The sequence below is a fragment of the Molothrus ater genome, chromosome 5 (genome assembly GCF_012460135.2).
Source record: "Molothrus ater isolate BHLD 08-10-18 breed brown headed cowbird chromosome 5, BPBGC_Mater_1.1, whole genome shotgun sequence".
Taxonomy (NCBI): Eukaryota; Metazoa; Chordata; class Aves; order Passeriformes; family Icteridae; genus Molothrus; species Molothrus ater.
The window spans coordinates 26,101,491-26,173,579 of NC_050482.2; the positions used below are offsets into that span (position 1 = coordinate 26,101,491).

General features: G+C 38.0%; 1 protein-coding gene across 1 annotated transcript; it reads left to right on the forward strand.

The window, feature by feature from the left end:
* The first annotated feature begins 19,408 nt into the window (after positions 1–19,408).
* Positions 19,409–47,498, forward strand: PPP1R3A (protein phosphatase 1 regulatory subunit 3A). The gene is made up of 4 exons (XM_036401560.2): positions 19,409–20,220; positions 40,706–40,764; positions 40,872–41,008; positions 43,221–47,498. Exons 1-4 carry the CDS (start codon positions 19,427–19,429, stop codon positions 45,690–45,692), a joined length of 3,462 nt encoding a protein of 1,153 aa, XP_036257453.1. The 5' UTR covers positions 19,409–19,426; the 3' UTR covers positions 45,693–47,498.
* The last annotated feature ends 24,591 nt before the right edge of the window (positions 47,499–72,089 follow it).

Here is a 72,089-nt window from a genome sequence, read left to right on the forward strand (position 1 = left end):
TCTGTATTATTTCAACTAATGAATCAGCTTTGGGACTGCAGAAAATGGCTTTATATGCTTGATCCTAAGGTTAAAGTCAGTGTATAGAGTATAAAGGCCATATACTATCTAATCCATATATACATCTAGTTTATGAACAGAGCCACTTTTTCATAGAAATGGAAAAATGCATAAATTTCATATTGGAAAAAAATTCAAACATTGCAAGCCAAGAGAGAAAGAACCAATACCATGTATTGCCTCCAAGTGGAAGACTAAGACCTGTCACATTCTGGAAATTAGTGATGACCCATCTTGCATATCTGAACATCTGCACACTACTTAGATCTGGCATTAGCTGGGTCACTTGCTACTTTCAGTTATAACTCCCTCACAGAGAAGGTATATTAGAAAAATCAATAGAGAAATCAATACATTTTACCCAAGTTATCAGATCTTCTCCGGATGCTTAAGTTGCTAAATAGTATTTGATTCAAATAAAACGGATCTCACATCCTTTCTATTAAACTGAAAGCTGGCATATATTTCTCTTCCCTCCCTTCGCCATTCCCAGTTGAGAAGCATTTGCACTCTAGCACCAATTTATGTGGAATTTCAATGTGGTTTTGAAATAAAATTGATTAACATTTTCTCTTCTGAATAACTGTCTTAACATAATCCCAAAAATTATGGGAAATTAGATTGTATAAAAAATACTTTTAGTTTATTTCCCAAATTAAGTAATAATGCAGCATAATGAGGGGTTGCGCAAGGGATCTCTAGGAGTAGTTGGAAAAAGCAACAGTCAGTGAAGTGGAAAAATGAGGGAACAAAGTCTGGATTTCACAGCAAACTGTTTCCATTGGATTTCATCTCTAGATATTACACTGATAGTTTATGTGCATAAAAATTATGTTCCATGGGAACACTGTGGGGTAAATTAACAGTGCATCACACACGGATTTAAGCATGCAAATGACAAAAATAGGAGAAAAGTATGAAGAAATCGTGTCCCTAAACCACCATGTACCTAACTCACTGACAAACAGGAACATTAGGAAAGAATTTTAGGACATTCTACATTTTGCAGGAAGACACATGGCTTTTGCTAAAGCTGCTGGTGATGCTCTTATTTTTGGTAATGTCCTTATTCTTCAGTTCTCTTACAACAGCATTAACCTTTAGTGTAAGGCTGATTCTTTTTTTTGGCAAACAAATTCCTTTGGTAGATACATGAAAAAAGCTAAATCCAGTGACTGCATGGTTTCAGGGGTGGTAATGGGACAAAGTGCCTCTCATGGAGGTTACAATCACACCCTGGCACCCTATCAGTGAACTTCCAGTGAAATGGGAATTGCAGTCATTTCCAAAGCTTCATAACCATGTCACCAAAGACACCCACTACTACAATTTGCAGTGACGACAACCCTTACAGACAGTTCTAAGCAAGTGATCAATGTTTGAAGGAATGGAAGCACTGATGCTATGAAAAATCTGGGGAAAGGACGAGGTTATTTATACTGCATGTGCAGTTCCCCCATGCAGTATGAATTGCTTTACACAGACTTGCAAGAGAGCTGGAGAAGAACTATTTACAAGGGCATGTAGTGACAGGCCAAGGTGTTTCTTAAGCTGAAATAGGGTAGATTTAGATTTGATATTGGGAAGAAATTCTTTACTATGAGGATGGTGAAACACTGGAACAGGCTGCTGAGAGAAGTTGTGAATTCCCCATTCCTAGAAGCATTCGAGACGAGGTTGCATAAGGCTTTGAGCAAGCTGGTCTAGTGTATGGTATACCCTCCCCTGACATGAGTGTTGGAACTAAATGATCTTGAAGATTCCTTCCAAATCAAATAGTTCAGTGATTCTGTAAGGTACTCACAGAGTAACCTCTGAGTTAGACTGTTGTTGACACAGACTGCCAGCATAGCCCAGTATCTTGTTTCAGACACAGTCAATGCACAAAAGGGTTTCATCTTCTATCTCAGTCTCTTGTGTCAGTCTTGTGTCACTTGCCTCTATGAAGTCTGATATAAGGCACAACTTGGGATAGCAGGATGCTACTAATTCACTAGACCCATCCAGAACCTTAGAAAGATTGACCCAGCATCCCCCCTTCTGACCCATTGCCAGCCAACCTTCTGCCTCTGAAAATATCTCATTTTGAGCTGACTATTGCTGCTGAGAGGACTGAAAAGCATGATTGTACATGCTTTATTAAAGGTCACAAGTCTGACAGGCTGTGACGTTATCTAATATATAGCTTTTCCTTTAGAGTAGCAGATCACCATTTTGTGAGGCTGTACATTTCTGAGTTCTGAGCACTGCTCACAGTTCACTCATTCACACCATTGACATGATGGATCCAAAGCAGTGATGAAACTTTGTGAGAATGCGGTATCAGCTCCTGCTTGTGCCAGGTCACTGCCACTCTTCCTTTTTTACATTTTCTCCTGACTGAACCAGGTTTTTGAGAGGCAGGTGGAGTCTGTGATAAGCCAGAGTGAGCAATGTCTCTGATTCAGGAACGAATAGACTTTATGCCAGAGCCTATCCCTCTCCACCCCATTGTCTGTCTTCTCCTCATTGAACAAGTGGCCCTGTCCCTTCCACATACTCAGTGTGGTGGCTTCATCTGTATAAAATCTTGGTTTTCAGAAGTCCTGTTGGTTCCCACAATTCCCCTTACACTGGTGTGCAAACTGCAAAATATTAAAAAGCAACAAACAGTAGAAGCTTGTGGAAGCTTCCAAATCCAAGTCCAAAGAGAATTCTCAAAGATAGCAATTCAGAGGACACAGAAGAAATGGGAAGCACTCTTCCCCTTCTCAGGGCCTCTTTCTGGGCAAGTAGCTGCCAGAGAAAGGATGCAGGACTGGAGTCCTGCCATGACACAGGAAAATGCCACAAAAGGACAGATTCTAAGTCAGATGATGAGATAAAATAGAGCAAAACTTTAGTGAGGACCGTGTACTTACATGCTGCTCTTGTCTTCTCCACCTCTTCACTTCAGCATCCCAGAAAGTCACATTAACCTTGGCCCTCACTGGCTCCCATTCTACAAATTTGGGAGCATTTCTTTTGTTATCAGCCTTCAATAGTCATGCTGTTCTTGCTTCTCTTTCCCTCCTAACATGTGTCCTTTTGACTCCTCCAGTCAATCAGTGTTATTTGATGCTATTAAAAGATTCTGACCTGATCTGAAATACCTCTAAGAGGCTGGGATAATAAACAACTCTTAAATGATCCACACTGAACCAGGGCTAACACATTTTGAATTCTTCTTTTATTCAAAAATATGGTATTGGCACTTTAAGGAAAATGGAGATGGTTTGTTTAACTTATCAAATGAAATATTTGTCAAAAAAGCCAGGTATATTAGATATGTTGGATAAATTTCTGCCACTTAGTTAAGAAAATAGGCAGTTTGACATAGCAGGTACAGAAACCCCTGCATTTAGTCTGTCTCTCTTGTAAGCCACAGAACATAAAAATTCATAAAAGTATATTTGAGGCTGTTGTCTTCACTCATATAGGCACAGAAGGCCCTATTTTTTTGTCTATACTGGCTTGCACTCTTCAGCAAATTCTGGAAGAAGCCATTATTTCACAATAAGTCTACATAGGTACTTTGCCTGGATGAGCCAATCACTAATGTGGAAAAGTCTTAATTATTTTGTTAAGATACTACAGAGAAGTTCACTATTCTGCAGACAAAAGGGTAGTTTTGTTTTACAGCAGTTGCTGTAATAGTTTTCTGGAAAAAAAAAGGTACTTGAAAAAAAAACTCTGCTTTTCAGTAGAATTAAAATTTTGTTTCTTTTTCAATATTTGTCTCTTGTAGTACTTGTGTTTCTTCTTGTACTGTTTAAATCACAGCATAAATTCACAGTAACATCCACTGGCCATGTTAGGACACGTTTCTTCCTTGGTCTTTCAAGTGACAGTGTTCTGTTGAAGTGCAGTTAGAAAAATTAGCTGTTCTAGCTGCTTTTCACGTGCATACATCAAACTGCCATTCTAGGAAACAATTCACTGGCATGCTGGATGCTGGAAACTTGCCTCTGCTTTTGTTTGCTAATAGATTACTTTATTAATTCCAAAGGTTTAGCAAGCACCTTGTTTTTTTTCCCAGCAGAGTTTAATTCATCTGTTCTTGTTCTATATGAATAGGTGTCTTCTGGTCACTGAAACATAGGACTATGCTTTCACATTCATTCCCCACACTAATTATTTGAAATGTTTGATAGCCCAAATGTACAAACTGTCATTGGTCTCTGTGGAGTTTGTCAGATTGCAGACTGATGGTAGATTTTAAAAAAGCTTTTGGGCATATTCTGAGTCTGTAAAACAATGTATTTATTCACTGTTACACATTGTGCCTATTTTCTGCTGCCTTTCACAGTCATTTATATTGGCACAAAAGGTATAGCTGACTTCCATAAATTAAGAATCACTCTATTAAGGAAAAATATAAACCAAATTATGAATTTGACAAATGAAATTTCAGGTTGTATTCTCAGAGTTATGATGGTTTTTTTCTTGCCTTTTTTTTTAATTTTTTTGTTGTTTATATTCTTAACAAGCTACAGTGCTACTAACATTCAAACATTCAGAAGTCAGGTGCCTAGAGGACAAAAGATTGTCTTGAACTTAATTATATTCTGAAAAAAGAAGAAAGAAAGTTGGAGGAAGAAGGAGTGAGAGTCTGTATTTGTGAGTGTCTTTATGAAATCCATTTGAGAGGTAGAGGAAGATCTCTTATCTGGCCCCTGACACACTATGCATTTAGAACGAATAGAGAAGGATGTGCTGCAGAAGGGACTGCATTTTCAGACATCCCTCCTTGCAGGAAGCTGTCCTGTGCTACTGGACTGTGGGAAGATAAAACACCCAGTTTAGTTTTCACTGACTGTGAGTTCCAAACCTTTTCAGAGGGAACAGCTTCTGCAGGAAGATCAGCATGACCTGTTGGGTGGTGCATCTTCCTTAAACTGAGGCTTAAATCTTTTGGATATAATAGGAATACAGTTAAAAGCTTTGAAATTGCTGGAAAACAAATTTTGACTTTTTGTTTAAATATATACACACCAAAGAATAGCACTATTTTTTCATCTTACCTTAAGATACAACAGATTTACCAAAGTCCTAATATCTCTGTGCTTGTGATGCACAGTAGTCATCAAGCCAGCTGCTGAATTATTTCCTTATAAGATCATTTAACTTCAAAACTTCATATTATACAGGTCACGTGCTCTGGTGATATTCAGAAGGGAATTGTCACTTTCAGACAACTAATATCAGTCATTCTTCTATCTATATTTGGATTGCAGGCTCAGGAAAGTGTGATGGCAGTTATTAACTGCTCTCAAGAAATCCACTTGCAAGATGGATTTATTTCTTGATTAATGATGGAGATTATTCAAGTATTAATTCCAGTTTTTTATATCACAAACTTGATATCATCCTTGTTCTCTCCACCCTTAAAATTACTATGATTACTCTAATTGTTAGAAAGCTATTATTTGATTCAGATTTGCAAAGTAATTATCAGCTAGTAGCACATCTGCCATTTCTCACTAAATTTTGGTATGTATTGTTGTATCTCAATTAACAAAAGATCTACTAACTGAAGCATTGCTGTATGAATTCTAGTAAGGCTTTCAAGCATGACATAAATTTTGTCCTGATTGATTCTGACTCTTACTGTGTGCTCTTTAATTTGTTGCTTTGCATTTAGAATTGTCTGTGAACCTGGTGCTTGATGTTTTAAACAATGATTTCTTCATCTGCGGCAATCAGATGTACATCTAGAGGTTTTAACTGATGGAATATTCTTTATGACATTATTTCTACTTCTGCTTCATTAGTTTTTTGGTTAATTGTGTCACAGGCTACATGGATTAAACAGAATTACAGTTTTTAATCTCATCTTTGAGTTAGTACTACTAAGATGATGGTATAATCATTTGTACATATCTAGCTTTTCTGTCATGAATATGAGGAGCAGTGAAGGCAGCCAACACACCAGCTATTAATATTGGAGCGTCATTGATGTGATTTTTACACCCACTGTACTTGCTATATAGATTTTTCAAGTTGTTGCAAAGTCATACCATTTAAAAATGAGATTTTGAGCACTCATAAATAAGCACAAGTGCTTGTGTGCACACCAAACACACATACTTCAAATGTCTGGAAACATTTCTGTATTAGATAAACAATCTCAACAGCCTACTATTGAGCTACTTAAAATGTTTCTTGTACTGAAATATACTTAGTTCAGTTCATGTGTAGCGTTTCCTAGTTAATACTGTAAACTCTTCTGGATTACCAAATTCAGCTGACATATGTTTTCTGTAGAAATAGTCTCATGACCTTTTTTAGAAACTATTACTGAGTTAAATTTACTATAGGTTGAGCTAAGAAATCTATCAGGCACACAGGAAAATTAGTGCCGTATGGTCTTATGAGAGAAATAAACTCTTCAAGCCTCAGTTTTACTTACTTCATGTTCTGTTGCTTCCAATGAAATTAGTTCTTTTTTCACGGATTTTGATAGAATCAGTATCAGCAGCTATATCTTCTTTCTATATTGTTCTTTCAGGAGTTAAAGCCTTATTACAGTATATTGACATAAACATCATTTTGTCTGTCATGAACTGGGAATACTGGCGTCCAGGGTTCTTCTCTGACTGTTAGCTGAGCCATACATAAGAAGGTAGCACAGTAGAGCCACAGGAAAACTTGCAGTGGGAAATTCAGATTGGAATGAAAGACAACAAAGGAACACAGAAAGAGTAAATGCTAAATGACCATGAGGAGAATGAAAGGCTGACATAATTAGTGCTGATGACCAGATCTCAGTTGTAGTGGGAACAGATAAGACACAGAGGAGTCATTCAGGGACATCATATCTAATGTCCTATTAAACATTTAGGACATTTTAGTCTGTGTAAATACAGACTAAAAGAGTTTTAAAGGCCTCAGGAGAGTCTGACCTCCAACTTTTTTTAGTCACATCATCTATGCCAAAATATCACAGGGGCAAGGTGGTCCATGGCTTCTGAGGTGGCTTTCAACCATTTCAGTAGCCTCTCTGAGGACATTTCTCACATGATGGGATGCACCTGGTCAGGAGTCAGTATTGGCAAAAAGGTTCAAAAGTTGGTCTATGGTACAAAAATTGTGTAGTTTGACTCATGTCTGCATGGTCCATTTGTCATGACACTACCCCTTACACAGAAATAATTAAATTTGTAAGTGATTATTGCTATTTCATGTGTAATATAAATAACAAACACTTTTTTACTTTTTTTTTACTTTTTTTTTTACTTTCCATATTTTTTTTTACTTTTTTTTCCATATTTTTAACACACATCAGATTATACCAACCTTGGAAGATCCTAATTAAAATTACACTTACAAGAAATTAAAAGAATTAGCTACAGGAGGGCACACTTAAATCAATCAGCCATATCTATGTCCTTTATTGATCCCAAATCATTTTGGTGTGACTTTCATTTTCATAACCTCATTTCCGATTAGACCATCTCTCAAAGAAGCTTTGAATGTTTCCCTTTTTTCTTTTTTTCCCTCATGGTGTCACTACAGGCCAAACCTGACAAATTCTTTATGTATCCATGTACATGAGCCTCAGCACACTGGATGAAGCATTTCTGTTCTACTGCCTCCAAAGGTCAGCTTCTATAGCCTATTGAGGGGGCACAAGACATGGATAACTGTTGGGTGAGCATAAGTCAGTGTGCATAAGTGAGTGGTTAAAGGGCTTGTAGGCCTCCCTTTCTACAAAGGTTTCATTTGTGCCCCTGGACAGTGGCTATTTTCAATATGAAAGAGGACAAGTCTCAGAGTCAGAAGTCTTGCTGGGCAGCAAATGCATCAGAAATTTGACTGTGTACTAACATTCTGTGCTTATCAATCAGAGCTATCTTAAAACTTAAGTTTTAGAATAAATATTTGTATAATCTGGTGAAGGTCAACTGCAAAGTTAGTGTTGTTATCTGGCTTAAAACTGTTACCTGTGTATTGTTACCCAAATTAAAGGTTCTCATGTTCAGGTCCAATTCTCTTAGTGCTCCTCATTAAGACATAGTTTATTTAAAGTGTTAGCAAATGTTCAAAATTTTATTTAGTGCAAAAAGAAGATGAAAGCAATTGCCAGTTTTTATTTCTGAGAGCATATTTGACCTCCATCCCAGCTATTTATGTCATACACTGGCATTGCATCTGTGGACTCCTAAAGTAGATCTGCTGTAAAAAGATGACCTCTATCTTATGTATGGGTATAACAGAGGATTATATTCAAAATGCTAAAATTCTGTCTCCCTGACATTGTTATCAACACCAGTAATACATTTTAACTGGAAAATACTGAACTTGTCAACATGCAGTCTTTAGATATTGTGTTCTTGTTGGATTTTCTGTAATTCAGCAGCTGTAACTGTTGGTTTTGCTTCTTAGGGAGTCTCTTACACCATAAGTACTGCCTCATAAATTCCTGTACAAGCATGTAATTAATCTGCTTAATTTTCAAGAACATTTCTGTCTTCTCATTAAATGTTAATTTCCTGTATCAGAAATCCAATGTCCTTTCTAATTGGAGGATTATTTTTCAAGATCAGAAAATTATTTCTTTTTCTATGCTAAGTGTATTTGGGGGTTTAGATTCAGGTAAAATACACAACTTGATTTTCTTTTCTTATTTCTTTGAAATTTTTACTTCAAGTTGTTTTCAAATTATTACTTTGACATTTTCATCACAAAATTACATAGTAATCCTACTCCTTCAGCAGAAATTAAAAAAAAAAAGTATTAAGATTGCAATGTAAAGCTTTCAGACACTAGGGCAGGGAAAAAATGGCATGTTGTCTAAATAATGTATTCATAACTTGGCCCTTACCTCAGTTGAAGGCATTAAAATATTGCCTGTAGTTGTATGAAAAAATCTGGTGTTTTGCCATATTTCATATTTCAAAGGTCCAAGGTGGACCTTTTTTCTACATCAATTAAAATAATGCAATGAGGAAAAATTATCGGTATTTTTTGTAAAATAAGTTGAAATTCTATTGGAGTTTACAGGAAAAAAGAGTGTTCTCTATTTTATGGCAGTTGCAGCTTGCCTTGGAGATACAGATTTGCCTCTTTCATCTGCTGTCAAAATCGAACTTATCAAGATGGTCACTTGTTTCTATGTTGCTTTGTGTCGTGGGAGGATTCTGACCACTCAGAGTGGAAAGCCAGGGCAATGGGAGCTCAGCTGCTGGGCTTTGAGAACAAAAAGTGCTACACAGTGGTGTCACAAACCTGTGTCCAAAGTGAATGTGTACAGTTGACCTCTGACTTGTAGTTCTGTGCTTCAATATGTTCCTCATCTCTCAGGTTATTTTGGAAATAAATTATATTATGGCTTCAAAGGATAATAATATAATAGTGATTGGGTAATTTCGTCTTCAGAGCAGGGTTTGAACTATGCACAGTTAGAAAGCAATGGATACCCACTGACTGATGAGGATAAAATAAATAGTTGCTTATTACTTGAAAAGAATCCTCCTCCTATGTGGCATGCAGTTGCTGTACAAACAAACAGAAAGCTAAAACACAAGAAAGCATATGGACAGCTACATAATCATAGTGGAAATATCTAAGATGGGAGTTTTCATGCTGTGGTATGTGTATCACTAGTGGTATGAAGACTATTTCAAAGTGGTCTTCAAATAAAATCTGAGCATCTCAGCAGAAGAATGTCTCCTTCATATGATTTACTGTTATTGCATTCCCACAGGAAACTGGGACAAAGATCTGGAAGCATAAGTAAGGACTGGTGCATGCCACATTTCCACCAACACCACTAATCTGGTAAAATACAATTCCTTTTCCTGAGCAAACTAAAATGGCTACTTCAGGCATAAAGGAAAACCTAATAAGTGATAGGTCACAATAGCTAAAGCAGTGTGTCATGTTGTACACTATAACACCCTTCTCCAGCTCTTACTTAGCAGGCAAGATGTTGTTGAATGACAGTGTGTCATTCTGGGAATATCCTCAGGTGTGCTTCACAAGCTTTTGCCAAGTAAGCCCAGTGAGAAAAAACAGGAGCATCTTGTTCTTGCATGAAATTTTAAAGTAATTTGGTGACGGCTAAAGAACTATGAATATTAGATTTTATCCAATACATAAACTATAGCAGGCAGAGACTTTTCCCACCTACTACTCATCAAACCTTCCCTGAATCTTATCCCTAGCTTTCATTGTCATCTGGTTATAATTGCCTGGCATTCACAATTTGTGTTCCTTGGGCTTCTCACAGCTCCTTGATCAAAATGTCTATGCTCTTTGTCCCAGCTCCAGTTATCTCTGTTTCCTCTAGTCAGTCTCCCCATCCCACCTCCATCCCACCTTCCCCTCCTTTGTCCAGTTCTCAGGTTTTGTCCACATGCAAGGGTATTTCATGACTGAGGCCCTCCAGTGCCTTCATCTTCATTTTCTGTGAGCAAGTGTGTCAAAGGAAGTTCTTCTGGTATTATAATTTAGCATAGCTGGGTTTTCTTCACAATAATGCTTGTTACACTTCCCTATGTGAAACTTGATAAGTTTCTGCTGCCATGAGGTTGCTGGATAGATGCATACATTTTAAAAATGTATTTAAGTGAGCACTTTATAACATCATACACTCTGTACCTATGTACATAAGTGTTACTAGGTAAACTAAAAATATAGATATAAGCCTAAGAAATAGGTGAAAATATCTGAAAAATGAAAATTTCTTAAATGGACTATACCCAGCTAATGGATAAACTCATGATTAGCCATGTTGCCATTAAGTAATCATTTAAGTATGTTAATTAATATGTGGCCGTGCATTTAAAAAGCAGATTTGAACTTAAAAACATATTTTAGAAAATATTACAGTCCTATTTCACTTGGAATATTTATTAATATGCACAATTATTCAAACAAGAACAAGTATACAATTTAACAGTTAAAGATACATAAATGTACAGAGATTTTTTTGATCAATACAATGCATCAGAATTAATAGTGTTGATTGAGTACTAACCAATGTATCATATTAAATGAGTAGAAGAATAATTCATTATTGCCAGCAGTATGGGAGGTGACAAGTATAATTTCAAAGACATTCTTAAATGAAAAAGTAAAAAATTATTAATCCTTCCTATTCAATATAATGTAACAGTAAATATATGGTTGTACATATTTGAATATATAGTTATAAATACATATACATGTGTATTAATTTGAATCCAATAGAGCAGTAGTATACAGTAATATGATTAATACAGAACAATTTAAAAATAATTTCATTAGGCAATCATTGTGAATGGATTTACTTTTGTACTGAAGTAATCTATGCCTGGCCATTGATCAGCAGAATTAATAAAAATTCATTGTTGTGGTTTCAAAGCCAATACACTTAGGTAATAATCATGGATAATCAGTGGCCTATATAAGTAATCAAGCTTTTCTGCTGTCTTTAAACATATACAAAATTTAAAAATTGCACAACATATATATTATATCTTGATAGAGTCCCAAGCTACCTGTGAAGTTATTCAAGCACTTCAAATACTTTCTAGTACTTACAGATGTGTCTGAATGCTTCATTTTGGTGTTGTTTTTGAGAAAAGAATAAAAGGGAGTTAGGTAAACCTGGCTGAATATTTAGGAAAATATTCTGCTGCATAACTGAAGTGGCAGGAGATCCATAAAACCAGTCCCCAGAAATGCTGTGGGGTTTATCAGTCTGTAATTGAGGTAGAAACTTCCCCATGATTAAGTGACTGTTTACATTCCACTTTTGGTATTCATGCACAAACTGCAGTCTGTCAGCATACAGAAGTTTCCACAGCGGATCCAGAAAATAATGTGTTTGGTAAAGCATATTTGGTGCTGGGCAGGAAGGATAGTGTCCCCATGGTGTGAAATAATTCCCAGCAAGGCAGTGCTCTACCTCCATTTGGTGCCCTCGCTTTCGTGACCTTCGATGTTGCCTGAAGTCCCCGTGGACAAAGTCTTTTAAGTTTGATGGGTGAATACTCCAGTAGTTTCCTTTGCCATCCTCACATCTTCCCACCTTGATGAAACAGTCATTTAGTGAAAGGTTGTGCCTTACACTGTTCCTCCAACCTCGACCTTTGTTCCTGTAAAAAGGAAAATTATCTTCAATATATTTGTAGATAGCAGCCAAATTCAGTTTATTTGTGGGGGAAGAAAGTATCGCCTTTGCAATCAAAGCTATGTATGACAGAGGTGGTTTATCCAGAAATCTTCCTTCATCCACAGTCACAGGAAGACCCTTTTTGGCATGTATGTGAGAGCTGGGAATTTGGGGTTGAATCCCTTGAGCCAGTTTTCGTTCTTCTTCTCCTACTGTACAGATGTCTAGACTTCCTTCATTGCTTTCAGAAGAGTCTTCATTCATTATAGCGGCCTGAAACCCGGCATTTATTTTAAGTGTTCTGATATTTTACTGCAAGTGGCCAGTTGAATAATTGGTCCTCTGAATATAACCAGCAGGAGAAAAGAAAGTTGGACTTCAAATGTGCTGCTCTAATGTACCCAGATTTCTATTTTATACTCTGTTAAGTCAACATCCTTAACAACGAAAACTGAACTGCCTATGTTTACAAAAGTCAAGGTGCAAGTCCTAGCTGAATGAAAAAAAATCCCAAAATAATTATACTATGTTAAGTACAAAGATAAACAGACCATGACGTTAGCCTCTCACTTCATTATAATCTGAGAAAACACCCTTCAGTGTTCCCCATTGAAACATAATGATTAATGAGAAATTTATGGTGCCTCGATAGAGTTGCGAAAGGATCAGACTTTCCAGTGATATCCAAAACAAACTGAAACCAACATGTTGGTTCCTGTGTTCTCTACACTTAGTCAAACATGTTGTATTTAGTAAAATAAACATTTGTTTTACCTGCTAATAGAAAGTACTGTGTGAAAGGAAACTACCTGTCAAATTTTATAGCTGCAGTGTAGCTATTCTTGATGAAATTGAATTAAAGCAAAAAGAAAAAAAACCAAAACAAACCCAAACACAAGTTGTTCCCCTTTTTTTTCTTATTAACTCTCTGATAGCAGCTGACTTTCATGCTGAGTATGCAAGTGACCAGTTCTGCCGACCCAAGAAACCGCTTGAGGGAGCAATTACCACTCAGAGTCAGAGAGTTCTGTGCTTTGTCACCCCCAAAGCACAAGCTGTCACTTGAACTTTGACATAGCCCTCAGCCTCCTGAGGCCTGCACTATTATGGAAAAGAAAATCATCTCATCTTGGAAAAGGTTGCCCTGAGAAGTTGTGGATACTCCCTCGTCTTAAGTTTTCAAGGCCGGGTTGGACTGGTTCTGGGCACTCTGGTCTAGTGGAAGGTGTCCCTGCCCATGGCAGTGGGGTTGGAACCCCAAACCTTTCCATGATTCAATGATTCTATGATGTCATGAGATTAGTCTAGGAATGTTATTAAATATGTTGAAATATGTTCTAAAGTAAACTGAAACAATGTGGTGAAAGCTTTGAAAGAGGATGTATTTACTTTTGGGTCACTTTCGATGTCCAAAATATGTATTATCAAATAAGGTCTGTGTTTTGAGGTATCAAGAATGGCGTCAAAGATTTAACCTTACAAGGTTGAAGTTGATGCTGCTGTTCAGGTTCTTTTGGGTTCTGAAAATGACCCTTGGTTGCTCCTTTCAGAAGCTAGTTCTGTCAAAGAGAGAGGGACAGGGTAGGGTATTAGGGTATCTATTAAAGTGATCCCTTTGCTCCTGATCTTGAAGTTCATACTCTGACTGATCATCTTGATTGGGCTCTAGTGAGCCTTGTCTCAGGGCTTCAAATTGACCAACCAATGTTTCAGTTGGCAGCCTGATGTTTTTAGATTAGAAAACAAGACTCATAATCCAACACTACAGATACTATGACTTATTTGATATTTCTGTGCCAGAGTAGAATTGCCACCTGCTTGCTTGCAAGATTTAATAGAACACTTTTCGAGTAATCATTGTGAATGGGATGTACCTGGTATTTTAACAGCCTTGGCTGTTCAAACATCCTAGTGATGAAATGATGAGCTATTTAACAGGTTTTTTTCTTGGTCTTCAGTCTCAGCAATCATTTCTTTTGAAGGCATTCATTTGACCTGCTCTATCCCTACTAGAAATTGTCTCCCTGGAACATCCTAAAGTTGCCATCATCTTTCTGTTACTGGTAGTTTTTCATAACTTTCTGATGACTAATTTACCCAGTTTTTTCTCCCCCTCTCTTATTTGCAGCTGAATGGTTGTCAAGTCATAGCAGAAATTATTGAGATTATCTCTCAAATGTGTGATCTGGCATGTTAGACTATTTATTACAATCATGCCATTTCTGCTATTTCTACTTTAAGCAGGTTATACCTAAAGGGGTTCCTAAAATAATAATATAAAAAACTTGATTTTAATTCAGAACACCAGATTCTCTATATTAGGTTATTTCTACTGAAATTTATGTTTTTATGGAACACTGCAGTTGTAGATTGGAGAAAGAATGCTGCTCACTATGATTGCGTGTTCCTTTACCCATAGTTCCAAGAAAGAAACACAGAACCAACCACATGTTCTGCTCTTTTAGTAGTGACTTTGTAAATTGAAGGATTGTAAAGAATGACAAGGCATAGAACCCAGATTTGGAGTGCCTACAAATATACAAATTAAATTAAGAATAAAGAAAACAATATTTATTAGAGATTTCAATTTTAAGGAGAGGCTTTCAGAAACTGAGGAAACAGAAGTTATTAAAAGGAGCCAGTCTGAAGAATTAGAAATTTAAATGCAGTAAATGATCAAAAGTCAAATGCATGATACTTGAACTCAAATCCTATAAAAAGAGAAAAATTGTGTTGAATGGGCTCCATATCTGAACAGAGGACCAGTTCTTTCAGTAAGTGAAGGAAGATCCTACAGGGAATGAAAAACAAAAGGGTGAGCAAAAACCCCTACATTTAGAAGGGCTGCATCTCCAAGATCACAGTTTTTGGTTTTCAGATATGCCACTGAGGAAGATATTAATCCCAAACTCCTGAGTGTCTTGCTTGTTTCTTCTTTCTGCACATTATTTCTGAAGTTATCTTTTATTTTCCTCTGAGTCTTATTGTTAAAGATGAAAATTCCTCCCTTTGCCCAAAACAAGATCTCAGCTAAAAAATAAGACAAGTTCCCTGTTTTATCCTTATTCTTTGTGGGAACCTTCTTGCCACTGCTTGAAATGTTTACAAAGCTCTTACATTAGAGAAACAGCCTTTACTCACTCAATGTCCAGTTTTATCTGAAAAGAGCAATGAGAGACAGAGACAGCATACTGTGTGTTCTTACTATGCAAACTTTTTCCAATCTGAGGAAGCACATCCTTCTTCAAATGTCTGCACACACCTTACTAAAGCATCATTTTTGTTGCCACGTTCTCTTCAAAGCTGCTAAAACGCTGCATGGTTAGAAATATGCGATTTCCCACAAAGCACCATAAAAATAAGGGACTGGCTTTATCAGCCAGACTTGTTCAATGGTTTATCCTGTAAAATTTTCAATAAATGATGTGTTCTTGAAAAGATGAATTAGGATAAAAGAGCATTTGGAAATTCTGTTCCAGTAATGTAATCAGTTCTGAATTTTCACTGTACAAGGATTGTTTTTTCCTCTCCCCTTAATTTAGGTTAAAGAGAGCTTTTTCAATGTCTTAGTATTGATTGTATGAATCCAGGTCTCCCCTTACAATAATTCTAATCTTTGTTTTTCTATATATATATTTACAAAGCTTGCATTTTTTTCTGCTTGGTACTATGAAAACAAGCACATGTTATTGGAAGTGGTCTAGTTTCTATTTTGGGTCACAGAGTAGACCAGTTGCAGTCATAGGACAAAGTTTTGTTAAGAAGTCTGACAGTGCATACAATCTGTAACAAAGAGCAGAAAACAATTGAGGGCAGCCTTTGTCCTCATTCAGCCTTTATTACTAAAATTTAACTACAGTCATATGGGATTTAGAAATAAAATATTGCTCAAGTGTAATACTATCTCTTCTTTCTTAGTTTGACATGCTTTAATGTAGAATTAAAGAATTAATTGTTGTTTCAAAATAGCTCTCAAAATATGCCATCAATGTTTCTTTCTAAAGTATATAACCTTTAAAATATTTAGTCTACCTCTGGTTCAGCAGTTTTGACCATTCAACAGTCATCTAGAACAGCGTTCTCTGCAAGGAGAAAATGTATTTATGCCTTATCCTAATAGATTTATTTAATAGCAGTGCAGAAGGTAATACATCTCATACCATTTGCTAAAACAGTGCAGTTTTCTAGGGCACTGGGGAATGCACTGTTAGGAAGCCAAGTGGAACCAGATTTTATACTTCTCATCTTTAGTCCATGCTTAAGACATAATTGTTTTCCACTTGTTGCAAAGGTATAGCCTCTTTTCTTCCAGTTAAAGCAAAGAAAGAACAACTGGTCAGTGCTAATAATATATATGACAAAAACATTTGACTATAGTTTTTGTTGTTCTGTTGTGTGTTTAATTAGGTCCAAAGCCTGCTAATTCTGTAATGTTTTTCCCTCTAATGTTTACTATGCTGCTCAATACAGCAGCTAACCCATGTAGAGCTGTCTTATTTTCTACACATTTTTAATTCTATCTGTTGTTTCCACTGTTATTTTAACAGTGTTTAAGGACACCTGGAAACTATTTGTCTTGATTCAACATTTGGTTTTGATGTGTTCAGAGGAATGAGGCTTCATTAAAGTTGTCACATTAAAATGTTCTATAATGACCTGCTGCTGTTATACTTTGAAAGGAAATAGCTACTCTGTTGCCTGATTTAGGTATTTTAGAACACCATTTTAAAAGATGCAGAGAATAAATGATATTCTTTTTCATTATATTATTTTTACAGTGTTAATGCAATCTTTATAGGTATATGTGTGCTTGATTTGGTGAAAGTCTCTCTGTATATTTTTAATAAAAATATGTGGACTTCTAGGAAAAGTTTAACTCAGTGCAAACTGTTCAGACAAGAACCAAATTAAATGGAGAAGAGACATAAACCTCTTCCCCTCTGCACTGAAGAAGATGAAGCTAGTAGATAGGACATTATTTTCAACTAGAGTGTGGTCTCCCTCTGTTCCCAGTTGTGCTTGTTGTTCTCCCTCATAGCCATTGGTATTTCTTTCTTGTACAGAGGCAGAATCTTTTCCCTCTTTCATATTATTTCATGCACACCATTTTTCTGTTTCCTATTTTAACTGCCCTTACTAAGTACATGTTCTTTCTCTAACTAGATAATGGCACAAGACTGGAGACTTTGTCTATCAGTGTTCACTTGGATGTCAATCACCTAGACTAAACTAATAACTACACCTTTTCTCACCTTTTCTTCCCATCTCCCATACTTATTTACACCCAGGACAGAAGTAAAGGATTTGAACTGAGTGAATGGCAAGATGGATAGAGATGTACAGAATAAGATCCATTAATTAATGTCACTGGCAGTAATTGATTTAAACAAAAATATGTCTTTTATATGTCTTTGTCTTCAGAACATTCTTCATCCTATCCTTCCTTCCTAAGGAGTCCTTGTCACAGCATGATGGAATGCAGTGATTTTTTTGTTAGCTTGGGCATAATATCTAGTCTAACAGCTGCTGAAGCCTCTGGAAAGGTTCTCCTTAACTGAATTAGTGCTGGACTGGGCCAAGACAAATCACTATTTGGTTTCAGCAAGCATTACGAATAGAAAAAATTGCAACAACATTAATCAATAAATTAAAACTCTCTTTAACCAGTTTTTAACTTATTTTCATGCAGCCTAGAGGCAAAACTAGTTTCCACATGTTTTCTTTTTGTTAAAAAATACAGCATTGTAAAGTACTAGCTCAAAGTCAGTAACATTACTGGAGTGTAGGAGTTGTGTAGTTTATGGTGAAAAGCTATTTTTAAAATCTCTTCTGATATTCCTTTGTCTCAATGTATGATTAGGGAATTAGTAATGTTTTTGCAATAGCAGGTGGGATGGCTATTGAAGGGTTTTGATGGAGCATTGGTGAGACCTGGAGATGGAGGCAATGCTTCATCAGAAAAGATGATTTGTGGTGAGATGCCATTTACCTTATTGTCTGGAAACAGACATACCTAGATGAGCTTTAAAGTTACCAGTGAAACTATAACAACAGGAGGAAAGATTCAAAGTGTCCTAAATGAAGAATTAGGTTTCTAAACTGTGCTGAAATCTGTGATGATGCTACTAATGCTGTCAGTCTCTGTCATGGTTAATTTGAAGACAGTCTTGCTATATATCCTAACCTATACTGTACTATGAGATTGAGGTGTCAGCTTACCCTTTGATATAGGCAAGGGAAATAGGAAACATTAAATTATGTGATGAAAAAGGTGACATTCTGAGATCAAGATCTTTTTTCTATAAAGACTGAATCTTTCTATGCATGGAATGCCATGAAAATGAAAGTCAAATGCTATCTGAATAAGTTGGTTAAGAAGCCTCTGTTTCATTTCATATCATGGGGAGATGTCCTGCACAAAGGTTGAACACGCGTTCAACTTCCTTCCTCCTGTTTGTAGCTGTGTGAAACAGGTTTGTATTTCAGAGGTGGCTGCTAAAGTTAATTCTTTCAGTTGCTTTTCTCTCCATTTGCCTGGATGATGCTAAATGCAGTTCAGCAAGATAATTTCATAATCTAATTAATGGTGGGCTCAGCCATATTTACAATGGAACACTACAAGTTCATTTCCAGTGTACTCATCTCAACGTTTTACTGCATTCCCAGTTCATTGAAGTGGTGATGGCCACTTCTTAGCTAGAAGAAGCTGACATAGTCCTAATATCTGGCTCACTGGGTCAGCATGGTATAAAGTTGGGGCAGAATGTGACATTGCATTTTATCTGAAAATATTGAAAAAATAGCCCTGAAAATATATGTAGGAATATTTTATCAATATAGAAACTTTTTATATTATGAGGTATACATCCTAATCAGAAAAGAATAGCTCCTCATTAGTACAATATGATGATTTTCTTGTGCAACGTAAGTTGATCATCTTAAAATAGCTCTGTGCAATTTAACTATGCAAAGAACAGTTTTTAAATGCTGTTCTTCTTCCTTAGCACATAGAGCCACATAAAAATGGGGAATACAATATTTCAAATGTATCACCAAAATTGTAACATCTAATACTGTCAGATGGAGAAAGGCCAACATAGTTCGCACACCATAGCATCTATTAATAGACCTGACTCCCTTTTGCAATGTCAACTGTAACATTAATCCTTGTTTTAAATCATAGTATCTCAAATAGCAGCTGCTACTAGTTGTACAGTTCTCTTTCAGCTTATATCAGAGAGCCCAATGGAGTCTTTTGAAGGACCTCGTGAGGTTAACAGGGCTAACTTCCTACGAGTCCCCACGGGAAATGATTCCACTTCAGACGACGAAGATGTTAATATCGACATTAAACTTCGTTTCTCCCCATGTCCCCGAAGACGGAATTCTTCAGCTTCAGAGGAAGAGGAGGCAGATACTCCCACCAACATCTCAAGAAAAGTTTCATTTGCTGATGCATTTGGGTTTGATCTTGTCTCTGTTAAAGAGTTCGATATCTGGGAATTTCCTAATACAGGACAAGAAAATTATGTAGAAGATGAAGTTTTCCCTCAGGATGAATATTTTTTCTCCCAGCAGTTTACATTACCTGCTTCTCAAGAAGAACTTTTACAAAAAGTGCGAGAGCAGAAAGTAGTGTTGGAGTCAGTCGTGCTCCTGCCTGGGATTACCTGTATGAACGGCATTATACGAGTCCTCAATGTATCCTTTGAAAAACAGGTGTATGTTCGAATGACATTGAATAACTGGCTCAGTTACTATGACATACTCGCAGAGTTCATGCCTAATTCTTGTGGTAGTGAGACGGATCAGTTTTGCTTTAAGATTTCTGTGGTGCCTCCTTTCCAGAAAGATGGAGTTAAGGTGGAATTCTGTATCCGCTACGAGACATCAGTTGGTACCTTCTGGGCAAACAATGACGATAAAAATTACATACTGATTTGTCACAAGAAAGAAACTGTGCCCAAGGTGGATAATAAATCCCAGAAAGAGGCTACAGATAGGAGTCTTAAAGGCTGCTTAAAGACAACACAAAGCAGGTGAGGTTGCACCTTAATTTTTGGTAATTCAGAATATAGCTGGCTCCTTCTGACTTTCTATGTGTGCTTACTTGAGTCAAGACTGCCCATGTTATTTTCTTCTATTTTACTTTTGTTTTGTAAATGAAAAATTAGACCAAGACTTGTTTCAGTAAAGTGTTTGTATATATCAACCAGTGATTTTCTGCAGACAGATTAGTTTAGATAATAATTTTATGCATGGCATTCATTTGAAAAGCAGTGTGAGGGTCTATAAACCCTCTATGCACTGTGTACCAATTCTGATCTCTGTAGTACAGAAACTGAGCTGATGTCAATGGGATCGTTGTTCCAGACTAAGGTAGCTGTACAGTTAAAATAATTTGCATCCATTTCCTTTGTAAGTCAACAAAAATTTAAAAGCAAAACAAAAGCAGGGTTTTCACACAATTTATTTCATGGTTCTTTCTCTACATACAATTATTAAATCAGAAATGGTACTGGTGGTTCATAAAGCAGAAGTGGATAACTTAGGGAAGAATCCAGCAATTAAAATAGCTGGTACAAACTTTTCTGCATGTGGTTGGGCTATTCTGCAAGTTGTATATTAGGGCTATAATTCCTTTTCCCTGCCACTGGTTCATGCTTCTGTTTCACAAATGGTGAAATGAAGTATGTTTTATAAGGCAGAATTGGTAATATATTAAAAAATGCATAGAATTTATCTTCTATATACCATACTGTTCTGATTAAATATAGACAAGTAATATGTTAATTATAAAGTGGAAATTGTTAACTTATACTCTAATAGCATATAAAGAGAGACACTTGAGAATAGTCACTTCTGTTTTCCTAATGTTTTTAATTATGTTCTTTCTGTTAGCAAAACAATGTTGCATGCAAAAATCTAATTCTCATTTATTTTCCTCCCCAAATTTACTATAAATCATTTGGACTTCTGCAGAATTAAATCTGTATTTTACCTGCAATGTTCTCTTCAATACTCAGATGTCAGAACTAAGTTAACGTTGTGGTTTTGAATTTATGTTGGGGTTTTAGTTCCCATACTCTTTCCAAACAAGAGAGTGCTGTTTGATTTTGCTGGTGCCCTTCCACTGGACTGAAGTGGTAGGGAAGGGGGAACAGAGCTGCAGTAGTGGTGAGAGCTTAAGGAAAAGTGAGACAGCCAGGGCTTCCTCTGTGACGAACTTTCGTTCCCAAAACCAGACTTGCTGTGCTGGGAACTTCTGCCAGCCCTAATCACACGTTAGCCCTGTGAGGAGAGGTGCACAGTATAGCTTAGGGCTTGTATCAACACCACAGGGTGGGAGCCACCCCAAAACTAGCCCAAAGTCTGGTTCATAGCCTGTCCACAAAGCTCTCCTGACAAGTGTCCTTTGGGCCAACTCTGGAGCCCTCAAGATGATACTTCCATGAAGGAACATCCCAGTATGTCAGAGCAGAGGGAACAATGCTTTTACAGGTCCTGTGTTGAATTCCTGACATTTGTGTCAGGTTTTAAGGAGTGTCACATGGCCTGTTCTGGATAAGTAGGATAGCCCGAGATGCCCTGCAGAAGGGCTGTGATATCAAACACCATAGGCATGTGCAGGCAGTATGACTCCAACCTGAGCTGAGGTGGCCCACAAGGAACAGATGATGGACATGGAGAGCTGAGTCTCAATTTAGCGAGCCCTGGGCTTCCAGATGGTTTCAGGAATAACCTGAAAATTTAGGTACCATTGACATCTAAGGTCAAATGACTCCTACAGGTTTAATTCCCTAAAGTTTCTCATGACAGGCATAATGCTAGCAAAAGTTGTAGAAGCCTTCCTTCTGGGGGATATTCTTTTATATGGATATATTAAATGATTTATGTGTAAATCAGACAGGGTGATTTTAAAAAATGGGAAAGGAGATAACGTGTCTTCTTCTCAATATAAAATTACCTTATCTCTAATCAGACTTTAAAAGTTGTCTCCCTCTATGTTAGACTCAAGAGGAATGCATCTGGGTGCATGTGTTTATACATATGTGTATCTGTATGTATGTATACATTTATGTGTATATATTTGTTCAAATAGACACATATACACATGTATGTTTGAAATATTTAAACCAAAGTGGTTTAAATTCTTGTCTACATTAGGATCTACTACACATTTCTGTCAAACAATTAACAACCATGCACTTTCAAGACTCTCTTTAGTAACAGAAAAATGTACAGAGAACTTAGAATAAATGCAAAAATGAGCTGCGACTATCTTTGGAATATTTTTTCAGTGGTCACCAAGGCTTCTGAAAGACAGTTCTGGCAGCATGTAATCCAGGACTAATTTTATGCTACAGGGGACTTCTTTGAATTCACAAGAGTCACAGCTTTTGCCAGTGCAAATGAGGTCAGCATCAGGGTCTTTTGTTTCAAAAGAACTAAGATGCCAACTTCCATTGCTCGCTTGTTTTGCAAAGTGTCTTTGTACATGTTGCCCCTTTGAGTGAGGAGGAACACCCTGCAGACATCTGCAAAAGTACCTCATTATTCTCCTTCAGACCCTCATTAAAACTCCTTTGCTTTGATATCCCAAAAAAAAGCACAGGAAAAACAAACCCCCCAAAACTGGCAAAGTGGGGCTGCTGATGTGCTGTTACTCCTTCATCTTGCATTGAGCAGTGCTGCCCATTTACCAGCTCTCCTCCGCCAGCCCATCTCTCTCTCTCCTCTCAATTTGGATGATAAACTCCACAGCATTTCTATGTGCTATGCTGGCTGGTTATAGAACATTTAGCAAAGTGGGGGAGTCATCGAACACAACCAGCTTGTCCTTGGAGTTGCAACATTACAAATAGATAGAAGTAAAAGCAATTTTATCTATGATTCTCACAATAAAGTGACAGGTAGGGAATATTGCTATCCATACCCATGAGTTGGACATCTTAAATTAAAGATTTCTTTACAGCAATCTGAACAAAAGGATAATTTTAAAGGACACTCATTTAGGGCTCAGTTTCAAATTTAGAAACTTGTAATAACATTTTAATTGTTTTTTAACTTCTGGCTCTGAGATATTTATACTTTCTCTTAAAATGTGCAATTTACCTATGCAGCTATGAAATAGACAGGACAGGATCATGGTTTTTAAGCAGAGAGTCTGATCCACTTTAGGGCATACTTGTGTGGCTCATTAAATGTCATTAGCAAGGATTAGTTATGTTAGTTAACTGAAAGGAATAATATTCACTTTCAGAGGAAGTTACTGGGGAAACACAATAATATGACTATTTCAAGTTACCATTTAGAACATGATCCAGGACTAAGATGAGTGAATGAGGCTAATAGGGTTTTCTGACACCATTATTAAGAAATAAATTTTAAAAATGAGCTTAACCCTCAAAAGTTGCACCTGAAAAAAATTATAGTAAAAAGCAAAACTGCATCAAATAATTAATGCTGAAAACTGTCTATATTTGGATATTTGGAACCACATCACTTAAAAGTCTGCCTCTTCATTTCATGTTTCATTTGCTTTTGCTTCTGTGTCTAGGTATGAACCAGTAATCTTCTCTTAAAGTTTCATAAAGTATTTGGTTCTAGCTATATTTTAACAATCTAAAATTATTTCCTCATAAACTTTAACAATTTTTATGGTTTTCAAAAGTCTTCAAAGGATGCACAGGGACAAAATACAGTTTGGGAAAATAATGTTTAAATTAATTAATTTATGCTTGGGTCTGTATGAAAGTGTTTGCTTAACTTGTACATAGTCAGAGATATACTTTAGGAGAAAAATTAAGTCCTAAAATTGTAAGACTCACTGGAAGAGGAAAATCTTCTATCAGTAAACAGGCCTAATTTCCATTCTATTTATAAATATAAATAAAATATTTACACATAAAATTATATATATACATACAAGCCAGAAAATTATATATATACAATTATATATATACAATTATATATATACATACAAGCCAGAAAAATGTAAATTAATTGCATCAGCTCCACTCTTTTCTCTTTTTTTGACTCTCGTGCTTTTGGGATATGGATGATGATTCTGAACGTGAATTCTTCTCAGTCCTCAAATTTAGACCATGTGATTTTATTGTGGACCAGGCTTCTGCATTGGTCTGATCAGACAGGAGGTGGTTGGCTGCTGTGTGAGGCAGACTCCTGCAGATCATGCTGAAAGGTGCAGAGATAGAATTATGGAAGCCATGTCCCCTGTCACTGAGGATGCTACATCCCATTTCTGTGCTTGGCCTTGGTTTGCCATCTGTCAAGAGCACAAGTGACAGCACCAGGAAAGCGGCTGATAAGCATGAGAATTGTTTAACAGGAGGGTATCTGTGTTTGGACTCCTGTCCTCTGACAAGGAAGGGGAAGGCTAGCATTTTTGTCACAACTGTTAGAGTTATCCTCCCTTAGCTCTCTGAGCCAACAAATATATCACTCTGAACTGATCCACAAGTGTATCACTGTGATCCAGCTGATATTGATCCTATGCCTTTTTTTAGTTGCTGAACTGTACCTTTTTTGAGTGATAGGGCATCAATTCCCATTCCTCCATGATGCCACTTTGAAACACAACACAGAATAGGGCAATGGCTCTTACAAGAGCTGCTCTATGAGCACAATGCAAAAGAAGAGATTAAAACCCATGTCTGTGGGCTGCCAATGCCAACTTTGACAGCATATATGCTGAATGGTCTCTAAGAAATTGCCAGTGAGAAAAGTTCTTCTGTGCATGAGTGCCTTTCCTTCTTCAAATGCTGATCATCTCTTTCTGATGGGAGGCAAAGGAGGTAGAACTTGCTGAAGATGCAGCTTGGCAGGACTGCATTGTGCTCACTGTGCTCTGTCTTCCCAGGCAGATGGCAGACCAGTGCCTAGGTTGTGCTGGAAATGCAGTTTTGCTCCTCTTGGCTTTTCCCACAAGCTCATGATGTGATTAAAAAAAAAATCAAAGGCTTCTGACAAAGATGTTTGGAAATAATCTCTCATGCATTTTGCTATGAAGAACAACTGTATCATTCCTATCTGGTCCATTTAAAATATGGCATTTGAATTACATTCCCTTTTAATCCTTGTTCTTTTGATTGTGTGTCACCATAATCAGGAAGGGAAAGAAGAGCAGGAAAGGTGTTAAAACACACATCTTCTTTGTGTACCTCTGTTTAATCTCAAGGTTGTTTCTGGCATTTTAAGTCACGAGTTACATCTTGATCAGCATACAGATATGGGATTTGACTAAAGTTTATTGCTATTAATAGGAAGTGACTGCAGTCACTGTTTTTACCAGAGAGCAGCTGCTAGAGAAGCTATCCATTCACAGGGAGCCAGCTATGAGGAACACTCCTCTCTCTGTGTTTAATGTGACTTAGTATTCCCAGACCTTCTCTTGCCTCCTGGTCATTGCCAGCCTTTCTCAGCTGTAGAATTAGGTAGGACTGGAACCAAAATAAGACTTTTCTACATACTTGAAGATCATGATTATCAGGGACACAAGATAATTATTTAAGGTGCTCTAAAATATATTATTCAGACAAGTGAGATTAAAGCATGCTGGAGAACTGAGTTTGACTCAGCATTAGGAATGCTTATTAACAGCAACTCAAGGGCTATCTTTTGAGGAAATTGCTGCAGCCTTACTCTCCAAAGTAATTTAAAATAAGCTGAAATAAACCACTTGAAAAATATTCTATAGAGAACAATCCCACTTGGCCAGAAACTATGATCAATGTTTCTTTTCTGTTTAATCATATTATTTCAAAATCTGGACATGTATACTATTTGAAATATGAAACTTATTAAATACCCTGAAGATAGATATTTAGGTTAATGGCTTAAGTCTTTGAATGCCATCACAGAAGTGTTAAAGAAAGAGGTGGAACATGTGGATTAGAATGGCATGCACAGACAAATAGACACATTCTTCCTGTACTTGTGGTCTCCTAATTGGAGCGTACCTGAGAGCTGAAAACTGTCACATTTTTGCTTTTGTGTGCCACCCTTCTGCCATCCATTTATTGCACTAGAAATATTTAAAGAAGCTTCTAAAACTTATAGGAACGACACATGAAAATAAAATGTTGTTGTACTGACAATCCTAGCAGAGTATTTACACTGGAATTTATTAGTATCAGTGGTTTCTTGTTCATTTCCATGATCTGCTTTAAAAACTGCTCTCACCAATGCTACAGAACAGAAATTTGTGTTCTATTGTGTGGGAAATATTGGTTGCTACAAAGCTTTTTCAGTTGTTTGCATGAAATCATATAAAACCAGTGCTCTAATTTCTCAGCCATCATAAGTACTTGTATTATCCATGCATTGCTTGGCTTTACACGTCTAAGATTTTTCTCAGTTGCTACAATTTCATCAGCTTATTTAAATATACCAATACTGTAACACTACTATGGCTGACGATTAGAACTTTTAAATTCAGCAACCGGCTTGATCCTGCAATAGTCGTAATAAATAATTTAATGAACATCAGGAGTCTCACTGAACTTTGTAGAATTCTTCATGTGTAAAACAATCCTTGAATGTTAATATTTACAGGACCAGATGCTCTTTCAGATTGCTGGTAAAGGACCTTTGGAAAAATAGAAGGACATTGCTAAATGAACTCCTGTATGTTCAATGATTCTTTTGTTTAGGAAGATATCTATTTTGCAAATTGAACCAGACTGTAAATGACCATTTCAATACTCTCTCCTGTCCACCATTCAGGTACTACATTTCATAAATGTTCACTTGGAAAAAAAAATTGTTCCATTACATTCAACTTGACTCTTCTAAATGTTAGTCTTGAAAAGATGTTTAAAGTTAGTGCAACATTAGCTGAGAGCACTGGAGTCATATTTAATCATTGCAATGACTACCAGTGTCATCTGAGCTGTTTATTCTGATTATGAACTTTAAGCTGTGATCCAGTCCCAGCACCTCAACTCTGACATTGAAGCTATAGATTCAGCTGCAGTGTAGGTCCAGAGAACCAATTGCCCATGGTATTTTTAAATTTTAATCCATATAAAATGTTGATTATCTTCTCATCTACAAAAGGTGGGAAAAATGGTCCAAACAAATACTTTGAAAGTTAAATGAAGTCCCTGTCTTAGGGCAAAGGAGAGGGTAAGACCTTTCAAACACTGTGGGAGAATGTTAGAAGTGGCTATTTGATCCCTAGACCTTCAGTGACACACACAAGAAGTATTAGTTGACATGCCAAAGCATAATAGGGGGCTTGGTTTTCTAAGTGTCTTTCCACTCTCCTCCTGATTAGTGAAACCAGCTGATATTCTGACACTAAACCTGAAGATTTATTACTGCTGGTTACCAACTGTAGTCCTAAAGGGCACTGGGCTACATAATTGAGTGGGAGCTAGGCAAAGCTGGCAGGTTTTTCTTGCCTTGCACTTAGGTGCCCCAAGTGGATTGGCATTTACATTTTGTTTTGATGCAAAATTGTTGTCCCTGCAATAACCTTTATAGACGCTGGGTGATAAATATAAGATTTGCTAGGCTGAGACATTTCATATTGTGGTAGAGAGTTGGGGACTTTGTCAGTCTCTGCAGCTACCCTAGTAAATCTGAACCAGGGTCTCCTAAGTTTTTTTTTCCATATCTTCTTGATAGAAATATTCATACCTATCACACAGCTGCCTTCTTGCTGTGTGGTAGTAAACATGTGAAAAATGAAAAAAGGTTATAAAAGTCTCTTGTCATGATGACACCTGGGATTTTTGTCTTATTGAGATACTTACTGAATTTACAATTGCTTCCCAGGATTTAGATCATAGTTCCCTCTCTTAAGAACAACTGTCTAAGGTTTTGTTTTTGTTGTCACCCTTTCTGTTTTCCTGCCCAGGAGTGGTATCTGTGTCTTAGTCTCACCTGGCTGCTGTCTATCTCTCTACAGTCTTTCTGAGGCACTTCCCACCTTCTTGTATATGTGCCTCTGCACACTGCAGGCAGCCTCTTGGAAAATACTCTCTTCTGACACCCCAGGAAGAGACTGCTCCTTCTCTATTTTTCCCCTGTGAGATTCAGAAAACGACCAGAGGCAACATAGGTTAATGTTTTTCTCCTCTCAGATTTATCTAAAATAGACAAAACTTGAAAGTTTCTTTCCTCCAATATTTTAAAGCAGTGGGAAAAAGAAGCATGAGAAGAATATTGGCCCCAGCTCCTTTCTTTAAAACCATTTTGATACTTGATCATACCTCTTCCAGACAAAATAGTGACCTATGAAGCATATCCTCTCACATTAGGCCAAGCCTAGCCCTCAGAAAACTTGACTGCTCACTCACCTTTTCCTCTTTTTCAACAGCACGGCCCTGGAGATAGATATCCAAATAGAAAAGTCCTGCATTACTAATTCACAATGTATCTCTCTGTAGACTTTCTAACACTGCCCTGGAGAATCTTTTGAAAAGAGGTTCTCCATTTATGAAATACTTAGCCCATTCTGTCAAAGTAATCAATGAATTTTCTGACCAATCCACATGTAAAACATGTGTGTAACACTTCTGAACAAGTATTGCTTCAACATGGCTACATGGATATCACAGTCAGGTACAACAATCATGACAGAGTTATGAAAGGATCTGAATAAAGTGGCAGCATTTCTGTTTGTACTTTCTATAACTTAATTTGAGGTATAACTGATTTCTTGTGCAATTGGCTCTTCTGCAGTCTTTATACCTTTAGTCATGAGATTTGGGGATAGCCAGTGTTATATCAAAGCTGTATTTGAGCCTGGCACCAAACTGGTGTTGGGCTCCTGGTTCAGATTGGATGGCACTAAAATCTTCAAATGGACATATACATTTTTTTTACACATCTATATTAAAGAAAAAAAAGTATGAATGTTTTGCTATTAAAACTCAAGGTCTTTTTTAATGAGCTAGAAAATAAAGACTAATTTCTTGGGACTTTGTTTGCTTTGAGGCGATGATTATTCTCATCCCAAGTCAGGCCAATGCATTTTGTTCTGTGCCACCCATGTCCCTGCTTCAATCATAAACTAAGACTGAAAAATGAAAATATTAGTAATTGGAAAATATAATCCCCTGGATAACACCAATCCAATAATCTTAATAAAAATAGATTTATTACAAACATTGTCTGAATCCTACTGGGAATTATCTTTGCAGAAAAATGCTTAAATTCCCTTACAGCTGCTCTCTTGATCAAATGTCCCCCTTGATACTATTAATCATACCATATATTGCTTATTCTGAGCATCTTTTTCAACTTCACTTTCCAAACTTCTTTTCTAATTTCTCCTTGTGTAGAAGTTACTGACAGATCTTTATTGTCCTTTTTCAGGCTCACCTTTTGTCCTCTTCTGATAACAGCCCCTTTTCTTAGGTGAGAAGACAAAAACTAAGGGGTATTTCCTCAAGGTGAAGAAATACTACTGTTTAATATTGTCTTCCTCAAAATTCAAACATTTCGGTGGAGGCTCTTTGTGGCTCTGTTTTCATTCAAAATGCTTGTGAAGTTTGCTTGCCTGACTCTCCTGGAAGTAAAGTCTTCCATTCCCAGGGTGGTTTCCAAACAGCAGCTGCAGTGCCAGCCTCCTTTGCTATGCCAGCCAGCAAATGCCCTCACCTGCTGCTCGAACAGTGAGTGCACCACGCCACCTCCTGCCTCTGTCCTCTGCTTCCCGACTATCAACAAGGCAGCTAATTAGTGTCAGTCCCATTTGTTGGGTGACACCTATTTACTAAGAACTAGGTTGAGACTTCTCTAACACTGCTGGTAGTTGAAGGTCATATAAGAAAATCAGTCTTGCCTAGATTCACAATTGGGGCTCCTATTTTACATACAGCTTCATTTTAATAGGATCAGTTGTAATGGAAATGTTTTAAAATATTATTCAGTTATTTCTGCTCAGTGTTCACAGGGCTCTTCATTTATAGATGTTGATTTTGTCTGCAGTTTTTGCTTCTGAATCCTTTCCTTTGTGGTCCAATCAGTTTTGAATCTAACATAATTTTAATTTATGATTACCTGCATTTTTACATTAAATTATTTTTCTATTGTGCTTCTATTTTTTAAATATCTCCTGAAATCAAACAATTGCATAAACAGACGGCCATGATACTGCCACACATGACATGTAATAACAGTGTTATGGTTCAGGCATGTATAACATGACATCTGCACAAGGAGGGATCATTTGAAGCCAAAATGCTTTTAGGTGGGAACTGGCCATATTTCAGGTAAAGCCACCTGAGAAGTCAGAATTCAGGAGTGCCCATTAGGAGCCTGGAAGCAAGGAATGGTGCTGGCTCTGTGCAGCCCCACAGTTCTGTGCAGGCACACTGCTCTGTGCAGGCTTGGTTTGTCTCTAATTAGTGAGGCTGTTGACTTCTGCTATACTTAAGGTCTAGTTCCCAGCACTCTGCCCTGAGTTTTGGAAAGAGGCAGTTATTTCAGCCTGAAGATGCAGCCACTGCCCAGGCCCACAGCTCTGCCACCTCCCCAGCTGTGCTCCCCAACCCCTCCCTGAACTTCTGTGCAGCTCCATCAAATTCCAACACAGCTCTGACACCCCTAACTCATATTAAGATCATCCTTTTATAACAGTATGTAAAAGCCTGAAAACTACCTAGAGCATTTCCCTGAAAAGTGTTTTAGATGAGTACTTAGTTTCCCTGCAACTTGCTTTCAGAGCCACTTTAGAGCTTTTTCCAGCTTCCCCTGACTAATGGGTTTGGTAGTTTAGAGCTCACACAGGCTGCTCACACAAACTGCCCTTTACTCTGCTGCTCATTTCATCCTCTCCTCTAAACCCTGGGAAGACCCTTCCCTGTTCTGATTTGATGTGTCCAGTACCTCTGCCTTCTTGGACAGCCATAATTCTGTGTCCAGTTGTTTAGTGCTCTCCCTAGGGTCAAATATTAGAACTTTATTTTTCTTTTATGCCTATGTCTTGTCTCTTAAAAAAAGAAACAGAGGACTGCTTAATATTCTCAGGCAGTAATGCCAATTTTCTTGCATTTTCTTTATATATACCACAGGTTATATAAACCATAGGTTATATACACATCCTCTAGTAGGGTGCACATCTTTTTTTTTTATGCACCCTAATCTTCATACACTCCAAGTCTGGTTTGAATTACTGAAATTCTTTAGCAATCATAGCAATAACCTTTTTCTGTATTTAAATGATTTCTAAGAAGAAAAAATATATTCCCTTAATTTCTGGCAAATTCTTATCAATACTTTATATACAAGTTGCTATAAAGATTAGCTATTCTTATCTAATTGTTTCTTGGAGTTTAAGACAGTCTCAGCAGGAGTTGCTGAGGGATGAAACTTCTAATGATGATTTAAAGCAGTGAAGTGTGTAGGCTGAAACTGAAATAATTATTGCTGTAACCCTCTAAGCACTCCACGTTCCTCAAGAGAAAATACTTTGTTCAGAACAGACCCTGAACAACAAAATGCGAAGAAAGTAAAATAAAAAAAACCTCCAACCCTTGAAGCAGGATGATAATTTAGAAATAGAATCAGTATAATGTGTAGATGTTCTCAACAACTGCTCACAAATGCATCAGACATCACAATTAAAAGGAAATAATAATTATGGCCCCATTCTAAAGTATGGAATATTCTATTCCATTCAATAAGTCATGAACACTTTAAAACCATCAGTGTAATCTACAAACCTATATTTACAACATTAAACTGGATGTTCTGCCTTTTCAATAACTGTCATCTCATCTCTATTATTTTCACCTCAGACTCTAATTGTTTCTTTTATTGTAGCTAACCTACCAGTGTCCTTGGCAGTACAGTTTATGGCTCATGCATTTACAGTAATTGTTTGGGCAATTTGCCACACAGTATAACAATCTTCACATCACAATCAGTTTTTATAATAAACAGCATTAGTTGTGAAAAATACAAGTGATGCATGATTCTTATGGTAGATAAAGGGCACTGAAGATGCCCTTTAGAAAAAGAAAGGAAAACGCTCAAGCCTTGAACTACTTGAGAAAAATACTGGTGTCACAATAGAGCTAATTAATTTGATGGTACAAACAAGAGGGGTAAAGGGCCTTGCATTCATTAGTGTCAATTCCAAATGAGAGCATACCGTTCATAAAGATAATATTCTGCCTTCATTTAGATGAAATATGCAGGTAAACAGATAAGCACCAGGTCTGGCAATAACAATGATTTTGCTCCTTAGCTTTATCAAGGCTCTTTCTTTCTACAGACACGGGAGCTCAAAGCCTGGGCAGGTACAACTTGCAGGTAGAACTCTGGAGAAGGCCAGACCCTACTGCCCCCCAGCTGGCTGGCTCCAGTGAGGCCAGCACTGCCAGGCACTCTGGGCACTGGAGCCTCTGTGCATAGCTCTGGTCTGCTCCTGGGAAGATGAACATGCACTTTATGGCTTCTCTCCACAGCACACAGGTGGTGGCACACAGACGTGTCTCAGTGCACGCGTCTCTGCTGCAGACGTTTTGTGGCCTCTCAGTTTTCAAGAGTCCTGAAATAGGAGCTCAAGCACTGATCGGTGGGGAGGCCATTGGACACACCTCCAGCAGGCAGTCTTCCATGTTAGAAACTCTCCAGAGGAGAAATAATACATTTTCCCTCTTAAGCCAGCACACAGGTAATTCTCAGCGTCCTTGTCACCTCCAGCCACATCAGGGACCCTGGGTGGTGCTGTGGCACAGCCAGGCAAGGCCCCAGCAGGCACAAAGGTGGCTTCAAGCCAGGGCTGTAGCTCCTCTTCCTGAGCTCAGCTCTGAATTCCCTGGCAGCACCAGGGTCTAAGAACTGCATGCGATAATAAATTGTGGAGTTGTTTTATTCTCAAACTATAACTTCAGATTCTGAGAACACAGATATAAGTTTAGATTGGTAGGGAGACTTGTCCCATAGTGAGTTTTGAACTGAGCAATATGGAGGCAAAGAATGAGCTTGTCTTTACTCATTAAATATTTAGTTCATATATTCAGTGAGATAGAATAAAATTAACTATGGAGACACCATCACAAAAGAAGTCAAAGTTTACACTTTGGAAGTCCACATCAGGATCTTTGGTGGATCCCAAACCAGAATGAAAGAATGAAGCTTACTTTTTTAAATTTTTTTTTTCTATTTTATTTTTGATAGTACCAAGGGTTTTTTCCCTTCTTGCATTTTTCTCTCAGTGTGAATTGGTTTTGGAAATATTTTCTCCCTGTCCAACTGGTATTTTAAGACCATTACAAATAGAGCAATATTTTAAAGCAAGCCAATGTTATGGGGGTTATGTTAGTAAAAAAATACCTTGAATTCTTATCCTTCTGAGCCTTATGAATAATTGAATAGGACTTTAAAGCTCTGCTTAGAACTTTACACATACAAAATTATTCTTGATCCTTTCCAAAATGCCTTTTTCCTGAGAAATTCATTCTTGTTGCATGTTTGTGGATTTTGAATGGCATTGCATACAATACTACGGAATTTTATATTTACATGTGGAAAACCTTTCTCTAGTTTCTCACCCAGGTCTTCAAGACATTTTGCAGGCTTTCTGCTTTTGATGTGTACATAAACATCTTAAAATATTTTTTGTTGTTGCTTGTTTAAATGCGGATATTTTCTTCTCTACTTCTTCTGAAATTACTGCTGCTAATGATACAAAAATAACCAAACTAAGCTGCCTGCCCTTCTCTCCCCATATTCCCTTTCCCTGCTCCATAGGGTTGCAGTTCTGTGTAGGATTGCCTGTTTGGCTCCAGTGACAGCTCAAACATGAGTACTTAACTGCCCTAATTTACTTTTTGCTCCTCTGCTTCTCAGTAAAGCACTGCTGACACATGTAACTATTTCATTTCAGGGATCTCACATGTTGTTTACATCCCAGTGGCATCATTCTTCAGCAAGGCTGGCTATTTTTGGCACTAGATCCAAAAGCACTAGCTGTATTGAAGGTTGCTGCTGTATGAGACTACTTTTAGGCTTAGAAATCTGTCCTGAAATTAAAATGTAGCTATGGTTTGATTAACAACTTGAGTCTTGCCAGCTCTTTTCATGACGATGTTTTAGCTTTACCTCAACTTCCATACATTCAATTCTACCTTCAGGGTAGAATTTTGATTTGGTTTGAGTTTGAATCTACAGTAAAATCAGAAGCATGAAAGAATCCACAAAACCTAAGACTGTTTTGAAATAAAATAGTGTTAATTTTTTTTCCCCTTTTACATATTTTAACTAAATATTTGAGAAATATATTCTTTGAATACTTTAACAACCTCATACCTCTCTGAATTTCAGACTAAATAATATTATCCCACGTTTTCTTTTAAATATGAGATAGTGTATAATTGATCAGGTTGCATTAATTTCAGAGTTTTTCAGGCACATTTTCATCTCTCCATAATCCAACAATTTTGGCCTTTCTTTCACATATTTAAAAATAAATATAATATGATTTAGATATGATCTAGTATAAGTGGATATAGCACACTGGCACCTTGAGTTATACAAACATACAGACACATTTTTAGCCAAATATTGGTGTGTGAATTAAAATCATGACAAGCTATGATAAACCCCACCCAGTATGAAGTTTGTTACTCCTGGCCATAGTCCCAAACCTATTTCAGGCCAGACCAAAACACCTCCTGCTCCATAGTTAAAAATCCTGGAAGCATAACTCCCAGGGCATATAGCTGCACAGGAGCATTTGCAATAGGGCTGGACTGTGACTATGGGATCATGAACTCTTATTCCCTTTGGAAATGTGTTGCATAATCTCATTCCCAAAAATACATTCCTGTTTCCACACTTGAAACAGTTCCTTCTCAGTTTCTTGTGTCTGATACACTGATAAACTACAGGATATTCTTTTCTAATGCTTACAGATCTTCTTTTAAGTTTTCACAACTAATGTTTCTGTCAACTCTTTATATTAATGCATTAACAGTCTTGCTGGTTTTTTTGTCTTTTGAGTATTTACCCCTTTGCTGTATCAATAGAGGGCATTTATTCCTTCTCTCAGACTTTATTTTGTTATGCTGAAAATAGAACTACTCAATCTGTCTACTTAATTAAAATAGATTTTTCGTCCTGCCAGTCTTCCTCTAGTCCTCTTCTGAACATGTTTTAGTTTGAATCAATCTTTCTTGGAAATTTTAGTCAAATTTTCTAGAGGAGTTATTATTGGTGCCTGGTGCCACAACATGGACATTTCTTGGAAATCTTTCATACCCGGGACGACCTTCCCATTGCTGCTGAACGTTGTTTGCCTTTATATCACAGTGTCTATCTCATCTCGCACCAGTGGCTTGGAAATGGTTTCTGGCAAAGAAACTGTCCAATTTTTCTTGTTCACCTGTTTCTTCTAAGTTCTAAAGCCTAGTTTTGTGGCATAAACTCTTCCTAGTCCCTAAATGTATAACCTGACACTTTATAATTTTGAATTTCATCCCTTATCTATTATTCTGATCCTCCAGGCCTCCGGTTTCTTTCAATCCTCCTCTGTGTTGGTGATGTCTCCCAACTTCCTCTCTACCATGGATTTAATTTAACTGTGACTTCTTGTGCTTTGGTCTGTAATAACATGACTGAGTAAGTCTGATTACATGGCTTGTCCTCTCTGATTCCCCAGCCACGCCTGCTAGCTCCACAGCCCAGCTCCTGGGACCCTGCTTGGCACTGAGCCCCTCTCCCACAGCCCAGCTCTTCTGCTCATCTCCCTCTTCTCCTGTTTAATTAATAAATTTCCCATGTGGCTGCACAACAAATGCTTTAATGAAGTCCAGATAACTGATTTTTAGACAAGGGAAATATAGTAATCTTATCAAAGACAGATATTATCAGGTGAGTCTGGCATTTTTATGCCATTTTCCATTTATCTATATTTCTGTTCTCATTTTTATTTTAAGTCTATTGTGAAAACTTTTCAAAGACACCTGGGCCTGTAGTTGCCTTGACACTATTTCTCTTCTTTTTCCTAAATATAGCTTCTACTTTTCAAGTCTTCTGATATTGTTACAATATAGGACCACTTGAATAGATCTGAATAGCAAAGGTTTTAAATTAATATGTATTTTCCTCTGTTGAGTCTCTCATATTTGGGTTGGAGATTATCTGTTTCTCTTAATTGGAGCATATTTAAACAACAAGTTCTGCTCCCAGACTGCACGAAATAATTAAATTTTCTGAATTGCTGCTCCTATCAGTTATGCCCTGCAAGATTTCTCTTCCTATAAGAATCTGCCCCACCACTAGCACTATGGTAGAAGAATTTACGAGAAGTCTTTTGTTTGTGGAGTCATTTATAGATTATCTGAAATGTTGATGAAACCTCACTTCTAAAAAATTCTTACTTAACTTAAAAGGGCTAGTTCAAAAGCTTTGACATGTCTGAGTTTATTCCAACCCTTCATGAAGTCAAAGAAATATTGTTTATTGGCTAATTTTTTTTCTTGTCACTTAGATATATTCTGTCTACTCTTCACATCTTTCATTTAACATTTCCTCTCTGGGATGCCAATTTCGTATAACTTTGGGACTTCTGAACTCCTTCACGTGTCAGTCACATTTTCAGTCCTCTTAGTCCTACTAACTAGCCCCTGAACTTCATATTTTTTTCTTTCTAATGCAAAATTACAATGATAACCTGTTTTCAGTCTGACTTATTTTTATAACTCAAGACAAGTGAATGATAATTTCATCAAGAATGAATCATGTGAGCATAGGTTTTGGGCTTTTTAAGCTGGTAGAAATTCAGAAGTTCCTGTTGAACTTTATGAAGAGGTGCTCCATTCAGCTGAATGAGAAAAAGCAACAGAGCTTCTGCAGGCTTATGGCTACTTATGCTGGAATGGAATTGCATAATCTGACTTAATGGATTTTTTTTCTAGTTGCATTGTTGTAAGAATACCTGGATGACTTAAAAATAAAATTTAACATTTTTTAACAGAATACAAATGTTGTGTCTCTCATCATGTAGGCAAATTTAGAGTATACTTCACAACAAAGTGCAATAATTAATTGCTGAAACAAAAAATTAATTTTCTAATTTAAAAATCTGCTCATGATATTCTGATACTGTGCTAGGACCTTTTCAGAGAAATATGGAGGAAAAAACTTACAAACTAGACAAACACTTTCTAATTGCCCTTGTTTGATGAAGGGGCTAATTTTTATTGGCTTTTGGGAAGTATTTCAGTCCTTAGGATATACAAATAGGTTTGAGGTTGTCCTGTAGTTATATGCACCCATAGCCTCAAAGTATCATTTCTTAAATTGAAGTAGTGATTTAAATTACTTTTGTTTTATGCTCCTTGTGATCCTCAAACACTACAGTATCAATATCCTTAATTTAAGCCAATTTTAAATTTCCCATGAGAATAATTATAGGAGGACAGATATTTCTGATCTAAAATTAAATTAAGTAAAATAACTGCTACATTGACATTCCCTGCACTCAGCTATTTGCAGGGCAGGTGTGCACAAACAATGGGGTATAAACCAGAAATCTTTATAAAATGAAGTGCAATAGGAGAGAAATTATGCTACAAGCCCTACAGTGTAGCTGTGAGGCTGTGTTATCATTGCCATACTTCACCTGTGTTGCTGTTGTGAAAAGAAACTTGTTGACCAGGGCTACAGATGCTACTAGAACAAAATTTAAGGAAAAATTCTGCTCTAATCAGCAAAAGCAAAACTGAGGGGCTTGGATCACACATACATTGAGTGTTACAGTCCCAGCCACTAAAAGTCCCTAACTACATTCCAGTGTGAATTTAGAGTTACAAGGTGAGAGTCATGCAGCTTTAGATAATGGCCCAAGATGTAGGTTCAGGTTCTCTTTATGGTCAGTCCCTTTCAGAGGTAAAGAAGTGCCTTCGTGGGATTTGTCACCCCATCTTTCTCATGATTCCCATGTTAGAGGGAGTGAATCTCCTTTTGGAAGTGATAATCTCTCACCTCTGATAATAGGGATGATATACAGGACTGCCTGAACACAGATGCTTAGAACAATAAGGCTAGACAAGGTAACACCATCCTGGCACCCATAATTATCCATTTTGAAGCATCTTTATACCTGTACATTTAAAAGTTTATAAAATAGGTACTCAGCCTTAACATCCTTATTCAAACACTGTGCCTATATTTTTACCCTGAAAAATTTAATTAAAAAAAAAAAAAATCACTGCATAGATAACACAGGAAATGGGGCAGAATTCAGTTTCTCCTTTCTCCAGTGTATGAAAATTAAGCTAAAGAGTAAGGATCCTGCTTGTATATCCAACTACATCAGGAGTAGGCCAATCAGCCCTCCAGTTTTTCCCCAGATGTTCTGTATTCTGGTAATCTGGGTATTTTTTGCATTAATGTTGTGCAGTGGGGGTTTTTATCACATGAGGGTGGTGGCACTGCTACTTGGATGTCACAGTAGTTGCTATGAACTCTAGCTAGCAGTAGAATGTTAAGCTGGATATAGGCATTAACAGTTCCCCTTCTTCTGGGAATGCTTCTTGCATGAAAAAATTGTCAAACTCTTGTTCCTTTAAGAAGTAGACAAAAGTCCCTTGTAGCAGCAAGTGGTGCCATCCCTGCTTTCCAGGAGTTGTGGCATCCATATGGCTGAACGCTGTAGGCAGTCAGCTGCATTGAAAGAAACGCAGACACTTTAGAATGCTCTTTTTTCCCCCACTGGAAAGCAGTGGAAGGTTTCCTGCTGGGCCCATGTTGTTTTGGGATCATTGTTTTGGGGTGATGATTCAGTTCATGTGTTATACATGTCTTGGCTCCTAATATGGGGCTCTTTGCAGACACCCCAATAGCACCTAAATGTTTTGATGCATCTGTATCATAGCTAAACCCCAACCTACACAGTATCCAGATTTATGGAAGCAGGTGAGTGAAAAAGATGCAAAAGGGCAGAAGAAAATTGGGAACTAGATTTAACACTAGGCCAAGCCTTTGAACAGTAAAAAAAGCCCAACTAACAAAAAAAAACCAACCACCCTCCCAAAACCCCTGTGTATAAATAATAAGCACAAATGGTTGACATTAAAACCTCCACAGATCAACTCAAAAAGTTGGATCTGCCACATTTTTCAGAATTAAATGCAGATTATAGCAACTGCAGGCAGGGGAAAGGACAACTCAGTGTGAGTGGAAGAGTGAAAACCACATGGAGGATATGCACATACCAGAATTCAAGAGGGACATGACATTCATAGAGATTGCAAGAATATTTAGTATTATTGCAATTAATGGTGAAAAAGAATCCCTGAGAGAGCATTAAATCTTGTGCTTCAAGGACAGCTTCTAACAAAAAAATGGCCGAGAGGAAATTTAAGAGGGCAGTGCCAATTACTTCAAGTATTTTCCTACAACAATTCTACATCTTCCCCTGAAGTATCTGATAGTGGCCAGTGTCAGAGATCAGATGCAAGACTGGCAAGAGCGTCTGTCTGCTTAGGCTGGCAAACCCTATAAAGACTGGTTTTTAAAAAGTTGGTGACAGTAGATGTCTACATTCTTTTAATAGTGCATAAATTTAGCATCCTCCTTCTGAATTAAGCATTTAGGTGGCAGAGTTAATGTTATATCAATTCAAATGAAAGACACTAGGAGAAAATAGAAGGGGAAAAGATTAATATTTGAAAATTAGAAAGTAATTTTCAGTAACAGAGGTGGACGGCTGGTTGAAAATCACATAAATTAAGACCTACAGAAAAAAAATTCTCCTCATAGAGGAGTCATTAGGAGTGATACAATAATTTACATTTTACATAAGTGACATTCTCTTAACATTTTTTTCCTTTTCCACTAAAAATTAGATCCCTATAAGCACACAATTCGAACTGCTAGCAGTTCGATTGATATCAGTTGATATTGATGAGGTCTGCAGGCACTCAGCATCTCTCTGTAGGTGTTTTTTGTGTTCAACCTGGCCTTTTTTTTCACTGCCAGCAAAGCAACAGAAAAAATTGCACTGGCTGAGGAAGGCAGAATTTGTTCCTGCTGGCCAGGCATAGTTTAGCAACAGGATTTATACACATGCAGGGAGAATCTTTTGATTTATTTCAGGTAACAAAGATGTCTTTTTCAGCCATCTCTGTAAATATATAAATATTTGAAAAACACAAGCAAGAGGGAGTCCTGGTCTCTTGAACACATATATCCTTCCAGACCCTTGCCTGACCCCAAAATTATGTTCTCCTGTCACTGACCCATCTAATCACCTTTGTGCTGCTTTCTCAGAAAAGGCCTGGGAAAACCCATCAGATTTGCAATGTTATCTGAAGGTCAACACATTCTCATTTTCTCAACCAATTCTTTCTTATGACCAAGCCTTAATATCAGGTCACTCAAAAAACACTACATTTTATGTAGCTGTTATTTTCAGAATTTCAAATAACATTAAAATGTTGTGTAATTAACCAGTAGTCTTTATATTTGAGTCTAAGGGGAATCAGAACAATAATTTTTGCAGAATAACACAAGAAGTTTCTTTTTGTTTCACAGAAAAGAAGAAATATTGGTAACGTCTGATGGTGGCACATGGAATAACTCAAGGACTTCAGGTACAACGCCTGGTTTAATTAGTTCTTCCTTACTGCACATGTTAATTAAAAATAGTGTAACAACCAACATCATGGAAATTATTCAACTGTTTTTTTTAACTCTTCAGACACAAACATACCAGAAATTGTTTATTCACAAGCAGAAGACAAAGACAAGAAACTAGCTAAAGAAAATATAAAAGACAAAAATGCAGAATACAACCAGGGTGATCACAAAGATGATGAAAAAGAATTAGAGTTGCTGGTAAGTGTTATACAATTATATCTACAGTATTAAATGATTTGAATCCATTTACGCTTCAAAGCTGGTGAAATGCCCCCTTTTAACAGAGCTGACTGATGTACTAATTTACAAATGTAAAGCCTTGGTCTGTACTTACACTGAATCTCTAACTGATTCAACAATAGAAGGTGCTTTGATTTCGGTATAGTGCATCAACTTTTTCTGGTCTTAAATTAATGACATATCCCTTTTACTTCTTTACCTGAGGCTCTAAAAGACAGTTCTAAGGAATTAGAAGGGTAACATTTAAAAAAATCTTCCCTCTTATTTTCTAGGATGGGAATATCTTAAAATATATGCTTTCTATTTATAATTTTTTAATATTTATAGTACTGTTTACTTATGAGATTTTTGAAATGATAACAATAAGAGCATAGTAAGTATATATATATTTATATTAGCAGATTCTTCTGTATCAGTATTTTACATTATATTTTTTCCAATGAATTTCACACTCGGTGAACATTCAATCTATTTGGATTTGTGTGCACGCATGTGTGTGTGTGGTTTGCCTTGCATTTTTCAGTATGAAAGAAAAAATGGCAATAAATGAGACACATACAGCAATCTATTATTCCCAGTGTCTGTTCTCAGCTCATATCATTTGGGTGCACAGATTCATAATCACAGATTATAATAGCTATCACCTGTGAAAATGTGAATGCTGAATCAGATAAGAGAGAAAGATGGGAACCATTCTTTTTTTTCTTGCTGATGGAGAGAAAAAATTCCTCTCATTTGAGTATAAAATTTTCTTGTCTTTTACTTTAAAAAGTTGAAAATTTTTACCTATTGTGGGACCTTTCACTGCCTGAAAGTCAACGTTTTGGTTCTTTTTTCTTTATGGCGAAATGTGCAAAGGAAGACCTCTAAATCCCTTGTTGTTCTCAGTCCACCCTTTTACAAAAAAGGGGATCAAATATAACCATTTGTTTATCAATTGCCAGACTTGTCCGTACAATAAATGAAGGGGGAGCTATAATTTAGATGTTAATTTGCACTGTGCGCTCTTTAATGAATTAAACAATGAAGGCTTATAATACATGGAAATAAAACCAAATCTTTGAAACACACAGGCATTGGCTCACAAGACAGCTGTGCAGTTGACAAGTAACATGAGCCTTATGTGAGAAGAAGGGGAAATCGTAAGATTTGCATATAATTATTGAGATCATGCAAATGTCAGTTATGAGGAGGGGAAAAAAACACAGGCATCTCACTGTTAAATCCTGACAGTTGGCATCACCGAAGAACTCAAATACACTTGAGCACTGGTTGGCAGAGGGTCATTAAAACAGAATTTGCAGAGACATTAGCTCCCTCACTTTTCTTTGAGTGACGTTTTACTATTAATAGTTTGCAGAGGCTTTGCAGAAAACATATTAATAAGAGAAACTGTAATGGGGGTATCTACAGCAAGTGCAAATGTATAAAGGGGTGCCCAAGAAGCTAGCCTCTAATTGATCAGCCAGTGCTATCAGTGTGACTGCTAAAGTGAGAAGAGAGTGCAGTGACAAGCAGGCATAGCTGAATAATACAATATGATATTTGGGAGCTGGGAGGGAGAATGATTAGTTTCTGGCCTTTTACTTCGCTAATCTCATTTCCAACTCATGTCTTACCAGATTGTCTAAAAACAGTCTGGTTTGAAGCCTGTAAAATGGTCCCTGAGAGAAATGAAGCTCAGATAATCCTTACAGTATTTGTCAGTGTGAAATGTGTCTTTGTTTTACTGGACAATACTGTACATTACCGGACACTGATGTACTGTATCAATGCCCTTGTTTAAGCACCAGTCCTCCCCCCTCACCCCATGGCTTCCTCTCTCCAAATCAAGAATCAAATGCATAGTGAACAAATTAGCCTGCCTTTAAGGAAATATTCTCTTCAGATTTAATTTGTATAAAATCCACTAGCAGCTTACTGAACTCATGAATAAAGAGAGAGGGTTCTGAACACTATTTTATTTCCTGCTCCTTTCAGCACCACCATAAAGCTCATTACCTATGTTAAAAAATACATGCAATGCAAATTTTGCAAATGATTTGGAACATGTTTCCATAAAAGCTTTGTTACTGAAAACAAAACTTTCCATAATGAAATCCTGCCTCCTTCATTCGGCATATTTTTGCAAAGCATTTTTTCATCATTCTTTTCTATTCTATTGTTTCAGTTAAATCAGCACTTCACAGGAGCTAGAGGTACCTCTTCCAGAGATGAGAGGAATTTATATACAACAGAACCAATTAATTTTCCAAGTGAAACTGAAAGATTGGTGAAAAACCTAACCTGTATAGAAAGAAGCAGTGACTTGCACCCCATGCCTATCGGTTCCTCATCTGAAAACACTTCACATGCGATAGGAGAAGAATTAAAAGATAAAGCTAAGTATTCTGTAAAAGATTATAATAATCAGCTACCAGGGAAGAAAGTCACTGCTGGCTCAGTAAACAGCTATGAGCGGTCCTTGGAACATACTGGTACCAGTGAAAGCCTTTTATCGGCAAAACATTTTCCTCTGACAAAGCAGAATGAGGCTATCAATGTTATGGCTACTGGCTCAAGCCGACAAGGAGAGAGGCACACAGATATTTCAAAAGATGAAATAGATAGTTCTTCGGGAAGTAAGATGATGGAGAGGTTATTCATCAGTGAGGATGCTGCTGGTACCTCAGAAGGGGCCTGTGAAACGAGACCAGAAACCATTTCACCAGAGCATGACGAATCCATGCAATTAAATGCACACATAGCAAGGGCGCTGGATGGTAATGCTAATCCAGCTCTGGAGCACCAGGCACCACAAATGTCTCACCAAACTTCGGATTCATTGTCGCCAGATGCTGACAAAAATGAAGGAAAAATCAAGATGATTGAAAGCAAAGTTCAGGTGCACTTAAAAGAAGATTTGTATGCCGGCACTTTTGCATGTGCTGGTGTCTCAACAGATTCCACGCAAAAAAAAGGAGTTAGTGAAATGTCAGAAAGAAACACAGATTTAGGGAAGCAGAAGAAAGTAATTGAAGTAGCAGACTTGACATCAATCGGTGAGGAGGAAGCTTCCAAGCCTTTCAAGGCACACAGGAAACACAATGCCAAAGCCCTGAACCCAGCACCTCTGCCAGCTGAGAACAAGCAGGCACCAAGGGCCACCAGGGTGGATGAAAAGCAACCTGAGGACACTCAGGAACACAGAGGATTCAGGAGATTAAAAGACAGAGAGACAGACAACATAAATAAAGGGAGACCAATGGGAAGGGAAAGCGAAGCAAACTTTGCAGAGCAGAGGTGGCAAGAAACGGGGAGTGAGGTTCGGTGGAGAGTGAGGGAGAGCATGGAACCTCAGACCGCAACTTCCACAAAGGAGCTGTTTACCTGCCAGGAGGCAGAGAGTTGTGAAAAGTCTTCTGTCTCTGAACGGGGTATTACAGAGAAAGCAGAGGCAGGTACAGCTTATATAATTAAAACAACATCAGAAAGTGCTCCAGAAAAAATGCCTGGCAGTGAAAAAGCAGTAATTGCTAAGCTACCTCGAGAGACTGCACTAAGTGACAGGCCCACAGAGGAAAAGGAAACAGCGTTTGATACACATGAAGGGAGAAATGATGGTTCACATTATGCTCTTTGTCAACTCAACACAGTGGGTGTATTATATGACACTGAATTTGAAAAGGAATCAGTTTTAGGTATTTATAATGCATGCGTACATGAAACACTGCAAGGAGAAACGAAGTCTGTCTGCAATAGCAGGGAAAAATGTGCCAAAGCACAAGCAGACAATATTCTACCTGTAGGACAAGCAGTAAAGGCTTCTGCTATGGAAAGGAAAGATTTGCAGGAGGGTTCATATTCAGGAGTACCTAAAAGTCCCCTGAGCACTCAGAAGCATCTATACCATGAGAAAGCAGAAGAGCTCTATAGGGAAGAAAGGGATGGTGATACACTTTCCTGTTTCTGTTCTAAAGCTGAAACAAAAATGCCACCTTCTGGCACAAATACTGTGCCTAGTTACCATTATAAAAGCTCATCAGTGCCATCTTCAGAAGGGCCCACTGTGGAAAAAGGCATGGAGCACCTGTATAGACAATTTGAATCCAAGGTTGCTGCTGAGTCAAGGTACAATTTAAATCTAACAAATGAAATAACATGTCTTAACAAAAGCTTCTCTCCTGAAGTTGAAAAAGGAGAAGTACCTTCTGCTTCAGACTCAGCAATTTCTGGAGAAGGAAGAGGAAGGAATACAGGTCAATTTTTCTGTCAAGCAGAGCTCCAACAAGAGAGGTCATGGAGGCCAGAAGTTTTAATGAGTAAGTCTACCAAAGAAAATGGAGGAACAGACTCTCCAGCTGATCATTTAATAACAGGGGGGAAAACACTAAACTGGCTTGATGACTCACAGAAAGAAAGCCAACACGCTTCTGATTCTGCAGATATTTCCAACCAGAAGAGTGAAGCATTTAACTTACCTAGGGAGTCTCCAGGTTTAAAACATAATGCTTTCAAAATATTCTATTTCTTCTTGTTTCTTCTATTTGCTGCAACACTCTACCACTATGATTTGATGGTCTGCCTTGCACTCTACCTGTTCTCCTTGTATTGGCTATGCCATGAAGGAAGAAGAAACAAGGAGTCTATTAAGAAGGAATAACACTGACTGTCAGCTGTGCTCAGGATCCATGGTCAATAATCTTCAATTCCACCAAAGCATTTTCACTGTTAAAGAGTTTATTCTTTGTTAGAACCAAAGTAAGATTTTCACAGCAGCATCTTTTATTAAGAGATTACATATGAAGTTGAGCCTTCATATAAGTAATTAAACTATGCAGGACCATTATGTTTGGATCATTAAATACCTATATGAGTATGAGTTCTGAAGCACGTCAAGTTAAAATGAAGTACAGCTGTTGCTTCTTAGCAGGATATGAAAAAGCAATGCTTCATGTCTCTGTAGTACTTAAACCCACCATTTACTTGCCTTAATTTGTTTTGCATTAAAGCTTCATATTTTTCTGGGAATTTTTTTCCCAAGATTCTGTGTGGTACATAACAACACAAGAAACAACATAAAACCTAAGTCAGTATTTTGGTGCTGACATTGCAGTTGATAATCTGCTAGTGTAATTAGCCAATGCTCTAAGCAATGCATCTGTTGATAGTTTAATACAATTTTCCAAATTTTTATTTCATTATTTCGACTTAGAGCTTCAGCAGTACTCCTGTTTGAAAAAATGTAAGGTTTTGACTTCAGTAAGGTCATATAACTTCCAGGATGTAACTGCATAGCAGAATAGATGTGCTGTTTCCACCCTGTAAAGATTGAAGGTCACAGACACAGGCCTCTTACTGATCACTCACATGTACAAAAGTTTTTGGGTTTTGCAAATGAGGACTGAGTAACATGATTGAGAATTTTACTGAACTTTTATTCTCAGCAAAGCCTTTGAGTGATATTTTTCATCAGAATTGCTTGAGCATATCTACAAAGCATTAAATAAATTTTACAAATGAATGCTGTAACTGTGTGGAGCATGTCTGAATTAGATTTACTGTTTTTTTTCCTATGGCTTGCGACCTAGAGCTAATCAAACACCAAGAGAAAACACTGGGCATGACCCTCCTGTTCAGTGAGGCTGCTTTGTCTGGTTTGAGTGAGGCAGAAAAGACTAGTATCTGCCCTAAGGAGATCCCAAATTGATCTTGTGCAGCAGTCCTGAGGGGCTGACACATGGGCAGCTTTCCAACACTGCGGGTGTCCCACACAAGATCAAGCCCAAATTTTGTCCATAAAGAAAAGAATGGACAGGTTATGATGCTCGTCAGCCATTTCCCAGAGGATGGCCACAGATGCTATCACAGGTAGGATATTAAAAGAAGCACCAAGACTGCATAATGTTGCTGAAGCCATAAAAATTAAGAAATAAAAAAGAGTTGTTTTAAAGCTCTGTTTGTTTCACTTTCCTTACTGCCACTGTGAAATACCAGAACTGTGAAAGTCTTGGTTGCCCTATATGGCTGAAGCGACATAATAGCAAAATTATTTAGTTGTTAGCTTAGCTCTTAAATAAATGTTTTAAAGTCCATTTAAAACTTATTCACATGTTCAGGATGATAGGGCACTCTGCTACAGGAGGCACCTTGGCATTCCTGTTCTTCTTGGGGGTAAAACTTCCAAACATTTTCATTTAGTAGTGCATACAGTGGGGTGAGCAAGTATGTGTGTGATCTACTGCTGATTTGTGTTTTGATGGCTGGATACCTTGGCAACTTTTGACAGCAATCTATGAATGAGTTATAGCGATGGACTAGAGGCATTAAGGAGCTACATGGAAGGCTGTGTCCAGATGTTCAAAGGTATATATGAGGAAAATATTCATAGAAGAAATGAATTCAATACGCATTAGGAGATGAATCCAATAAAAAGCTTAGGCTTAGACTTAAAGCAGGATTGAAGTTAAATCAAGAAGTCCAAAGTAATGATTGCAGACCTTCCTTTATCTGGAGACCACAAATGCTGAAAGAACCTATCCTTTTCATGATGTTTATACATCTTCAAAAGTCACAACATTGCCATACTTCTGGTAGTTCATTTCCTGCAGTATGACAAGTCCCTGGTCTAAGTGGATCAGATTTTCAGCTTCACTGGGATAGAGACATCAGGTATTGCTTTACTTCCCAGTGTGGTGGAAGCTCTGAAATAACATCTAATATATTCTGACAGAATCAAGGTCCTCAGATAGAGGGATAAAAAGTGAAGAAAGCATCCTGCATCTGTCCTGCTGAAAGTGTCACAATGAAGTCAAGTAGCAGATTCCTCAAGTGAGAGAAGTCAAAGATATTGGACACATTTCAATCTTCAGTTAAAACAACCATGGCAGAAATTAGAATCTTTAGATTCAGTTAGCTGTTAAAAGCCTCTAATCTAATTAACCACATAGCTCTTTAAAAAAAAATTAATAAACTTCAGAGCAAGGACCAAAGTCCAGGTTCCTGACCAGTTACATAAAAGCTCTATACACAGGATTCAAAGGATTACAGGATTCAAATCCATCTTCGGATATCTTCATCTTCACCAAACCTAGGCCTTTCATGCAGCAGAATTTAGTTTAATCATTTAACCATTTAGTTTAAGCAATTTGTAATGTCCATTTTTTAGAGAGGACTTCATCTGACACAGTCTAAATCCCTGAGCACTGACATTGCTAAAGAACTTTAAATGTCTTGGACACATGCCTTATTTTAAGCAGAGCTGAACAATTCAGTCAGCATGGAAGTAGAAAAGCCTGGTTGTGTTTTTGTATTGAATCTTGGGGATTCTAAGCAATGTGTGTTTTAAGGATCCTTTTGCTCCTTCACATGGAAACATAGATATCCTTGAACCATAGTAGAACCATACATTTGTGTGGTAGTTGTCTGTATGTAATCTGCAAGGTGAAAATTTTGTTTCTCATGCATTTCAACCCAAAATATTTGGTTCATTGTCAAAGGCTCAGCTCAGCTGATTGGAGAGCAAGGAAAGGGGTTAGGGATGATTGGTGGGCCCAGGACCATGGATGGAGGAAAGTCAATGAATTGAATCAGTCTCTGGACAGAAAAATGTTGCAGAGAGCTCAGGAGAGACAATATGACCTGAAAAAAAAATGCAAGAGATAAATAAAGAGGATCTATTAATACAGAAATTCATTAAAAATTAGTGGGCTTTTAATATGTGTCACAATGTATTTTAAACAATTCCTAAATATCAGCTATCATTTGGCTAAATTACTTCAGTCTCTACAGAAATTGTGCTTTAAACAGCTGTATTCCTGTATCCAACAGGTTAAACATTAGAGGTTGCCATTTTAACACATACAGTCATTCAGAGTTGGAATTTAGAGTAAATATTTGAGTGTTAGAGTAAGCATATTTCATCTACACACAAGTGGAATACTGTTAGCATTTCTCAGATTTGGATTTGGATTTTATGTTCTATATTTAAAATACTTAATCAGTATATCATACCTTATGATTGCAAAACAGGACTCTAGACTGATCTGTGAACACAGGTGCCCGAACTTTAAAGTATGTATGTGCTTAAAACAACAAAGCAAGTAATTTTATCTTTTTTTTATTTATTATTTGATAGGCTTTCTTTTAAAAATCCTCTTACTTTTGTTTCTAGTATGGAAGAAACACCTTTATAACATTGGCAAAATATTGGGTTTTACTTACTTCAGGGAATAAGTGGTGTGCAGTGATTCATAATAAGCTTGCTTACAAGGTAGCAGTAACATATTTCTACTAATACTTTAATTTCTAGTAGATTCTAGTTATTTCTTCAAGCAATGCAATAGAAAGGTGTGATCCTATATGGTAGGGTAATCCTGAGCTCACAAAGGGTTCAACTCTAGTAAAATATAGTGATCAAAAAAAATATAATTGCAAAAGACTTCCTTGCATTTTTGCAAGGTATATGAGGTGTAGCTACATTCCATATCATGGGAGGTATGTCCCATGGCTATTATCCAAACTGCACATGTAACAAATAAATTAATTTCCATATTGCAGCATGTCTAATCTGTTGAATTGGCTTAAATATAAATTCAGGGCAGAAGAGAGAGGAGTGAGAAGAATTTCTGCATTCAGATTCATTCTGCTTGGAGGTAGTCAGAACAAGCTACATCATTAATGACCTAAGCACTTGTTGTTGCTAATTGCTTGCTGGTTCTTATCAATCAGTGACTTTTGGCTCAACAGAGGATAGGCTCTGAAACAAGCTACAGCCTTTAAAGGCCTAGTTAATACTGGAAATGAAAAAATAAAGAGGACAGAGTATGAACTAGATCCATGAAGGAAGGTTAATAAGAAAATGTTCTGAGTCACTTAACTGAATTTTATATGCCCAGTGGTATCTACACCCCTGAACAAAACACCTAAACTCTCTAGTCATTGAACATATGAATGAAAATCAAAACAGACAATGTGTTAAATATGGAACTGCCAAAGTTTTCCAATAAAAACCTCTGATGGCAGAGTTAGGTCTTACATGCATGCCCTGCCAGTGGGATTTAGTTGCTGGATGGCAGGGACATGCTTTTTTCAGGTCAGGTTCCATATTCTGCAGACCTCTCATGCACTGATATACATAAACAGCTGCCTTCAGAAAAAGGACTTTTTGCAGAAACAGAGTTTTGGGAATGGAGAAAGTTTAACTCCTTAAGCCATAGATTGGAGGGATATTTGGATATAAACTTTGTTCCAAGAATAAATCATGCATTTTATGTGAAATTCTATTTAGATAAAGTACAAAACCAATACCAAGACCTTTACATATGTTTGGTGAGGTTTACTTCTTCCTTGGACTACAAATTTACTTTTCCAGGCCTACATCATTGCCTCATGAACCAGGCCTGGGGAATTGTTTTAGCCATGAACTGTGAATTTCTCTCCTAGACGTACAAAGGTGCTTCAATCCCAGCACAGTTGCATTTCAGGCACTCATGCCCTTTTGTGACTCCCAGCAGAGTTTTCTAATACTGGCAGCTCCACTAAGAGCACTGTCTGCAAAGGAGACCTTAGAACTATAGGGATAATGGCAGGACTCAGAATGTTTTCTGATCTAGGAGGTCTTGATGCTGCTGAGGATTCAGAATTCAGGTAGGTGTCAGGGGAGATTTTTTGACCAAAACTACACATGCCTGAGTGAGGACAGTATTTCTCAAAAACATGGGGAGATTGAAGGGAATAGATAATTTCTGCATTCAGAGTAGGCATGAACTAGGTGAGCTGAGATATCCAACTAGTGTGATATGTATGATTTGGTGGTACATATGTGATATGTGTGCTCATGAGTGTATGGGTGGCTCTAGGAAAGGGGAATGGAAAGGTGACAACTAGATTCCATAGAAGAATGGAAAAGAAATAGTAAACAGAATGTCTAATTGGAAAGTTTCTGAACAGCTTTCTCTAGAGACGTGAAAGTTTAATAAGTTCTGAGTAGGTTGGACAGATAACACAAATACGTTATTAGTTATATAAAGTATAAAAATTGAAATACACACTAACTTCTTTTTGTAACTTATGAACCGCCACTTAATGGAATTATAGTGGGGAATATCTTGCCCTTGACCTTAATATTCAATGATTCAAGACTAGAGCATTGCTCTGAGGACTAGAAAGACAGCCTCCTTCTCAGGATGTTATAATCCTCCAAGGGGGGACAGCCTCAGGCTGGAGCCACAAACCTGCCTCATGGCTGTTTATGCAGGTCAGTCCCCAATGACATGAGCTATGTGTGTGAGGAGAAAACAAGAATATGTGTCAGCCTGTGCTTATTAGTGCAGAAATATAAAACTGTCTGTAAATAGTAAAGCTCCCACAATCCCTGTGTTTTCTGGTATAGTTCAGAGCCATGTAGGAGCTTTGATTTTCTCACAGTATGTATGGCTGCAGGAGGACATTTAGATTCCTAAGGACCACAGGGCATGAGCATGTCTTGAGTATGTGTGATGACAGGGAGATCATAGAGCATACAGGCTCATTTAAGCCACTCTGTAAGCTGTATCTATGTGGAAATTTCTGATCCTGTCTACCAGTGATCTTTCTGGGGCTGCCAGCTGCTTGTGCTCCTGGCACTACCTTCTCCAGTGGAGGACAGAAGGCAGCTCCATACTGCAAAACTTCCAGGGTCTCTGAAGGGGAAATGAGAACTGCTGAGGAAAAGACAAAAGCTACCTTATTAAGTCCCCTTTGTTAGGGAGGAATCCTTTCTGTTTTTAGGGCAACCATGGACAATTAGGAGCGGCCTGAATGCTTTAAAGACAAAAAACAATGACTGGCTTGGGGGAAAGTCCTGATTAAGCTCCTCAGAAACTCCTTATTTATTCATACAAGCTATGTGCCTGTCTATCCCTCTGTGCAATGAATGAGCCAAGATCCATGACTGATAGAGGACAAGAGTAGGAGGACTCTTGTGCAGTTTCATACCTCCTTGAATGGTCTAGGCTGTTGAATGGCTTGGGGCAGTTAGGCACACTTAGCAATGCCTATGGGAAGTGTCTCAGCAGCCACAAAGGGTCTTGGCTTGCACCTATGTAAATTCATGTTTTGGGAGACAGAAATCAGGCTTTTATAAGAGCTTTATAAGATTAGGTATGAAAGACAAATACTACTAGATAAACTACTGGTTTATCAAGCAGTTTTATACAATTTTGTGATGTAATTTTAGTGTATAATCCCTCTATATAATGCAGCATTTTTGTAGAATTATGGCAGAATTAGTAATGAAACTTAGATAATAGAGGAAAGAATGGAAGATAAAAATTGGAGGAAAAGAGAGGGAGAAAGCAAGAAAGCAATCAAGCAAGCATGTGCCTGCACTGTTCCATAGTAGACAAGCGATTTATAAATGGGAAAATGATCTTTTTCTAAGTTCAGGTTGAATTTGTGATCACCACATCACTGTTCTTTAAGCCATGCTGCACTCCAGAAAAAGGCACAAACACAGGCAAGTCTTTTCATTTTTCTCCTGGTATGTTAGTAGCAAAAAAAAATCATCAGTATTAGAAGGCCAGTTAAATAAAGGCTATGCTCCTGGGGGCAGAGGCAATGCCTCACTTAACCTTGCAGGTGAGGTGGGCAGGCTGCTGTAAATGCAGTGTTTGGACGGTGTGGCCAGGACGTGCTCACAGTCTGCTTTGCTGGGACTCAGCTCCGGGTGTTTCACATACACCCTCTCATGTGGCCATCAGCAACCACTTAAGCTACCTGTGTCCTTGCCTTCAATCTCATGCTGGTGTGCATGGTAAACTGCATGTAGAGCAATTAACTGTGTTATTCATTACATGATATACAATTTGGTATAAAGAAATGTTTAAATAAACTGCTATTATCTTGAAATTATCAAACATTTGATAATTGTTTACAGAGCAATACAGTGTAAGAAACTCAACACTGCAGTCATGACCTTTTAGACTAACTAATCTGAACAGACTTACACCTGTAGCTGTACATCATCCTTTAATGTAGACATATCAAGTGAGAAACAAACATGGTGTTTTTTATAAAGTGTGCTGTCTGATATTTCATAAGGCAATAGCATGACTTGCCATGTGCTTTCCTTTTAATTCTGCAAAAGTCAAGAATTTATACATTCAATAAAAATTGATTTTAAATTAATGACAACTGTTATCTCATTTATTATATTTTTAATAAACCAATGCTGAACTGTGTTCCATTGCGTGGATACAAAGCTACATTTTCTGATATGCACTAGGCATCACAATTTTCACATTTGTTTGTTCCATGAGATATTTAGCCCCAGTCATACTGTTGTGGGTAAGTTTTCTTCACAGTCCACAGGGCTTGAAGCAATGGACAGCTCAGGTGCCGATCAGCTGGAAGTGCAACCCAGAGCCCTGAATAACGTTTCTGTGCTCACTGTGTAATACAATGGAAAATGAGCTGTTCCAGAGTGACATCTCAGAAACCCACTGGATGTGGACTCATTTCCCTTTTGAATAGAAAGGTACTCAGTGAATTTATATGAATTCAGAATTAGGTAGAAGCTGCAGTCCAGTGTACACAGTGTGGCTGATGTCCCAATACTCTGGGGAGTCTTAGCCCTAGAGAGCTTCCTGCTCCAAACTCCAGGTTGGAGATGACTGGGCTGCTCCATCACTCCTCTGCACATCTTCATTTCCTCCTCTGGGGTAATAAAGGGGAAATGACATCAGTATATATACAAATAAAACCATACCATAGTATAAATTACCATTACATTAGTGGTAAACAAATCATGGTTGAAAGTGGACAGCTGCAAAATACACTGGTGCTGGCAGTCAGGCAGGTAGAGCTCTGCTATGGTGAGTCTAGATAGAAGTGACTACAAAAGCAGAGAATTTAAACTCCTGAGCCTGGAACACCTATGGAATGGTTTGTCTTCTAAAGATACAGTCCTCCAGTTGCTAAAGTTTTCAGGGAAAACCTCTCTAATTACAACATTCAAAATTGCAACTTCCCTTCTAAAACCTACCTTGCTGTGTTCACAATACTCTTCCTCATGCCTGGCATCATAGACAAAGCTGTTTAATAACCACTCTGTAACTGCCCCTCCTGACATGAAGGCTCCTGCAGCTGTGCAGAGATGCAGGTGTGTCAAACCAGTGCATTGCAGACAAGGGGAGGCTTGGTCTGCTCATACTCTGTGTCTGCAGAGGCTGCTCTCCTGATGGGCAGAAGTGCCTCAGCACACTGCCAAGTTTGATCAGTGAGCCCTACCTGGGATGAATTGCTCTGAACTACTGAGATGGGAAAGCAGTCCTTGGTTTGCACAAAGGATGGCACAATGAGCCCACATCTGCTTGGAGGAAACAAAGACATAAATACATACATAAACTGGGTAATGGTGAAGGTGCTGAAGGGCTGAAGGTGGATGGTCAAAGTCAAGCCAGCCTAATTATTCCACAAACCCGAGTCTGAAAAACATAAACTTTAGATAAATTCTTCACATAGATTTTTTCATAAAACCTTTTTCATATATATTGTAAATAAATTTTATAATGTGCATATAATTTTATAATTTCATGTAAATTTTAAAATGTACATAATTTAAGTTTCATTGTGTCATTTTGCAATGTCACAAATGCAGTTTCAAGAAATGGATGAAAATTTCATAGTGATGCTTACAAATGAGTCACTCAAATTCATAGCAGAAAAATCCCTCCAATAAAAATTTGAGGATTGGACAGCAGTGATGAAAAAAAAAATCCTATTTAAAAACCACATGCCTAGGACACAATCTGTGGAGCAGGTTTATGTTACCTGAGAGGGAATGGAAGGTCTAAAAAATTGCACTGTAGGAGGTTTTGGTAAGTTTGGCTACAGGTTTTTTAACATGTTACAGTGATAAACCATTTTGTTATACCTCATTAACAGCCTCTACTTGCTATTATTTCTTTTGCTCTGTATTATGAAGAGTGGATATTTTGGGCTGAATATTTTCCCATATCAAAATTCTTATGGCTGCAGCTACATAATCATCTCTTGTAAATGAGTGGAAATTAAAAACACTGAATAAAATGACAGATACAACAAGGATATTTTCTGAGGTGCCTGCCTGATGCCTAGGTGCAGCAGAAACCTCCACTGAGCTATGATTTCACAGAATCACAGAATAAGCTAAGTTTGGGGACCCATGAGGATCATTGAGTCCAACTCTCAGCTCTGCCCAAGAGTCACACCACATGCCTGTGAGTACTGTCCAAATGCATCTAGAACTCTGACAGGCTTGGTGCTGTGGCCATTGACCTGGGGAATCTGTTGCCCAAACACCCTTTTTCTAATATCCAACCTAAACCTCCCCTGACACAACTTCAGGCCACTCCCTCAGGTCCTGTCACTGGTCACCACAGGGAAGAGATCAGCGCCTGCCCCTCCTCTTCCCCTCACGAGGAAGTTGTATCTGCAATGACATCTCCCCTCAGTCTCCTCTTTTCGAGGCTGAAAAGACCAAGTGACCTCAGCCACTCCTCAAAAGGAGTTTTCCTCAAGGCCCTTCACCATCTTCATTGCCGTCCTCTGGACACTCTCTCATAGTTTTATATCTTTCTTGTATTGTGGCACCCAAATCTGTCCCAGAACTTGAGGTGAGGCTGCCCCAGCTCAGAGCAGAGCAGGACAATCCCCTCCTTTGCCTGGCTGGTGATGCTGTGCCTGATGCACCCCAGGACACAGGAGGCCCTCCTGGCTGCCAGGGCACTCAAATTAAACTGGCCATTGACCAGGACCCCAAGGTCCCTTTCTGTGGTGCTGCTTTCAAGTTCTCATTAGTCAGTCTGTCCATACATCCAGAGCTGCCCCATCCCAGGTGCAGAATCTGGCACTTTTCTGATGTTGAACTTCATACGGTTGGTGATTGCCCTGCTCTCTGTGTTGTCAGGGTCTCTCTGCAGGGCCTCCCTGCCCTTGAAGGAGTCAACAACTCCTCCCAGTTTTGTGTTGTCTGTGAGTTAGCTCAGTATCCCTTCCTGTACAATGTCCAAGTCCTGTATGAGGATGTTGAAGAGCACAGGGCCAAGGATGGAGCCCTGTGGAACCCCACTAGTGACAGGTCACCAGTCTGATGTCACCCCATTCACTGTAACCCTTTGTGCCTGACTCATGAGCCAGTTGCTCACCCATCACATAAAGTGTTTATCCAGCTGAGTGCTGGACATTTTGTCCAGAAGGATCCTGTGACAGACAGTATCAAATCTGTGCTGAAATCCAAAGGGATTACATAACTGGCTTCCCTTGGTCAGCTGGGTGGGGTTACCTTGTCATGACTTGTCATGTCAGGTTTGATAAGCAGGACTTTCCTCTTGCTGGCTGTAACCAATGACTGCCTTGTCTTTCAGGTGTTTTCAATACCTCTGAAAATAACCCTCTCCATAACTGTACCAAAGTAAGATTGACAGTCAACAGACTACCCCTATAGTCCAAGGTTCTCCTTCATTTCCTTGAAAATCTAGACAATATTTTCAGGGTTCCAGTCAGCTAGGACCTCTCCAGATTCCCTAGTCTGCTCAAAAATCACGAAGAGAGATTTTACAATGACATCAGCAGCTTTATGAGGATTCTTGGATGAATCCCATCATGCCCCATAGATTTATAGGGATCCAGCTGGAGAAGCAGATCCTGCGCAGTTTCAGGGTTGACTGAGAGTTGATCATTCTCACAGCCATGGTTCTCCAAATCAGGGCACTGAGACCCCCTTGGTCCATCATCCATGTTGAAGACAGGCAAAAAACATGTTAAACACCTCTGCCTTGTCCATGTCCCTGTTTGTGAGGTGACCATCCTCATCCTGTAATGGGTCAATGTTAATTTTACACCTGGCAAATTGCCATTAATATATTTGAAGAAATTGCTTTTATTGTACTCCACAGTTCTGGGCTCAACTCCAGTTGAGCTTTGGTTATGTGAATTTTCTTCTCCCTACAGTGGCAAACAGTATCACTGTATTTGTCCCATATTACCCGACCTTGCTTCCACTGGGCATACACTTTCTTAATTTGCCTTATTTTCAAGTGAAGAAATCAAGTTCAACAGAGCTGACTTTCTGCCTCACCTGCATGACCTCCAACATTTGGGAATTGCCTGTTTCTCTGCCTTTAGGAAGGGATGTTTAAAAAGTGATCAGCACTGATGGACTTCAACACCTGCAAAAACATTTTTCGAGGGGACCATACTTCGTAATTCCCAGAGCAATCCAAAGTCTGCCCTCATCATGTCCAGTAGCTGGAGTTTTGCTTCTTTTGCTCCTGTCAACAGAGCTTTAAATTAAACGGCTTTGTGGTCACTGTGGCCAAGGTAGCTGTGAATCACTGCTTCGCTCAGGAGATCCACTCTGTTTACAAGGAGCGGATCAAAGAATTGAGAGGGAAGGAAAAGACAGAACAGAGAAATAGCAGAAAGGAACTGTCTCAGCATAATCCCACAGTACCTGAGTGGATTTCCTAGCAGAAATCTCTCCCTGACTTATAAGGACTACTTAGGCCAGCAATAGCTTTCCCATTCAGCATCTATCCTCCTGCAGAGCCTAGAGGATACAACACAGGTAGGCTGGATTCGGGTGACAAATCCCAAGGCGACTGGGTCTGTCCTTTATTGAGTGCAGACACATCCCCTAGTTATTTAGCTGACAAGCAGGTGGATGAGAAATATTTAGGGTATAAAAGCAGTACTGAAGTGGAATTTGGTTCACTGCTTTGCAGCATACATGTAAGCTGTCCATGCTTAGTACCACGTTTTTTTCACAGCTTGAACATGTCTTGGAACACCAAGGTCCAAATATTCAAGTCCAAGAAGGAACACCTATGTTTTTAAAGGTAGGGATAGTGAAATCAATGAAAGATGCTTAAAACACCTCTGAATTAAACTCTTTGAGTTTAATTAAATATATGCAATATTTTTTTCCTTTTGCAAAATACTTTCAGAGCAACTACAATATTGCTTTCATTCTGATAAGTAAGGAGGTTTCAAGGCGGAAGGTTATACTAGGGACAATGTGAAAGTTACAGACCAAATAGGGATAAATTCTCTAAAACTTGCTGACTGTTTCATCTGCAGGAAAGAGGGATTGCAGGCTGCTGGCAGCTGACAGGAGCCAGAGCTCAGGGACGTGCTATGTGACTGTCCCAGGAGCCAAAATATTCTCTGACATCTCTAGCAAAAAATTACCATCATTATTACCATCTCTTGCATAGCAGGGATCATGGAACTTCAAATAAAAGATCCCAGAATAAGAGACAGTGTCTTTTTAAAACAGTCTTACTCTTGATTTAAGGTGAGTGAATGAGAATGCTTTGTATCCTTTGATAGTTTCTTCCAGTGGTTAATTATTCTCACTGTCAAAAATGCATATCTTTGTTCTTTATTTGGATGTCTGCTAATTTCAAACAGGTGTTTTCTTTTGATTGTGCAATTAAAACACTGTAAAGAAATCTACAAGGCACTTCAGACAAACAGAAATTCTAAGAAACTTCTTTATTGTAAAACTTCACAATTGTATAATTATGATAAAACTGTTTTTCCACTCTCCCTTTAGCTGGCTTGTAATGATTTTTTCAAAGAATTTGGCACTTTTAAACTATAATTAGGATGTAAAGTTGTAAGACATTTTTATTTGTATAAAAATATAGGTTTTATTTTTAATTGGAAAAAATACTTTAAGGTAGTAGTTTATTACCAGCTTAACTGCTATGAGGCTACATTTTTTCCAATCCTAATGGGACTGCACTATGTGAGATAAACCGTTCTGAACCAACCCCAAATATGAAGCTAGTTTCAGAATCGCACTTCTCAATGAATAAAAATGAAAAATTAAGTTGTAACAATTGAGACCCATGTGGTGTTGCTACACTGGATGCAGAGTATATGCCTGATCCACCTCTCCATGGCCCATGATGCCCTTTCCCCTCATTCATGACCTTCCAGCACTTTGGCAGTGTGGGAGTGTGCTCAGCGAGCTCTTGGCAGTGCCACCACTGCCTGCTGGCACACCCCACACAGCCCCTGGCCCCAGCTCCAGGGGAAAGGCAGCAGCAGAACAGGCCCATGCTGAAGGCCCAGAAGGAGGCATGAAGATGAGCCGGGGGGGAAGTGATGGTGGTGGTGGTTCAGACTAGAGCCTGCACACAGCTGGAGTGGCACAGGCCCCAGTGATGGGAAGCACATCTGGTGGAAGTGGCATGGCATGGGAGGACAGCACTATGGCCTTAGGCTCTGCCTTCCACAGGGGCAGCTGGGGAGATGAGGAAGTTTGGTGTGCTTTTTGATGCCTTTATTATTATGACTTCTCTCACCAAAGCCCACCCTTATGTTCTCAAGTGTATATCCTAGCATATCTCACACTGTGTATTTCCTCTGTTTTTCACATGCAGTATTAGCAAGGAGAGCTTGAAGCATCTGAGAAGACAGCAGAACTCTGAATGTGGCAGAATCTGCACCTTAGGGTTAAAAAGAGTTCTGGACATATACGACATGTGGCTTGGACTAAATGTAGTTTGTACTGCCCACCTCTTTCCTTACTGTTGTACAAGAAGTAGCAGAGAAAAAGCCAGCAGAACAGGAAGCCAAAATCTACTTGTTTAGAAGCATTTCCTTAGTTTCTTAAACTTCTGTGGCAGGTTAGGTCTACTGCAGCACGAGGTCTTCCAGCAAGATGTCAAGATGTGACTTTAAGCTGCCCAGTGGGAAGAAGTGATAGGGCAGCTCACAAGTGAAATGTCAGGAAAGACGCATAACATTTGGCACATTTCTGAATGTGCCTTGTGATTTGGGGTGCTCAACTGAAGCAGAATATGGGCCAGATATCTTAGATGGACACAGGAGCTGCTTTTAGAAATAGTATCTGCAATGTCTCATATGTGCTGAAGTCACATCATAGCCAAGGGGGCACTGTGGGTCATGACATAGCACAGAATTTGCACCTGCAGTGTCTGCACAGAAGGATCCACAGATGTGCTGTTCTCACACCTATGTATATCAATAGCTTTTCCAAGATTTAAGATGCTGACTTGTATAAAATGAAAAACAACTAAGTTCATGTAGTGAACAGTAATTGCAAAATTCTTGAGTTATTACAGTTTGCACTGACACGACAGCATAAATTGAAGTTTGCATCACTGTTTTAAAAGCAGTTTGATATTAGATATCACATTTGCTAAGTCCAAAATAAGCTAAATAAGAATGAGATTTACAGATAGTCTTTTTAAATGCTAACTTTTCATTTATTGTTGTTTTTATTTCACAAATTATTGCCCCATGCTGCTGTGCTCAGAAAACTTATTTTCTAAAAGTATTATCTTGTTATGGTGAGAGTGAGTCACACTACAGTGAGAAAAACAATGCTATATTTGTCAGTCCAGCAGCACTGAAGTAGCTATAGAATAGAGCTGTGTCCTGGGCACTGCATGAATCTTTAACAAGGCTATCAGTACTCCACTTAGATGCTATAGTTATGGTCACATTAGGAATAACAGCTAAACCAGCTAAATGTGGCTTCCAAATCATTATTGCTAATGCTTATGTACTAAATTTGGCAGAAATAACACAAATTGAATTTTAAATGTCCAATACAATCAGGCTGAGTTGTCAGTGAAAAAAAAAATGCTTTTGACCTTGTAAAGTGAGCACATAATTTTCTTTTGTGAATTTATTCAAATTCTGAATTTAAAATAGCATATGTGCACCTAAAGCTGCCAACAATAAAAGTAAGAATGTAAGAGGAAAACTAAGAATTGGTGGAATGGTAAATGATGCAGGTTTCTGAGGTTTAATATATTCCTTTCACAATCTCACAACCATTACCTCCAGTTCTTTTTAGTTCACCACACCAAAGAGAGTTAGACAAAGTGAGTAAGTGAATCCTCCATCATTCTCTTCTTTATGTTACAGTGGGAATCAATAAATTCCCATTCAAAGGCACTGAGTTTAACCCACTCATTAATCCTGCTCATAGAGATTCTAAAATATTATTTTCTTTTCTTTGTCATCACCTTTAAGCATGCAAAATGTAGTTTATGGAAAGTGGGAGTTATACCAAAAAGAGGTTGATGGAAGATTAGGTGAGTGTTTATATGCAGAAGATTGAGAGCTCATTGAGCAAGTCTTTATATAATCTGTGGCTGGTTCACTTGTAGCACTTGTAGCTTGGAAATTTTTTTGCTCAGGGACCTGATTTCTCTCTGTGCTCATTTTTCCCCCCAAGAATTTGTGTTGCTTCACAGACAAAAATAAATAGTGAATGTATATAGCATTTAACAACATTTTTGATAAACTTTGAATATAGAAAAAGGACTGCTCAATGCATCAGACCAAATTCAGTAAACCCTTTCAGAGCACTAACGTCCTCTAAACATCAAAGAATTGAGCAACTGGGCAACTTTCATAACTTGTAACCTTGTGAAACAGATTGCAATTTATTTATGATTTCCCACCCAGGCTTTCAGTACTGGGACTCACAGCACTAGGTGTTCCAGCTGTTTGAACAGTTCTGTACAGATTGGCTATCAGGAAGGTCTGCTTCTGTTTGATTTAGTGTTTATTTTGGCAAAAAAACTCTAGAGTTAATGTTTGGTCCTCTAAAACAACCTTAAAACTTGGTTGGGAGTGGACCACTCAAGGTATGTACAAACATACACTGATCTGGGCTGGAATACAGCTCTGGCTTGGAACAGGGTATCTAAATGTGCCTGAGCTAATAACCTACCTTGGAATACAAACTGATTCTACAAACTTAATTTGGTTTGCACCCATCTACTCAGATGTAAAATCCATTGTCACTCATACCATGGTCTACCTGGAATGCCAGAAAAATAAATAATTTGCTAACTGAACTCAACTGAGTGCACAGAAAGATACTCCATTATGAAGAGAGGAGGGAAACGTGAAACTGGGACTGTGGGGAAAAGGCAACCTGCCTTTCCAGCAGGAATTCAATCTAAAACCAGCTGACAGCATGCACCCTACAATCTATATAAAGTGAAAGGTTTAGTGCAATGTACCATTATAAAGTAAGCATTTAAAAATAAATGCACAGAAAGTCTTAATGAAAAAGTATTTTAATTTCCTTGAAATTGGTATTTTTAAAACCTTTAGGATTCCAGCTTTCCTGGAGAGAGAATTTACCGGAGTAGCCATAATATGCATTTTATTTCTGCAGAAAGTTGGTGAATTTGTAGGAAAGTCAAGGCACATACCCTACCAAGTGATAGAGAAGTATGAATAGAGCTTCTTGTCTCAATAATTCATTGCAGTACCAATCCTATTCTGTAATGTTAATGGGATACTGTACAAGACTACAGTGTATAGGAAAACACTCTTAAATACATTCATCTCCTTTCCATCACCTCCACAAGAAGAGAAAGACAATAACAGGATGGATTTTATGTCTATTCAGTTACATTTTGTGCACAAAGATAATACAAATATATTGTTAGCCTTGCTCTTTATTAATTGCCTCACTACCTATTGACTCAAGCCCAGGTGGTATATTTTCAAAAGCATTAATAACCTCTTTGTGTTCTAGCTCAGTCTTCCTCAGTCTTTTAAAGATGATAATTCCTTATTTCAAGTCGATCTTACAACCACCCCTACATTTCTTGTAGAGTAAGAGTAAAAAATGTTTATACATGGTAATACAATGAGCTGGTTTAATCCAGTGTGTGTTGAAAGAATGGTTATATACATGCCTGAAAATCAACCCTGAATGGCACATCTGGGGCCTCCCTACCCTGACTTTCTCCATGTGGGATGTGACCTATCAGTGCCCTAAGAGGTACCCATATTCCTTATCCATACAAGAGACCAAGAGAGATTGCAGCCATTGTCCCAGTTGAGACAAAAAAAAAACAAACAAAAAAAAACAAAAAAAAAAACCCAAAAAAAACCAAACCCCTCAAAAACCTCCCCAAAAACCAAACCAAACCAAAACAAAAAAACACCAAAAAAACCCGAAAGCAAAGCAAAACAAAACAAAACAAACAAAAAAAAAAAAAACCCAAACCGAACAAATTGCACCCAGGTTGGAGAACTAGAAAGTGCTACACAGTAATTTGATTTTAGTCAGAAAACTGTGGGGACGGAGAGAGCAAGGAAGAGTCAGTTGTGGTGGTTGGGAGGAAAGGATCTCTCAGATCTCAGGTACCTTGATGGTTTTAATATCCTGAGAGTTATTCTAGGACTACTGTTCTTTGACATGGGTTCTACTTATACTTTAAACTCTTTGCAGACCCACTAATTTTGCAGTCACAAGCTATGGCAGCATGATGACACAGCACTGCTGCAGGCAGATGGTGGCTGCTGGCTGAGGTCATGTCTGGTGTCCAATTCTGTATTTCTGCTCTTATTTAGACAGCCCAGCACTCATTTTAGAAACAACAAATACATGAAGGCTTTGTCGCAACTGCAGTGCCTCATTTCTTCACCCCTCAGGCTTCAACCAGCCTTTCAATTTTGTGGAACCTCTGAAATTTTCATCTTCCAGTCTAATACTTCTGGCACCAATTCACTGCATCACCTTGGCAAACTAATAATCTGTTTCTGCACTTGAATCCTTCTCTCCTTGAAGGCATTACATTAAAAGGGCAGTTTGGCCATTTGCCAGTCTTTTAAAACCACAGTATCATTAATTCCACACAAAAGCATCCTGGAGAAGTAATGGCTTCCCACCTCTGAAATAATGAGCAACCAGTGCTTGAGGTTGTATGAAAACTTAGACAAAAGAGCTGAAGAGACTACAGGCCTGTGTTATCTGTCCAAGACAGATGAGTCCAGCTGGGTTTCCTGGTTTTCTTCATGTTTCTGGACTTTCTCTGGCTCCCACAGAGCCAGGAAGGAGCTCTGTGCACCTGCAAAAACCTGCAAGTCTGGGCAGTCTTCTGGGCCTGAGATGGTTTGTGTGACCTAATAGTACTGGGCCCAAATTAAAATGTCCTTGCAGGGCAAGTAGAAAGTACTGTGGAGTATGAGAAAATTAGTGGAGCAACATGGAACCTGTTCAGACCCTACATGTCCAGAGCAAATAATTGTGGTAGGAGCCAGCTTGATCCAGGGGGATCAGCTGAGTGTTGCTGTGACGTTTGTGAGTATTTCCAGATCTGAAAGTGCCTTGCAGGTTTGCATGAGCTTATTCTCTAGGGGCCAGCTAGACTTCTTTAGTCCATCTCCAAGACATATGGAGAGTAGTCAAAACCTTCCCAAAGCCACATGCCAATGCTGGAAAGGCATGCTCTCCCACGCCTGCTGGACCAAAACCGTCACCCATATCTCGGGCACAGACAATCCACAGCCAAATTCTATCATCATGGATAAAAATACCTCAAAACAATTTTAAAAAATCATAATTTATTAAGTTCTCTCCTATCTTTTGTATCCTGATGAGTCCAAAGTATTTCAGGTATAGTTGCATGGTCTGTTTGTCTCAATCTTGTGTTTTCTAGTTTTAGGTGCTGTGTGTGTGACAGAGAGCACAATCTCATATCTCTTTAGAATTTCCCCTGTGAAAATATAGGTGCCTCCTCTTCAGAATGTGCCTTGCTGTGACCTTTCAGAAAGCTGGTTATCATTCCTCTTTGGCTGCTTGGGATTTGCCTTTATTTACTCCCTGCTGTCTTTAGGAACTGCGGTAAGTGCTCCTTGTGGTGGCCACTCAGGCAGGTTTGTAGTACTGTGCTCATGGTGCGTTCATGTATTCTTGGATTCTCTAACACAGGTTTCACCTCTTTCAGGAACATTTCACAGGCATCAAGGTACTTACAACATGATCTTTAAATTGGAGATACAGCTCATGGGGTGTGGCTTTGAAGGTAATTCCAGCTTTTATCGAGTCAGATGTTTAGTTTAGCACTGTGTTGCTCTCTGTAAGGAAAACTTAGTATAGTACTGGGTAAAACAAATTCAGATATAGTGTAAAAGTGCATCACTGTTCCCAAGATAAGGAGAAATACCGTTTCAAGTGGAATATTTGTACTCAGATCTGTTTTCTGCCTTTGAAAGAGCAGTGGGTCAAAAGAGAGGTAAAATTTCTTTAAGTGGGTAACTCACAGATTTAAGTGGGTAACCACAGATATGGTTGTTATTTTCTGTGTGGAAACACCATCTGAAGCTTATGCCAAAATATTACATTATTCCAGAAGGTTTGCATGAAAGTCGTGCTGCTTTAGACTGAACAAAAATACTGAAATTATTCCTTATCAGATATCTGGATCACTGTAGCTAGAACTTAATGAAGAATGGTGTACCAAAAATAAAATAGAATTTTATGTTATAGAAAACTACTTGTCTAAAACCAGTTTACAACTACACAGTGTATTATTCCATCAGCATTTAAGAAGTGCCATGACACATTTTAGATACCATCAACCAAGCTGGGGTTTGTGTTATGTCTCTAGGGTATTTTAGAAAAGGAAAATAAAGGTAAATGTATGGTGCTGGTTTGGGGTTTTTTCCTGTTTGATAGGCTTCTTCACATTAGATGATTGTCTTAATTAGGCTATTAGGAGCTTTACCATGACACAATTTCTGCATCCAAAAGGCCTTCAGGATATATGAAGTCATAGTGCAACAAAATAGAAACTGTATCACAAAATGTAAATGCAGTATGTGCAGGTGAAACAGTAATATACATTAATAGAGGGGACATGAAAATTGCCACAAAATATGATACACCCAGTTTCAAGGAAAGACTCACAAGTGGTTATTTCCTTAGTGAGATATGGAGGGTTCCACATGACAGAGGAAATCCTGTCCAATGGCTGCTCATTAACATATCCTGTTTATTCATAGAGCATCTCTAGAAAAATGTATATTTCCAATTAGGTTGGTACTAGGAAAAAAAAAAAAGACCACCAGAAGATTCCCTAGAACTTCAATTTCTTTGATTGCATAAGTTCTTTTCACTAAAATGAAAGTGTGTCAATGCAAAAGTAAGAAAAATAATCAAAACCAAAAAATCCTTAAACTTCAAACTCTTTTCATGTATGAAAGATAAACATAGTGAAAGTATGCTGATTTTAGAAATTACTTGGTAAGGACAAAAGCAACATGTCTGCATAATGTCAGCAAGCTTTTCCAGCATCATGTTCTCAACTTCAAAGACAGGCATTTATGGCAGTAAGACCAGGGTGTGAATCTACAGTATCATTATGTGGAAAAAAACTGAAATAAACATCTACTTTATGTCTAGTAAGAACCATTTTGAAATCAGTAAACCCAACAAATGGTTAGATCTACTATTACTATGGAAGTGAAGAACAAGATAAAGGCAAAGAAGTTCCTCAGAAGAGTTGGAGGCTGTTGAAACCTCTCTCAGCTGTCCTCTACCTCTGCTTAGTAGAGGCTGCTAAATATCAGTAACACAAATGTTCAGTTCACAAATAAGGAGATGCTGTGAGACCCTCCATTAACTTACTCTCATCTGATTAGCACCTAGCACCTGAAATTTATTCTCTCCCAATAAGTGTAGTGGAAATATTTAAATAACACCCAGGAAATCTTGACTTTTTTTTTTCTATTCATTTCTGTTCCACGACATTTTTGTACCCTGAAAGCTGTTACATGAAACAACTATTACTCATATTCATACTCTTTTAATAGAATTAAAATGGAATATCAAGAGATGAATTAGAATTTTTGGCACAATTTAGAGCAAGAAAATATTCAACAAACAGTGAGATTCTTTTGGGAAACACAGTTTTAAATAGTGCTGATGTGCCATATTTCATTGTTCTAAGCATTCTAAATAATGTTAGGGTACCCTTTTAATACCTGCTGGGGCAATGTATCCTTTTACTAATAATATCAGTAAAATTAATATTTTCAAACAATTTTCACTGCATTAATATGTTGTTTTCCCTCAGCGTGGGTCCTAAAAAAACCCCAACAAACTATGGTAGTTTGATAATGTTGTTTAAGCTTGAAAGGCAGAGAAAACTTTCATAATAAATCTCACATCATACCCTCAGCAGACAGGATATTGTTTGGGCTGGCTTGCTGCACTCTTAATGGAGGGAAATGCTGTCTCTGTGTAGTCCCTCTTCTCACATATCTGTCTCAAAAATAACATCAATAAAGATGTGATATGCCAGTAACATTCATTAGGGCAGACCTGAAGCAATTCAGACAGTGGATTAAATTTCTAGATATTGAAAATCAATCTAAAATTCTGACACTAAGTAACACTCACATTAGCATCATATTTATATCTGAAAGTTCCCAGCTAGAAGTGATGTGATTCACTGGCTGATGCCCATCTTGATGGACAACACATAAGACTTTCTGATCAGTGAAACAGGTAACTCAGTGTCAGGAAATGTGTCTGGTTGCTTACATTTTACATTTTTCAGGCATGGAAAGCCAAAACCTTGATGAAGAATTTAAATCCTAGCTAAAAAAAAAAAAAAAAAAAGGAGAGGAAAAGAGGAAAAAAAAAGACCACTCATGCTTTCTGCATGCCACATTATATGAGCAGTCTGGCACATTTTTTTTTTTTATATTTTAGTGACATTTGCTGCAACACAGCCTGTACTACAGGGAAAGTAACACCCTATTTCATATATAATCGATACTGTACCAACCCAGTTCAAAGACAAGTCAGACTAACAATACTTCGAGATGGCTGGCACATTATGCATTCTGGAAATTCTAATTTTATGTAAATTTGGAAAATGTATGCATGTGCCAGAGTTTCTCTTTGTTCGTGCTCTGTTTTAGCATGTGTAAGTAGGAGAGGCTGCCATACAACACGGGTTGCAAAATAGCAGATGGGGGGGATTTAGTCTCTGAGGATCTCTAATTTCCTCTGAAAAAGTACTCAGGTTTGTTATTTCATTACTATGGGGAAATATATATTTTAAAATATATTAACAATTAGTGCTTGTCTAGTTGGAAAATATCTCAGAATTCCTTTAAGAAATAGTTCTCTCTGTGGACACTAATTCCTCTGTAGGAGTCCACTGTGAAAATGGATTAAGCTAAACTGGAATAAACCCCCAAAGTCTTAGTGTTGCAGAGCATCTACAGAGAGACTTACAGCATAGCAGTTATTGTGCTTGAAATTCATGCCCTGACATATTTTGTTGTAACTTCCCCATAGAGACAGATGCCTCCAGATGCAGTTATGAAATGATACTACTTCTTTTTGCAATTTCTGATAAAATTCTACACTGAAGACTGATTAGGGGTGACTAAACTTTGCAGTAAGAGGTTGAATAGTGCATCCCTGAAATAGTCATTTTATGCAGATTTAAAAAATAAATACGTTTACAATGGCTTCTTCTTTGTTCTGCCACTGTTCTGGCATGTCAGATTAGTGGTAGATGCCACACAGCAGGAGCTAGGAAATTCTGTCTGGAAAAGAGATGGGGTTTAAAGTAATTTTAGTTGCTGTCAAGACCAGAGTTCCCAAGTAAAGGGACACGTTTAATACTGTTGTAATCAGGATATTTTGAACATTTAAAGAGTTCATGTTTGTGTTGTCGGATTATTTGCTGGAATTTCATACCCAAGCAACTGTGTGCACATGGTGAGGGTGTAGGAAGAAAAGAAGGTTGTATTTACTGTGCTCTTTTGCTTTACTTCAGTCTCAAAAAAATTGTGACTAACACAATTTTGATGTGTCAAATTGATACTCCTGAAGTGTTCATTTTGGTTATTACCTTTCAGATACAAAATGCAAAGGTGGCTCTAGGTCTTGTTGGCAGTAGGATGACCCACCCCTTGCCTGAGTTTGTGTTACAGTTCCCTCTGATTTGAAGTGTACAGAATCAGAATATTTATGACAAATGCATGGTGTTCAGGAAAAGTGTGCTTAGATTACAGATCTACCAAATTTGATTTTTCTAGAAAGCCAAGATAAAAAAATACTATATTCAACTAAAAGTCCATGATCTGCATGTATTTAGGATCTTCTGAACATATTAATAAGAATACATTGAAATTCTTTGGAAAATACTTGTTTTGAAAAGAAAGAATGAAATATTTTCCAAAAAAGTCACAAAATTTTCTGTGGTGATGAATCTTTAGTGATTAACAGGCTGGCTTGGTTTCCAGCGTTGCCCTACTAAGCATTTATTTGACTTTCGAGGTTGAATCCACGTGCTCGCCTGAATGCTTTTTGGCTCCTTTTGCTTAGGTCAGCCCAATAGGATTGTTCTTTTCCTTGGCCTCTGGCCCATATTAAGGCCTAGAATGTCTACAAGGTACATCTCCAAAATGAAATGAGACCTAAATACCCAAGCAGCTGAGGCCCCAGGAACAGTCCTGCTAAATTTCCCTGGTGAGAAAAGCATTTTTTCCTCAGAGTAACTCTTTCATGAAGGCTTAAAAATATGTTTCAAGGAAATTAGTTTTGCTTTGCAGAGCTGTAGGAACACACATATGGAGTCAGACATCACATTTCAAATAAGCTACCACATTTCAAGAGAGAGTATCACATTTAGCAGCTATGGAAGTATATGGGACCATTTTCATCTTTCTTTTTAAGTCCAGACATGTATAGTAGGATCCTGATCTTGGATCTTTTATTCTGGTGGATGCAAGGACCCCACTACCCTTATTGTGTCCAGCTATGAAGAAATAAGCAGCATACTTTGGATTAGTGCGAGAGAGGGAGATATTCAGCCTGTGGGCTGGGATACGGAAGTGTTTTCATTTTTAGTTTTCATTGGTGAGGATTCTATTTTATCCTATCTGTTGCTCCTTATAAATCATGCAAAGAAATTTGAAATCTGAAGCTTGCTGTTGTTGGCATTTGAACCTAATGTCAAAATGCTTTTGCTGCCTTACTTGTGAAGTAGACAACCTGTGTTCAATGTCCTTGAAATAGTAATTTTGGTAGGCTCTAACCTTTTTCATGCATAGCAATCTGGGTAAAGAAGCATAGATAAATCAAATATTCTTAACATTCCCTAGCAAACACTCTCACCTTTGAAGAGAGGGTTACAAGTATCAGGTTTAAATTATCAGCAGGAGAAAAAAAAAATAATCTGACTGCCCTTCACAGTCCAGAAGTCCTAAAAGAAAGAGGTGCAGAAGCTTTACTTGTCCAGGAGCAGCACCAAGAACAAGTACATCTGCCTCATAAGGAAATGCAAAATCTGTCCCATAGCTATTTCACTAAATACTTCTGTGATACTTATAACATTAGTTTTACATAGTCAGTAAATTATATTTTCATGTTTTCACAATTGATATGGGCTTGGACACGGTCTTGGTCCAAACCTAATAAGTTTCCCAGTGTGTGACTTCCCTGTGTAGCTTTGCATGGCCAAATATTTACAGCATAGTCACTGAAGCTGTGGTTCACATTAATTCAGAAACCAGCATGATCCAAAGAGACCCTGCAGAACATGACATCTGACTCTCAGAATAGGCAGATTATATTAAAGTCTACAATATATCCTAGAACAGAGATACAAGCTAAGAAGCTGGCATAGTGGTATAACTGAAGCAATGTAAGTGTATATAATTAGTCTTCCTATTTTAATAAATATTAGTTCTTCTCAAATTAGTAAGATATGTTTCCATAGTGGAACAGTGAATAAAAAGAAAATATTATTTTATCTCACCACTTATACATATTTACATTTTGTATTAGTCATACATTCTTTTTATCCCTTGCTTTTTTTTCTTCCCCGCCTGATGTTTTACAGTTACATCCTAACACCAACTTCTTTCAGGCAATTTCCACAGCTCTTTTTTTGATCCACTTATGAAGGATGTATTCTTCACTAAAAAAAACTTGTTTGTCTGTGATATTTCATCTCTGGTAGCAATGTCCAGCCTCAAGGATTCATGTAATCAGTGCATGCGCTATTGATGCAGTAAGTATGCATTTAATGTTGCAGTGTATATTAGGGCTCAGCTGAGCTTTTGGGCTGTGTTTCCACACATATAAACTTGGATCCTAAGGAGATGGACTGTGCAAGAGGCTTTACACCCAGAACCAAAAAATGCTGTATTTAAACTCTGCTTGTCTTCTCAGATGAAAATGGCAAAGAGTGGGTGACAGGGATGTGTGGGTGTAATTGTATAATTAGGCACATGCTGCTGTATTTTAGCACATACTGTCCCCTGCTGGGAATAATCATATTACTGGTAAAAGTGAAGTTGTGTGTTCATCCTTCCATTCAAAAAGGTAGGCTGGTAAGGCCTTCTTTGTCTTTCAGACAAAGGTATAGTTGTCCTTGACCACCACCATGCCAAGAATGTCCACATTTCCATTTTTTGAGGATTGCATTCCATCAGGTGGTATTGCTGTATGTAGGATGCACCAGCAGGCACTACAGAGGCTGCCACAGCAGGGGAATAGCATAGCTTGACCTTTCCATGGGATGGGCTGCCATGTGGCCACCAGCATGTATGACATTCATATTGGTTTCCCTAGGGAAAATCTTCTCATACAGTGTTAGTGACTGCCTGCTGGTGCCCCACACAAACCTCACAGAGCTTCACAAACAATTTATTTTTTCAGAAAATGTCAAATGGAAAGGACTTCTCTCTACAACTCCCTGTTTTGTTAGCTGCATTTTATTGCAAAAATGCCAGATGAACTCTTACATTCCCCTCCTGTCACCAGAGGTCAAGGCTTTCCTTCCCCATGACCAAGTGGTCAGTGGACATCAAAGCTCTGGGGCAGGAGGGCAGTCTGGCTGCTGTGCCCTGGGGTCTGACAAACATAACAGGTCTTCTGGCCTGACCACAACTCATGCCCATCCCTGCCTTTGCCCATCTCCAGGTTGCTGGAACTCCCTAGCCAAAGGTATGGAAGGTTATTTCAGTGCCTATGCTCTCAGCAACTGCACACCAATGCTGTGCTCTCAGGAACAGCAAGATTGGTCATACAGAGTTGGGGTTTTTTTTGCTAGAAGATGTAATCGCTTTTTTGGTTATGTCTGGCTATTCAATTTAAAATGGTTCTTTTGATTAAGCTAAGCAAGGCTTCATGAATTAGTTTATATTCCTTTTTCCTCTAAAATTTGACTTGTCAGCTCTTTGCACTTGAGGTATATTCTTGTCGTTCATTTCT

Excerpts from the sequence above, each read along its gene's own strand:
- PPP1R3A (XM_036401560.2), top strand. The coding sequence starts at position 19,427 with ATGGAGTCTTTTGAAGGACCTCGTGAGGTTAACAGGGCTAACTTCCTA. Across the intron at positions 20,221-40,705 it reads TTAAAGACAACACAAAGCAG|AAAAGAAGAAATATTGGTAA; the intron begins GTGAGGTTGCAC and ends TTTGTTTCACAG. Across the intron at positions 41,009-43,220 it reads AAAAAGAATTAGAGTTGCTG|TTAAATCAGCACTTCACAGG; the intron begins GTAAGTGTTATA and ends CTATTGTTTCAG.